Source organism: Convolutriloba macropyga, chromosome 3, assembly GCF_964194025.1.
Source record: "Convolutriloba macropyga chromosome 3, txConMacr16.3, whole genome shotgun sequence".
In the NCBI taxonomy this organism is placed as follows: domain Eukaryota; kingdom Metazoa; phylum Xenacoelomorpha; order Acoela; family Convolutidae; genus Convolutriloba; species Convolutriloba macropyga.
Window position 1 is genome coordinate 45,349,238 of NC_134470.1, and position 72,089 is coordinate 45,421,326.

The 72,089-nt window shown below is 36.6% G+C and overlaps 1 protein-coding gene across 1 annotated transcript; it reads right to left on the reverse strand.

Moving 5' to 3' along the window:
* Positions 1-499: 499 nt before the first annotated feature.
* Positions 500-46,508, reverse strand: LOC142336230 (malate dehydrogenase, cytoplasmic-like). Its single transcript, XM_075384909.1, has 6 exons — positions 46,296-46,508; positions 39,894-40,069; positions 39,361-39,483; positions 17,300-17,509; positions 16,611-16,805; positions 500-875 (listed from the first exon to the last, which is right to left on the reverse strand). The coding sequence occupies exons 1-6, from the start codon at positions 46,492-46,494 to the stop codon at positions 780-782; spliced, it is 999 nt and encodes a 332-aa protein (XP_075241024.1). The 5' UTR covers positions 46,495-46,508; the 3' UTR covers positions 500-779.
* Between the last annotated feature and the right edge of the window lie 25,581 nt (positions 46,509-72,089).

A 72,089-nucleotide genomic window follows, 5' to 3' on the forward strand; every position in this document is an offset into this window, starting at 1 on the left:
TTAGCCAAGGTTCTAATAGAGGCCCACATCGTTGAAAATAACTTTTGCAGTACTTCCCGATGTTTCGATTCGGGCTGTAACAGCGCAGAAGCATAATTATCTATGGTTTCTGAAGTACAGAAACGATAACATGATTATTTAGTTTCTCTTCCTGATCCCTCCATTTAAAACCGTTCCCCGCTTGATCGAACTCACACTCCAAGGTTTCAAATGAATTTGCTCAAAATCAACTAGCAGCCGAGTCATATTGCCTTAACCAATTTCATGCCTTAACCATTTAAGTTCATTAAGCCCGAAAAGCCTAGCCAGCGGAGAATGTACTTTGGTAACAACTTAGCGGTCGGTGCTTTTAGTTTCAAATTACAGTCAATCAACAGCATTCCAGATCGGTACGCTCCTGACGTCTCAAGTATTGATCAAAGTCTCACAAGGTTAGCTTTTCAAAATATTTCAAAATCTAAGTATTCGAGCTGTCATTGACAGTTAAAAAACCGAAAAAGGCAGTGCGAATATGAACTCCATTATAAAACTTCAGTCATCTGTATGATACAATTTAAGATTCACAATTCAAGTGAAACCCATCAACTCAGATTCAACAGTATTTTTTATCTTCCAACACTTCCTTCTTCAACAATATTATACAAGATAGAAGTTAATAACGATGATTTAATGCAGTAGTTCAATTGTGTAATGGACCAATATTAGTCTCAGTCCTCTTTCAGTTTCAATCACAATTTCGAAGCAGTTTCTGATCTAGATGTGGTGCTAGTGTTCATGAGTCAGGCACTCTGGGATCCCAGAGCCATCTCCCTCTCCCCTTTCAGCTCGTTTTCTGTGATCATCAGCTTTTCAACTGTGAATTCGTTGCTCAGGCCCTATAATCACCGTCAATCAACTAGCAACAAAAACGGGTAAAGAAATTTCAGAAACGTAAGACAGTCTCTCGCTATATTGCAGGAAAATAGCTTCGAAATAGACCACTTATATCAGTAAACCGATCAACGTCGGCCAAATTGCAGTAGCTAGATGGGGCTTAGTTTAAAAGGAAAACTAACAGAGGATACATTAAAGGTAGAGGTTTGTACGAGGGGGTGCAGCGATTTTATGTCTTCTCAGCTTCTTAATGCCCTCTGAGCTTCATCTGTTTATCCCGTTTTTGAGGACGAAAAGTGAAATGGTCACGAACAAAAACTGACGAAAAATGGTCGGTAGTACGAAAAATGGCAAAGAATATAAAGACCAACAGGACTACTGTAACTGCTACAAACGTAGCAATTAATAACAATTTTGAGAGAATTAATAACAACAGCCAAAAGATAACAAAACGGAAAGGCAAAATAAGCTGACACACAAAAACAAAGGTTTCAGTCTTACTTTAAATCTCAACTTTTGATCTAAAATTCATCGAAACCATCATAAAACATAGCAGGGAAGTTGCAAATCAGGATGCGGATGCGAGCTATAAAATATTAAAAAACAAAACATAGACGACATATTGCCGGAATAGCTACGAAATCGACCAGCGTGCCGGATAATACAGATAGAAACAGATACAGATATATAATATAGAGAAAGTTATCGACGCTTCAAGAAATTATGTAAAAACCATTCAGCGATAAATTAAAAAGTCTTGTTGAAATATACTCCAGAAAAGCCTCTTTATTAGGGGCCTTTATTGCACATATGCGTTCCTTTGACCTTAAACTAATTCAAACTAAACTTTAAGTTTTTAAGTGCAAAAGTCACTTTGAGTGAGGTAAGTGACGTATGATCAAAACTTAATCACGCGATTGACTGAAAAACTTTTACTAGAGGGAGCATGAAAAGACGTCACGCGCGCAAATGTAGTTAGTGAGAGGAAAAAGTCATTTAAAAAATTTGACTTCAGCTTTGCGGTTTCGACAAATGTAAAACGATAAAAGAACGAAACAAAAAACAGCAAGACAAGTCCTGACCTATAATTCAAAGAATTGTCATTGACTAAACAAAACTAGACCTACAATGGACTATGAATGGATTGGAAAAATCATTTCGAAAAAATTAGGTCGAAAAAACCGTCAAGCAGAAGACAAACTGCCGCGCGTGAACACAAAACCACAATTGAGATAGCAAATTTTGTTCAAATACCGCTTTCTCACTCTGCTTTAAAATTTGAGTGAAAAAACTTCACGTCGCAAAGCCACTCGCTTTTTTCTCAACCAAAAATACTACTCCAATTTGACATCAAAAATGAAAATATGTGAACAGATCTTCAAAAAAGACAGCGCTCTCAAAACAAGTCAAATTATTTGAGTAGTAAAAAAACCAGGAGCCCCGCAATATAGCTGAGCTCAGCTTACACCTTCGCAGCTATAATAAATTTTTTCCGAACAATTTTGGAAATAAACTCCAATTGACTAACTTCATTCCGATTGCCAAGCCAAGACAAAACATTGCAAAAGGGTAAAATTTTCAAGCAAAAACAAATTTTTATACAACAAAAATTACAAAACATCAACAGACAAACGTCAGATGAATTGGTCACAAATGACAGGTGGAACAATTTAAAATAGAGGGCGTAAAGCTTTGAAATTTTTTTTTCGGGTGCAAATAAATCGGCCCGAGAAAGGTTCGAAACCGCGCCCCTCTCTGATGTCAGTCTGACACCTTAACAACTATATACCCACTTTGGTACTTCACCACTTACAATCACTTTGATGTTAGCAACAAATTTCAACAAATTTTTATTGAGATTACGCAAAAATTCAAGCGTGAAAAAGTCGGATCTATTGTTTTGCCCCTCCCCATGTGTATTTATTCCCCCATTAGGTTTTGTTGTTATATAGCACGTTACGTTGTCAAAAGTACGTGTGCTTGGTGGGCCTAAAAAGATATATGACCACCAAGCTGAGAGGAGCGAAACAGAATAGATCCAAATAGAAAAGAATGTTCTTTAACAGAAGCGCAAAAAAAAGTCGCAAAAATTTTTCATAAAAAGACACGTTTAAAATAATTATTTCCAACTTTGTTTGAGAGCAATAAGAAACGGCATACTGATAATCGATTTAACTTAAATTAGTAGCTTTTCTTCGCAGCTTAGGCTAGTCCCGACCGCAGAACAACCGCAATCAGTTACTTCAAAACAAAATTTAGTATCATACATAATATGCAAGACGTTGTACCAATATTTAAATACGTTTTTGATAATTTTTTTGGACCAACATATTCGGTTTCTCTAAAATATTTTATAATGGAAAAAACAGTATAGCCGGAAAATAGCCGCGATAGACGCTTGTGGCCTTCCATGGAATTGAACCAAATAAAGAAGTAAGATAGATAGATTGACCAGCCCTTTAATAGACCACTTGTCTTTTTGGGTTAGATTCGGACTGTCATTTTTATAAGACACATACGCTCTATAAGGAAAAACCCTGAGAGCTTTTTCAAAATTACTAATCCATATTAAAAACTCAAGACTCTAATACCCAAGAATTATGGCATATACGTTTGGCACTATTTAGATGCACACTATTGATCTTCAACTAGTAAATGCTCATAAAATTTAAAGTACATTAAGTGAGTTCAAAAGTCATCTCATTTTCAGTGAGGTAAGTTAAGCAATTGACCTGAAAAAGTCAAGGCTTGCAAGAATCCTCAATGGAGACGACGAATTAAAAAAAACAGCATGTTCCCAATAATAGCTTTGCTTCACTATCGCTTCGAGGTTATTAAAAAATTGGTTTTTATACATAAACATTTTTTTAAATGCAAACTATTTTGATGTCATTTCGTAACTGAGCATACTCCTCTCTCTTAGTGAGACCATACAAGGGCTAGTATTAATAACAATAAGATTTAAAGATGGTAACTAATAATCATAAGATCAAAATTCGAGTAACGGGTATGTAAAAATTGGCTTTATGGGATTTTATCCCTTTTCGAATTCTAATTTCGTTTTTCTATACTGATTCTGTTCATTTTGAATTGAATTCCTGAGCAACTGCTGTTTATAAGCACTTTGAGCAGAATGACAGAAGAGTGAAACTAGCCTAGAGAAATCAAAAAGATTCCACGCAAAATGTTGCACAAGCTGTAAACTAAGTTAAAAAAAAAATCTTATTCGAAGTAGTAAAAGACATAGCAGGACACGTACTCAAAAGAATCCAAAGAAATGAGTTAGCTTGTGGCCTGACAATTATATACGCCGCATTACAAGGCCAATGAGAACTGTTAGTATTTAGAACAAAAGCAAGCAAGCCAAAAATTAACTTTTATTTTTTGAAAAGACATGGAAAAAACCAAAAACAAAACGACTTTTATGAATAACAAGTCTAGCCAACAAATTATTTTCCCTTATTAATCATTGGCAACCGGTGAAACCTGTCCTTTAAGATATTAAAAGATAAGATAAGATAAAACAAACAAACTTCGCAATACTCGCTAAAAGATTTTGTAAACTCGCTAATAGATTGTAAAGTCACAGAAAGCAATAACAACGGACTAATACAATTACTTGGATTAATTGAATCCTCATCTGCAATCAATGAGACCTCTCAATAATAAGACTATGATATAAGACAACAAAGCTAACAACAAAAATAATGCAAAAAACATTCCTTGAAACAATTATTGTCAAAGTCATAGAAAGCATCAGCTTTAAACAGAAAAGATTAAATCTTCTAACATAACCCCCATAAGCAACCAATGAGGCCTGTCCTTAATGAGAAAAAACGATAAAGCAACAAAGTACTAAAGTAAAACCAAATATTTTGAGAAAAATATGTGTCACAAAATCTATTAAATTATTAACTCGAACCATTAATTGGGTTCGTTTATGCCTCATTATAAAACAATCAGTCCTGTCATTGATGATACTAAGTGATATGACAACAAAGATAATTTAAAAAGTGGGGGGGAAACCAAATATTCACTAATATTTTAAGACTAAAATTTGTCATAAAAACTTTGTCATAAAAAATTTGTCATATTGTCATAAAAAGTTTTAGCTGCTGCTTGATGAATTCAAGCAATTGCAAATAGGCGCAATTAGAGAACATATATTTCATTCTATAAGCATTCAGGGAAAAAACACTGAATATAGGAGTCAAATTGACGCACGTGAAAAAAACTCCCTTTCAAAAAGCAAAAATTTGCTCAAACACCAATTTCTGACTCCACTTTCAAGGTAGTTTTAAAAAATCACGCCTCAAGCTGACTCTAATTTTCACTCCCTTTAGTACTTCAGCGTGACTAAAATCACCACTCTACTTTGGCTTCTCAGTGACGTGGAAAAGCCGAAAAAAAGTGTGACCAGATCTTAAAAACAGAAAGCACACCAATACAATCAAAATTCTTTGGATTGTAAAATAAATCGGAGCGCTATGATAGCCGGCTGAGATGAGGGCTGCTATTTAAAAAAACATCCAATTAAATGCTGACTAGAAGTGAACTTTTCAATGCCAGAAAGCACTTAAGATAAATCCGAAACTCATTTATTTATTGGTTGATTTTAATATCTGACGAAGTTATTAAAAAAATTAACGCGAATAAAAACTTAATAAACAATTCTCAACAAATTTTAAAGAACAAAATTCAAAAGCCAGTCATGGATACAGATGAAATGAAAGACGGCAAGTTGACAATTGTTCTCTAATTTGGGCAAAGCACAGTAATTTCACAATAAACCAATAAATATTCGAAAAACAAAAGAAAAACAGATTAAAATTGTTGAAATAAGGCTTAAAATTTATAACTGAGTTTTAGCAAGTTTATTAGTTAGAAAACCCTTAATCCTCCTTTTCCTTACAAAAATCTTGGCCAAACTTTTTAAAGAAACCCTAGAAACAAAATAAGCTGAAACCGGCTAACTTCACATATTTAGCAGAAATCAAATTATTAGAATTTCGGCTCAATAGACTAAAAATTAAACCGAAATCATACACATTGGGCCTGTCCAAACAATTTATCGACTATTAGTTACTGATACGAATGAGGAAATTATCCTACTTGTGCAAAATTTAAACGATACCCAGCAGATTCCCATAATCTCCATTCTGGATTGAAACAGAAAAGAAATAAATGATTTTTGTACAAAAGCACTTTTAAAGTGTAAACTATTTTGACATGATTTTGTACTTGGGCATACTTCCGCTGCCTAATGAGAGGATGCAGGGGCTAGTATCAAAATCTATCGGCATTAGAGATGGTAACTTGTAAGAATAAATGCAGGCATCTAAAATTGGGCTTTATGGGTAAGGTTTTATCCCATTTCTATTTTTGATTCTATTTTTTGATACTGACTCTGTTCGATTTTGATTACTTTTAACAACAGCAGCTGTTTAGAAGCACTTTGAGTAGAATGGAAGAAGAGTGAAACTAGCCAGAAGAAGTCAAAAGATTTCACTCAAAATGTTGAAGAAGCTGTGCACTAAGGTAAAGCAAAACAAATTTTTAATCGACGAAGTAATAAACATAGCTGGACAAGTCATGACCGACAATTCAAAGTGTTTTCATTGAGTTAACAAAAATTTAGAACTAGAAAAAATTCTAAAATTTCAAAAAAATAGTGAAACAGAAGTCAAATTGCCGCATGTGAACAAAAAAAACCACAAACAAGAAAGCAATTTTTTGTTCCAGCACCTTTTTCTCACAACTTGAAAACTAGAGTAAAAAATTTCACGCCGCAAAATCAATTTTTTTCGCTTCACCTGTTTTGGTGTGACCAAAATCACTACTCCAATTTGACTTCAAAAATCATGAAAATGTGTGAACAGATATTTAAAAAAACATAGTCGGAAGAAAACGCCCCAATGAATATCAAATTCTTTGAATTTCTCAAATAGGACCACAAAAATAGCGCGCTGAGGTGAGGGCGGCTGTTAAAGAATTTGCCGAAAACGACATTTCGTCCAGAAATGAAATTGAACTAAAATGATAAAATCAGTCGAAGTTCACAAAACGCAAAACCACAATAACTATTTGAAAAAGACTAATTTTAACAAATTCATCGATTCAAATATTCCACTCCATCGGTTTTCTAATGATAAAACCCATATCTCTCTAAATGAAATATAAGATCAGTCAAAATCTGCTGATAAATGTGTACTCCTCAACAACGGCTGATATTTCTCCTAAACAGTTTCGGTGAATCGCATACTTAAGAGACTAGTAAGGAGTAAAGCTCTACGAAAGGTGCTCAGCCACTGACCTTCGGGCTTAACCTGTTTCTTCCGTTTTTGGGTACGAGAAGTTAAACGAGTCGGTGTCAAGCGAAAAATCGCATAAAGGACCGCAAGACCAATTTAATTGCTACAAACTTCATTTGAGAGGAATTAAGAAGAACGCAATATCTCGTTGAAAAAAACTCACAGATTATAATCTTGTATATATGAAATATAATGAACACTGCTAGCATGTTGCCGGAACAGCTACCAAATAGATTTGCGTGCCGTAGAATACAGATAGAAACAAATACGGAAATAAGTTATCGACAAATTAATAAGGCATGATAAAATTCACTCTGTAGAAGACTTTTTATTAGGGACCCTTATTACACATATTTAAATTTAACAAATTTTTTCTGAGCAGAAGCCACTATTGCGCGAGGTAAGGCACGTATGATCAAAATCTAATCACGCAAATAACCTAAACGCTTTTGCTAGATTAGGAGAAATGGCGTCAAGCAAGCAAAAACTGTTAGTGAGAGGAAGAAGTGATTCAGAAAATCTAAATTTTTCAGCTTTGCGGTGTAAACAAATTTAAAACGAAAAAACGTCAGATGACAAAACAAAAAAAACATAGGACACAATACCTGAACTACAATTCAGAGAATTTTCATTGACAAGACAAAAAAAACTAGAAAACTACTAGAAACTGATTCGGCATTTAGAAAGAGCTTAAGAAACAGTTAATATAAAGTCAAATTGCCGCGTGAACAAAAAGCAATCGCAATCTACAAAGCTAATGTTTGTTCAAGCACAATTATCTCAAATTACTTAAAAATTAGAACGAACAGACTTAACACACTGCAAAACCACAATCTTTAAAAAAACATAGCCGAAAGACTCCGGAACCGACTTCAATAAAAAAAATTCGCCTACGACCCAGCCAAATGTTAATACCTAGACAAAATTACTGCTTTTCTTACTTTTACTGATTATTTTACCAATGAAAATTAAAACTATAAGCTCAATTTGATGTTGCGACTCAAAAACACTAATGCTCAACAGATCTTTTAATACAGTTTCTGCTTAGTCAATGATGTGATGCATAATACCAAAAATAAAATCAACCATACACACCTATAAAAGTAATGGAAACACAGCAAAATAAGTTTAAATCTAATTTCGATACTTTTGTTCCAGACAAATTTTGTAAACCACCCTTGTTCAAACACTGACTAAAAATACGACCCTTCAAACAACAAAAAACTCCCCTGGGGGTGAAAGCAAAAAAAGAATATTACTACATCAGTTATTTCAGTGAAAATGGCCTATCGAACTTTCAAATGTCCCCTGTAGTAACACAGTCCAAAGAATTTGCTTAAAGCACACCTGTTTTATCAAAAAAGTTTCGATGGTTAGTTAAAGAAGACCTAGTATTATTACTATAGCTTATTCAAGACCTTAAAGCAGATAATAGTTTTAAAAAACTCCTTGAAAAAGCCGCATGTGAACAAAAAATTCCGCATGCTTAGAGAAAATTTGTTCCGAGTTTATAGCTCATGCTCAAAGCTGGCAGTGTGAACAAGAAACCACTCTTTAGTCCGCTCTTCATAATTGTTCAGCAGCAAAACGAAGTTCTTCACGCGTTTCAATTCCTGCATCAATTTTTTAATCAATAATTTTCTCAAGTGAAATTGATGATGCGGTAAGTGAAACTCGAATACTCCTATCATCCTCTACGTGAATACAATGCCCTAATATAATTCAAATTCTTGAATTGTAAAAACCGAATTGGAATGCCGCAATATAGCTACACTCACCGCACTATAGCTACGCTTAGCAGCTAAAAAAAAGTTGACAAAAAACGAAACACCCCCTTGACCTTCATTGAACTAAAAAAAGCATTGAATAGATAAATTGACTACCTGTTATTTGCAACAATTCGAGTTTTAGATTTGGGGCGTTTAGTCGAGTAGATTTGAAAACCATAAACTAAACAAAAAGAAACTAAGCTACTCTTGAAGTCCAATGTTCGGAAACAAGTCAACGTTCTAAAACAGAAGTCAATGCTCGAAAAGATATATGTCAAAGTTCACAATTCATGAGTTCACGAGCAACCTTGAACACCGGAGTAAAATACTGGAAAGGAGTCCTACAGTCGTGCAATATAATATCCAAACTTTCCTCACCTAAATCAAAATAAAAAGAAAAAAACTGTCTAAAACGGTGTTTTTGAAAAACTGATAATTCAATATTTTGTTTAGGGGTTTGATATCGGGCCTGGAGCAGACGGGCGGAGCGAATGCGAGGTCTGAGGGTTGGTAGGTCGGTAGGCAGGGGGTGAGGGGCGAGTTGGGGGAGGATGTTAGTTGGGAGGGGGTTGTGAGGTGGGGAAACGTCTACAGCTTGGACAGGGAGGAGGAACTGTTAATGGTAGAAAACTGCTCAAAATGAATTTTTCGACCTTGAGTATTACCAGCATATCATAACTATAGTAATAACTTTTTGAAGTCCAACATTCGAAAACAGAAGTCAACTTAATCGAAAAGTAAAACGAAATTTAAAAAAGGAGACCGCCTTAATGATAGCCGTGGAGAGGCTGATGACGGCTATTAAATACAAAAAACGTAAACAAAAATCTTAGACAGAATTTTTAGTTATTAGTGTGTGGGTAGGTGCCGGAGGTGGGGTACCTAGATAGGGGGAGAGGGGTATGCAGGCAGGGTAGAGGTGGGGGCAGTTGATAGGGAGTCTGGTAGGTAGGTTTGTGGGGTCTGTTCTTTAGATAAGTGGGAGGGACTTGTAAGGGACCAAGGATTCTCAGAATGATCTCTGAGTTTACATTCTGTTTACATAGGTAGGAGGGACTTACACGGGATCAACAATTTTATAAATGACCCTTTCTCCTTGAATATTACCAGCAGTTCCCAAAGATACCGTTACAGTCCAATGTTCAAAAATAGAAATGAACGTACAGAAACAAGGAAATGTTTGAAAAGAAAGAATTTAAAGACTAGCAATGACTTATGAGAAATGACTTACGAGCTATGATCACCACACCTTGATATTACCAGTTGTTCCTAATGACTATACATTACAAACTAAGCTACTGTTAAAGTCCAATGTTTGAAAACAGAAGTCAACGTTCAAAAACGGAGGTAAGTGGTCGAATAGAAAGAAGTAAAATTCAACTTGCTTCAGCCAAAAAAAAACCTGTGCAATACGAATACTCCTCTTAAAAAACGTGAAAACCTGTACCAACACTCCTAATCGAGACGCTAAAACCTGCAGACTACCAATACTCCTTTTCGAGTCGTAAAAAACTACGATCAGATCAATAACAGCCTCGCGGTTTTATTGTTTCGCACCCCCCCCCCCGTGTTTTTATGTTCTCGAATTACATTTTGTTTTTATATATCAATTTACTATGTAAAAATACACGTGAGCCTGGGGTTGTAAAAGATATATGTCCACTCAGCTGCGAGGGGCAAAAAAATAGATTCAGCATCGCCATCGCTTCGCGGATATCTATCAGAAATTTGAAAAACATACATCAAGCGATGTATACGTTTTTCCTATAGTTTTCCAAACAAAAAAACCAGCAAAATCGTGACCTTTAGCTTAAAACTTTACAGCCACAAAAAAGGCCGGCAGATTGCCGGAAAATATCCGCTGTTGACCCCACAGACCGCCTTTGCGATTGAAACTGTTAGAAAACAATAAGAAAAATTGACTACAATATAACATTTTTCTAAGTGTCAAAAGTGTCCTAATTTCTTCTGAAGTTTCATTGGATTAGATAAAAATGGTCAATTCTCATTTTAATTTGAAGAACAATACGCTTTATACATATGCCAGTTAGCAGCATACTCTAAGGGACTTTAATAATTTAACTGCACGAGAAAAGTTGACAACCTAATTTTTTTAACTGTCAAAATGTGTTCTAATTTGGTCCGCAGTTTCATTAGATTCATTAAAAGTGCCCGACTTAATGGCTTATCCCGTTTCTTTTGATTTATTGAATTTGCCTTGTGACCTCAAACGTATTTAAGCAAACTTGCTGAATGAATTCCAAATTCCATTCAGTTGAAACAGAGTGACGTAAGTCAGAAGTCAAATGTGAAGTGGTCTTATGTAAAACAAAAAAGTACAACCAAATTTGAAAAGCATAGCAGGGCTAGTCCTGGCCTGCAATTCAAAAAATTGCTATTGACTAAACAAAAAATAGACCTATAATGGCTAATGAATGGATTGGGAAAACCATTTAGAAAATATATATTCAAAATTAACAAACAGAAAATCGAAGTAAATTGTCGCATGTGAAACTCATGCGAAAAAAAAATTCACACCGCATAACCACTCGCTTTTTCGCTTTACATTGTATCGGCGTGACTACAATTAGCTCTCCAATTTGACAACAAAACCATGAAAATGTGTGAACAGATCCGAAAAAACATAACCGGGATAATTCCGGAAACAAATCAAAGATGTATTTGCCGAAAAGCAGCCTGTCGATGAACTAATTATTGGTGGCAGTTAGCATCAAAGAACAGAAAAGACTATCTTAAAAGAATTTGAAAAAATTAACTAAATAATTTAAATAAAAATACAAAATTCACTGCCGCTTTCAATTTGAACAAATACAAAAACAAAGGGACAACAATATCACAAGCAATCACAACAACCCCATTGCTCACACAAATTCGGACAAGCCAATTTAAGCACAACATTTCTGGTTTTGAAATAAAGCGAAAAACTAAGAAATTTAAAAAGTTAACCAATTTTTGCAATTTTTTGTCAAAATTCGAGAAATGTGTGGTACCAAAGAACCTTTATTTAATTTGTAACTGCTCACGAGCATTAAGCTTAAATTCAGTTGAAAGTAAAAGCAATCAAATAACGGGTAAAAATTGCTAAAATAGCCTTAAAACCGGAGAATTAGTTGAAAAAACTTTAAAATAGCATATAACTCCTGTTTTTTACCCTCGGAAAGCTATCAAAACAACCTGAAAATTCAAACTTTACTCTAAAATAACCCTGAGACATTGAAATTGTCTAAAAAACAGCTTGAAAAAGCAAGTGATCAAAAAAAATTTGCTCGCTTAGTAAACATTTTTGACACCTACATTTCACGCACTGCTTTGAAAGAAAGCATGAACAAAAGAACCATTCTCTCTTTCATACGCGCTTCGAATTCGTTCACTGAAACAATCCTTTCAAGTTCACATACTCCCTGAACTTCATCTTTCTTGCTCGCTCACGTCTCAAAAAAACATAGTCCGAAGAATTCCATAGACGACTCGAAGATGTCCTTGCCAAAATGCGGCCTGCCAACTAATTAGTTTCTGATGGCAGTGAGCATCAAAGAAGAGAAAAGACTGTCGTTTTCGAAATGAAAATATATATCTAAAAAATAATTTACACAAAAAATACAAGAAAACAATAAAGTGTTCAAATTGTACAAGTAGCAATACAAAGAGAAAACAGCATTTCAACCAATCGAGATAATTTCATTGCTCAAACAAATTCAGACCAGCAAAAAAATGCTTGGTACCAGAGAGTCTATATTTTATTTGAAATTGAAACTGCCCACGAGCAAAAAGCTTAAATTCAGTAACAAGTAAAAGCAAAAACAATAATGGGCTAAAAATCGCTAAATTAACATTAAAAGCGGCAAACTAGTAGAAAACCTTCCAATTAGCGTAAAAATTCCTTTAATTACCAAGCCAATTTAAGCACAACATTTCTGGTTTTGAAATAAAGCGAAAAACTAAGAAATTTAAAAAGTTAACCAATTTTTGCAATTTTTTGTCAAAATTCGAGAAATGTGTGGTACCAAAGAACCTTTATTTAATTTGTAACTGCTCACGAGCATTAAGCTTAAATTCAGTTGAAAGTAAAAGCAATCAAATAACGGGTAAAAATTGCTAAAATAGCCTTAAAACCGGAGAATTAGTTGAAAAAACTTTAAAATAGCATATAACTCCTGTTTTTTACCCTCGGAAAGCTATCAAAACAACCTGAAAATTCAAACTTTACTCTAAAATAACCCTGAGACATTGAAATTGTCTAAAAAACAGCTTGAAAAAGCAAGTGATCAAAAAAAATTTGCTCGCTTAGTAAACATTTTTGACACCTACATTTCACGCACTGCTTTGAAAGAAAGCATGAACAAAAGAACCATTCTCTCTTTCATACGCGCTTCGAATTCGTTCACTGAAACAATCCTTTCAAGTTCACATACTCCCTGAACTTCATCTTTCTTGCTCGCTCACGTCTCAAAAAAACATAGTCCGAAGAATTCCGTAGACGACTCGAAGATGTCCTTGCCAAAATGCGGCCTGCCAACTAATTAGTTTCTGATGGCAGTGAGCATCAAAGAAGAGAAAAGACTGTCGTTTTCGAAATGAAAATATATATCTAAAAAATAATTTACACAAAAAATACAAGAAAACAATAAAGTGTTCAAATTGTACAAGTAGCAATACAAAGAGAAAACAGCATTTCAACCAATCGAGACAATTTCATTGCTCAAACAAATTCAGACCAGCAAAAAAATGCTTGGTACCAGAGAGTCTATATTTTATTTGAAATTGAAACTGCCCACGAGCATAAAGCTTAAATTCAGTAACAAGTAAAAGCAAAAACAATAATGGGCTAAAAATCGCTAAATTAACATTAAAAGCGGCAAACTAGTAGAAAACCTTCCAATTAGCGTAAAAATTCCTTTAATTACCAAAAAAAATTTGAAATGCTATCAAAACAACCTGAAAATTACAACTTTAGTCTAAAACAAACTTAAAGACATAAAAATTTCAAAAAACAAAGAAAACAGCTTGAAAAATTCCCACGTGAACAGATAAAATACTCGCTGAGCAAAAATTTTTTTCACACCTGTATTTTTCGCTAATTTTAGAAGGAATGAACAAAAGAACCATTCTCTCTTTTCTGCGCTCTTCGAATTTGTTTATTGAAACAACTCATTCAAACTTTATTCACTCTCTCACTTCCGGTTTTCCTGCTCGCTCACTTACCAAAAAAATATAACCGCCGGAAGCGACTCGAAAGAAAAAATTGACCGCCCTAACTGACAAAGAAAATTATAGCCAATATTTTGAAACAATCAGAAGACAAACATACAATGGAGAAGCATCTGACAAAAAAACTGATTAAGCATCTGATTTTTTATTTACAAGTTGCGACTCCAAAACAAATATCGGCAAAGGACCTTGCGATACGGTTAGTGTCAATCATTAAACAACGTAAAAGACCGACAAATTGTTTCATGTAGGGAAAGCGAGGAAAGAAAAGAAACGAAAATAATATACTGTAAAAAAACTCTGAAGCACAAAAATTCTAAGACGCTAATTCAAAAAAGGCGTATTGGAAAAACTTCATTTATTGCTTTGCTCAAACCTTCACCCATCCAACACTTGGAGGAAAAAAATAAATAACAGTAAAATTCAAAAGAACGAACAAAATCTGAAAAAATTCGTGTTATTTTTTGCAGTGAAAAGTTCCTTGTCTAGCTTTTAAAGTCAATTTTTATAACCAAAACCTGCAGAACTGCTCTTAAATTAAAAATTAAACAAGAAAAACTACAGCGAAAAGCACAAAATCAGAAGAAATAAGCAAAAGAGTTTCACCATTATTTTTTACCTAAAACAACACAAAAGTAAAATCAAATAAATCCAAAGGCAGCCAAAACAGCTAGAGCAACTAATTAGAAATACAGAAGTAGCATATGGCTAAAAACAATTGAAGAATGCTACAAAAACTGCTGAAAAAGCGTCCAAGATAGCAAAATGTTAAAAAAGCTCAAAATTGAATCTAAAGTTTTATTTGTTTCAGATGGTCAAATGGATTCTAAATGTACAACTACAAGCTAACATAATTCAGACAAATACTTTACCCTGAAAAAACGGAGTAAAAACTAAAGAAAACTGCTTTCAAGATGACGCACGCGGTAAAAAAAAATTCCTCGCTTGCCGAATTTATTTCACACCTACTTTTCTCGCTCTCTATCGAAAATGCGCCTTGAACAGAAAACCAATCTCTCTGTTCTTTGGCAATGTGACATAAAAAGTCGTAAAAACAGAAAACCATGAAGCCTCTTCGAATCTTAAGAAAGACAGCGCCCCAATACAATTCAAATTCTTTGAATCGTAAAAAAGGAGAGCGCTTAAATAATAGCCGTTGAGAGGCTGACGGCGGCTACTTATAAATCACAATATGATTAAGTTTCCTCAAGACAAACAGTTTTGAAGGACATAGTTGGCAGATTGCCAGAAAATAGCCGCAATAGCTTCGTAGATCTGCAGTCTCAAAAAATAGTAAAAAAGACAGATCAAAAAATTCGTCTTTTCATTGAAGACTGATATGTTATAATTTCATTAAAAATCTGCATAAGTTTTTGCTGCCTCTATTAGCTGCTCTCAAATAACCGAGTGACACACACCCATTTGACCTTATCTCTTTGAATTAAAGTAAATAAAAGTCAATTTCAAGTTGAGGAAGTCATTTATGAGAGTGAGGTAAGTTAAGTGTGAGCAAAAATTTAATCACGCGAATGAACAAAAAAACTCGCTCCACTAAGAGTGAAAAATTACGTCACGCACACACTTCAGTTGAAATTGCATGGACGAATGAACGAAAAGCAGATTTGAAGTGATTGTGATCATATGGTCGTTTAAAAATCTTGACAAAATAAAAAAAAAACATAGCAGGACAAGTCCTGACAGACAATTCAAAAAATTTTCATTGACTAAACAGAAAACTAGACCTAGAACGGACTATGAGTGAATTGGAAAACTATTTCTAAAAAAAACCAGATCAGAAAAGTTTTAAAAAATTAATGTAGAAATGCGGTATGTAAGCAAAAAAACAACTAGAGAGAAATGAAAATTTGGTTCAAACAAAAAACTAGGCCTAGAATGAACTATGAATGGATTGTCACAACCACTTAAAAAAATCCGTTCGAAAAAATTGAAAAAACAGAAAATCAAAGTGAAATTGCCGTATGTGAACAAAAAAAAACCACCAGCGAGAAAGCGAATTTTTGTTCAAACACCGTTTTCTCACTCTACTTTACAATTAGAGCGAAAACATTTCACGCCGCAAAACCACTCGCTTTTTCGCTCCACTTCCTGTTTCGGCGTGACCAAAATCACTATTCCAATTTGACTTCAAAAATCATGAAAATGTGTGAACAGATCTTAAAAAAAAGACAACGCCCCAATACAATTCAAATTCTTTTAATTGTAAAAACCAAGAGAAGGCCAGTAATAGCCCCAGCTATCGCTGTGCGGCTATTAAAAAAGTCGCTCAATTCTTGTTGTAAAATTTCCACGAACGTTTGAAACTGCTATGCTCTACACAACTTCGAATCTAATTAAGCTCACTGTTTTAGTTGTTCTCTGACCTACATAAAATCTAGTTGCGCAAAAGTAGCCAAAGAAGGCCTCCTACCTCTACAATAGCCCATGTTTTGTCCTTGACAGTAACTGGAAAACTGAACATGAGGTTCTCGTCTACTCCGTAAGTGTTGCCCTTAGAAATGACGGCCATGGAGACGTACACACCCTCTGGGGTACCACAGAACCAGTCCCTCATGTGATCACAGGCAGCCTTTGCAGCAGACATCGCACTGCTCAGCTTCCTCGCCTGTCAATCGAAGTTTCTATTAAGAATTTTATTAATATCCATGGTTACAAATTTCATTTTAAACAGGTGAAACGGAACTTTTCAGTCCTTGCTTGATAGTCCTTGCTTGATAGAACAATCATTTTCAGTCCTTGCTTTTTCAGTCCTTGCTTGATAGAACAATCCTGCTATAGAAATTCTGATCACAAACTCTACAGATTTCTACTCAAGTGATCTCATAGCTTCCTATAATACTGTTCGTTCAAATATTTTCAGGGAATACCGCTACAGCGAAGTCAGCAAATTTGCTGAAGAATTAAACAAAATTTATCTGGTATCATTGCACGAGAAGCGCTACCATAAAAAAATCGTTCTGTAACACAATCACTAAGAAGCGCTCCGAATCGACAAACGTCAAAGATCTGAACAGGTGCTGGTGACTACGGACAACTAGCATCTTCACCTTAATAGTGTTTAAACTGTGAAGACACAGTAATGTGTGTTGTGTTGTGTACCTTAATGACAGCAGCTCCTCTCTGCTGTACAGTGGCTATGAACTCAGTCTTCAAGTAGTTGTCGTCCTTGACAGCATCGTACACTGACATAGACTCTCCATTCACAGTGGCTGTGGCATTGGCCGCGTCTGGGAACTGGGTGCCCGAGTGGTTGCCCCAGATCACTACATTCTTCACATCTGTGCATGTCACGCCCAACTTAGCAGCAATCTAAATTAAACAATATGTAATATAGAGCAAACTGCATGCTTCAACGATCAGATTACAATATTCGAGGATAAGCTGTCAAAACACGATTTATGGAATTTTAAATGTACTTCAAAATCAGCATGAAATCTTCATACTGACTAAGAATTAAAATGAGTTCACAAATTGTCGCCATTGACCCCTTTGACGAATATCGGGATTGAAACAAAAAGAAAAACGAAGACATAGAATTTTCCGGAATTTTTTCTGGTAGTTACAGCTAGGTTGTGAAATTATACTTACTCCAGCTTCTAAACAAGGCTATTAGGTTTAATACTGATGCCAGCACGCCATCGGTCTAATGAACTTCGATAACCTAATCCACCATGACTTAATGACCGGGCTTTATTGGTTTATCCCATCTCTTTTGATTTTGCTCTTTTGACCACCTTGACCGTATTGCAATGAGTGGAAGTATTTGAAATCCCTTCCGTTGAAATGGTAAAAATCAAAATCTTTTTGGGTGTTAACCTCAGCATAACCAAAACATATAGCATAAAAGAGGCATAAAAAGAACTATGGCTCGCAAAAGACCTTTCTTAACTTTTAAAAAATAACAATTTAATACCAAAATATCTTTGAAAAGCATCCAATTTAAACTCAAAAATGACAAAACGCGAAAAATTGAACATCTTTTCACCCTGAATTTAGACTTTCCCAACAGAACACTAAGCACTTAGGAGACAACTAAAGTCAGCTTCGGGCCTCTAATGGAACTTAATGCCCACTGCGCGTTACCTCGAGAATTTTGTTAGATCGTACAAAAAATCTCCGGAGGAATTCCGGAAACGATATGGACTGAAAAATTAACCTCTTGGACCTTTGGCACCTCCTACATAATTGTACAGAACAAATTGAAACAATAACAGGAAAAATAACTCTAAATTTATTAAGTTGCGACTCCAAAAAGAACTAGGACTTGCAAAAGCCCTTCTTATACAGGCGGTTTGTAAAACAAATGATACCAATTGACAGATAATCTAATACAATTGGTTCATAAGGAGAAAAACTGAGGAAAGGGAAAGGAGATGACGAAGGTCAAAATCAAAAAACATTACTCTATAAAAGTCGGCAACATAAATCTCTAAAAAATTGTTAAATGCATTTCCCCAATTAAAAAATTGAATTACATTCTCCTCGACCAGTTGCCACCCAATAATTGGCAGATAAATATCGAACAATAATTAAAATTGGAAAGAACAAACAAACAAACAAAATTTATAAATTTAATTCAGTGAAAAGTGCCCTGTCTGGTTTTCACGTGTCGCCCCAGAAATTATTCCGCAAAAAACACTTATTTTCGGCTAAATTAGTCAACCACGCAATACTCGGGGCAAAAATATTTTCAGAAAATGAAAAGAAAAAAGTCCAAATTTTTCAAAAATTTTTCCATTGATAATTGCCTTCTCTAGCTTTCAATCGTAACTTCATAGTAGCAACACATATAGAATAGCTCTCAATTAAAATTAAATTAAGAAAAACTACAGCGAGAAGCATAAAATAAGAATAAAAAGGCAAAACACTAAAAAAACAGACAAAAAACGACAAACAATTGCTCAAACATACTCAATTTTCTATAAAACAACTCAAAAATAATAAAATCCTCAAAAAAAGACAGTAACAACTGCTAGAACGAATATCTTCAACCGAAAAAAAATCCCAAAAGCTTTCAAAAAATGAGAAAAACTGGTTAAAAAAGTTTGGAGCAAGGCAAAATAGTAATAGAATCTGTAAGTGTAATATTTGCATCAAAAGGTCAAAGTGCTTTGGAACACGCTATCAGTAGTTTTAACTGAGAGAAACGCTTTGGACCGAAATTGTTAGAGTTAAAACTTCAAAACTACTTTAAACGTAAAAACGTAAAAAGAACATAGGTTAAAAAATTTCGCGCGTTTATCAAAAATTTTTACACCTACTTTTCTCGCTTGCTCTCGAAAAAGCGACAAGAAAAACAATTTCTTCTATTCCCAGGTTTTTGCAGCAATTTGAACAAAACGCCTTTTCTCGAATTTCATTTCCAATTTCAAATACACTTAAACAATAATTACGATGCGTAAAATCAACAGGAAGAATTCAGAGCCGACTCGAAGTAGATATTCACTAGTACGCAAGCTGTTACTGGCTAATAAAAAAACTACTCTATTCCACTAACCATTGTGAAAAAATGGTGAAACTAGTGTGATAAATTCAAACTAAATAACAAAAACTGATGAAATATCTGAAAAAAAACTGTCTTAACAAGTTGGGACTCCGAAACAACTGTTGTCGAAAGATAGTGCATAAAAATAGCTTCCAGTCAAAAACTGACTACGAACTAATAGAAAAGACAAGAGGAACAAGAAACGGCGAAAACCAATGAAAGTGAAAGAAAACACGATTTTTTTGCAAAAACTCTACAGAAAACTTTCGCGGTACTTCACAACAATCGTTCTAGCGAACATGTTTCCAAAATCCTCTTCCCTGAAACAGTCACCCGTCAAACCCATTTTATAAAAAAACTACAAAATTTAAAAAAGGAAAACAAACAAAACGTGGAAAAAAAATCACATATAAGCATCATTCATATCAGGAGAAACTTCCCTGTATAACCTTCAAAGTCATATTTTAGTAATATACCTAAAGAACAGCTCTAGATTAAATAGTGAACTAAAAAAGGATTGCAAAAACCTCCAATTAAGACACGAAATAGTCAAAAACAATTGAAAACAGATAAAAATGGGCCAAAAAGATTATCAAATAACCAAAAAAAAACTCTACAAATTACCAAAACTGATAAAAAAACATCCAACAGCACAAAATGGCAGATGTAGCTCAAAATTACACCGAAAGATCTAATATGGCTTCAAATTGTCTAAAATGATCCCAAAATCCTACTACTAGCTTAGATTATGGAGCAAAACCGTTGGCTGAAAAATTTAGACACAAAACTAAAAAACCGCGCATTATCTCAAATTATTGCTCGCTTTTTCTCACAACTATTTTTCTTGCTCGCTCTCACTCTCTCTCTCTCTCTTTCTCTGTCTGAATGATGCTTAAAAAACTATCTTTTTGATTTTGACTTTTGTTTAGCAGATTGACCTCAACACTTATTTTCAGTTGCAGCATTTGACCACCTCCTCTAAAGGCCCCTCTAAAAATAGAAGTCGCCGATTAAAAAAGAAAACCGGAAAAAATCTAGGGGCTCTAAGTCGTCTTCGGAGAAAAAATTCGAAAGTGATAAATCCTCTGCCAAAACGCCTCAGGTCAGAAAACAACTCATAATTCAAAAATAGTCATAAAAATTAACCTAAAAAACTGGGAACCTTCAACTAATTTTTCATATAGTATATGCACACATACAAAAAAATTCATTATTCATGCAATCAAAATTATTAATCTGCGCACAAAAAATGAGGCAAGACATATACTACTTAGACCAGAGCTCACAAAAGTCTCTTATTGAAATTGAAATAAAAAAAATATACCTTCAAATATACGATCAACTCCTTTTTTTAAAAAAAACAGCTTTAAAACGACCTCGAATCGATCTAAATATTATTACAATAGTCTACAGCGACCTCTTATGCGCCGAAAAATCTTAATTTTTGAAGGTCTTCAAAAAAGGGCACAAGAAAACAAAATTTCACTGGCTTCGCTAAAGTTCTTTTAAACTACATTTCTCGCTCTGTTTCAAAAGAAAGTATTAAAAAAGGACCACTATGTTTTCTCCGTCCTTTGAATTTGATCACCGGAAAAACTTTTTCAAACTATTCACTGCCAATTTTCCGGGTTCCTCTGCTCGCTCACTTATCGAAACATAGCCTGACGAACACCGGAAACGTTTCGAAGAGCCCTCTCTGCCAAAAACGTTCAGAAAACTTACCTAAAAACTACTTAATAAAAAAGTTATTTCAAGTCAATTAAGATAATATTTAGTCCCAGAAACCAACTAAAAAATATAAAAATCAATTACATCCTTATATAATAGAAGAGCACGTAGATAAGAAAACCTTTCTCTAAAAAAATCCGAGATAATTAAAACGCATAAGCAATACAAGGGAAGCCATAATAACCTCAGAAACATGTTCAATTCTGAAGAAAAATTGAAAAACTTCAATGAAAAGAAATTAACAAAAAAAATAGTTACAAATAACCTATTTTTTCGGAAAAATTCGCAACGAAAACACGGTTTTAAGGATAAAACTGTTACCAATTGGTAAACAAACACCTTTGAGCAATAGGCATCTTTCCAAATCTCAAAAAGAACGCAATAAAATTTTTAAAAAAAGTAGAAAAGTTGCAAACAATTCACTGAAAATTGGCAAAATAGCTAAACGCAACAAATTAGCTAAAAAACCGTATTAATTACCAAAAACTTTAAGACAATCTGTCGTAATCAACTGTTCCTGAGCACAGATCTCTCGGAGTGAGTGAACTTTCACTAATTTGAGAAGCAGTGTTGATAGGCAAAATTTAAAACTAATTACTCTTAAGCTTAAGAGACAAATAAGTTTGAGACAAAATTAAACTGGGTAACAGATCAGGAGAATGCGAAAAGAAAATGAGAAACAAAGATGGTAGGAGATCAAATGAAAATTTCAGGAAATATGCCAACAGACCGTAAGTCGATATGATCAGCAATATTGGTTAATTAAGTCTAGAGTGCAAAAAAACTAAATTTCACTCCGTATATAAATTTACAGCTTCAACTAAAATTTATGTTTTTCATGTACGACATTCCCCTTTTGGATAAAAATTTTACATGAAAAAACTTTTTAAAACACATTTACAGAAACTAGTTTTTATTCACCGGTTAAATATTTATCAAAATATATGTACTGGTTATGAGTAGCAAGTGAAAATTAACAGAAAATTTTAGTAAAAATCTACGCTAATTTTGTTGTTGTACATGTTTTAGCCTCATACACAGTGACAGAAAGCGTATCATCTGCTCAATCTACTCAAGAATTTCTTACATTTCTTGTATAGCCTATGTGTGGGTCCATGAGTGATACTGTCTCAATTCGGCTTATCGGATAAGTAGACACGCAAGCTACATTTGAACGGTTGGAGGAGAGGACGCTAGTTGTATCTCGTTTTTTTTGTTTCCGAGTGATTTCGCTGTTTCCGAGTAAAATCTTTAAAATGGGACCGTATTTTTTATTCAATAGCCTTTTCAGTTATTCCAGAGCCTCGGCTTTCCGCATTGAGTTTAAGAGAAATCGTTTGCTCTTCCCAATTCCCGAAGTTTGCTAGTCAACTGTTGCAAATGGTGGCTGCTGATTTTCCTAGTTCCTGAATTTGTGAAGTGGTACCACTGTGACCAAGTATCCACGGGCCAAGACTTCACACAATCCGCCGAAGTTTTTCTTAGATCCATTTCGATCCAATGTCGGGTAAAATACATTCTCGTGTGACAGTGTCTTCATTTAATAATGATTAATGATGTTTTCGTAAGACAAACTAGATGTATGCGGAAAAATATATTGCTTAATCGAGTTATTAGATTTCCACCAAAGTTTGCTTCGACGGGCATATACTTTGTTCTTTCTGCTTGCATATCCTTAACTGTTATACTACTGAAATTGAAGCGGATATCATGTTGACTGAATTGTGTTTTTTAGCTTCTTTGATACAAACTATTCTTCTTTTTATTATTCGAAAAAGTTATTCTTCCCTTAGTACGGAATCCTTGCTCTTAAGCGACGCGATTAGGATCTTCCTAAACACAATTCCAAATATAGCATCAAAGGAAGGAGTTCTCAGGCTATCAGTTAGACGCGTGCTTTATGTAGAGGATGCGTCAAGCGGAGCACGGTACTTAGTAGACTGGCGTTGGGGTGGGAGAGATACATTTTTGATCGTTACTCAATTCGGTGGTCGTTTACGATTTTGTTCTTGTTAGTACTTTCATATAAATGCATATCAATTTTATTCACCGAATGCAATTCACGTCTTAGAATTGACAGAAAGACTGAATTCTAGTGGTGTTGAACAAAAGCACCGATTGTTTACCTGAGCGATGACTTTTTGCGTTTTTTCTGGCACGAGATAAGTTCGATGCAAATTTAAAATTCGAGTTGTCGTTGCGCCAATCGATTTTACTAATGCATTTAATTTGGAATGAAATGCTGAATTGGGTTGAACTTTTGGTGCTAATGAGTTCTTTACTGTTAACTGCGGCGCTAATGATACTTTAAAATATTCTTAAAAGTGGTCATTTGAATCGTGTATTTGCGTGCCACGTGAGGAATTTTTTTCTTGCATACTTTCACCGCAAAATATGTTTGAGCTTAAGTTCACCGCGAAAATATGTAATGAGCATTTGCAGTATCAACTAATTTTAATTGTTTTGCAGTGACGAAAATTCGTTTCAAATTTGCAACAAAAGATCCTTCATCCAGGCGGTAATCTTTGTAGCATATTGAAACGGGTTACAAAATATATAGTCAACTAAACCATAGCAAGTGTTCAATTGTAAGCATTTGCTTATGGCAAGCGTTCAATTGAAGGAAGAAGACGGTCGACTGAGAGTTAGGCGGCTAATGTATGGTTTAGTAGAACGATGTTCTTTAAAAAGTGATAAAAGTGGTCAATGATTTGCAGTCACAGTAAACTGTTGTCCGCACAAACAGTTTTTACAAAAACGCAAAGGACAATACAACCCCCAAGAGTTCTAATTAGTTGACAATAAAGAGTTCTTCGCAAGAAAAAATCCGAGACGTTAAAGCGATCGGTTTCCATCCATGAACTGTTAATTGTTCCAACGCCTCTCCTAGGCCTTAACGAGAAACATCGCATCGGGCACGAGTTTAGGGTTGTAGTGCCAATATCCAGCAGCCATTCGCAAACCAATTTTTTTGAGGAAACGTTTTTCAGGTAAATTTTTCGTGTAACAGTCCAGATTAATTTTCCATATTTTCTCGAGAAGGGTCGTTACGGGTGAAAGTTGAGCTAAATTTGGTATGATATTGCTAATGTATTGTAGGGATCCACGAGATATCGGAGCATTTTAAGCGTTTTTAAGATGACTGAAATTTAACTTTTGAGGGTCGCAATCCCAGATTGAGATAACGCAGAGCTCAACCAGACCTGGCAAAATGACATATTGGAAGATTAATCCGAAATTACTCATATCTACATTATGTAGGCAAAGAAAAACGAGTTTTAGGTGTTAATTTTCCAGACCCTTAATAACGATTAAAATAACATATGCAAAACTAAGTTTTATTCAATCATCTAGTCTTTCATTTTCAAATTCAGCTGGCATGTCAGTGAGACCACAATCCAGTTCTAAAACGATGTGCAAGTCGTGTCTTTACTGATTATAATTAAAGTACAAGGCTTTGCTGTTTCAGTGTAAGAACGTAGCTGGCTATACACATCAATGGTAAATAAATAAGTGGTATCTTGCAGCGCGGGCTCACGTCGTAAGATTGCGTCCACTAACGCATCATTATCTCGGTAATTTGTATTTGTTATTGTGGATAACTTTGTTGAGGAGTTTTGATCCCGATGCTAAATTAATTGTTTTGTCCTGTTTGACTGTTACATCTATTTGTTAAATAAAATTGATCCGAACAATTTCAGTCTTTCATTATGATCTTCTTCGAGTAATTTTGAGTTCTTAACTTTTCTTGCAGGTTGACAGGAATTCTTCTTCCATTTTGATACTTAGCTTGGAACTTTCCATGGAACTTTGATCTTGCTACATGAATTTTGGAGCGGCCAAAGCGTGTAATAAGTTGTGCGAAGGATTCTGAGACGCGTATTTTTATTAGAAATTCTATGGCAATTTTGTTACCTCATAGAGTTCGAAATGACTGTGTAACAGCGACACTCAATTTGTTGAAATTTCTGTTGATCAGGGGTTATCAGTAATCCGAAACAACAGTAATTCAGCCTCTGGAACTATCGAACCATTAATGGAAACGAGTTCCCGCATTCGTCCCTGTGTCGGAATTGACTCGATAGAGATGTCTGTTCTGGGGCGATAATTTAGGGAGTTGTCATTTTAGCCTCCTTTTCAACACAATTCACTGTTATTCTGCTATCGTTGTTAGAATTTGACTCGCGTTATTTTCGGCAAACACCGCGTGATACTTTTGTGTCCTAATGACCACAAAAATCCATAATCTTGACAAAGTTCTCGCGTGCGTGAAGTTTGAAGAGTCGAATTGGTGGGCCGGAACCTTACTGGAAATTGACTGCATTTGCAGTAGGCGAAATCAACAAGTTTCGAATTTGATTTGCTGTTGATTTTATTTGCCTTATTCTATGTTATATCGACGTGAAGTGCTCAGCGAGGTTCAATGGTTTCTTTCAGAAGTCCTCGATAAAGCTCATTATCATGCAGGTTGAAGAGGACATCCCAAATAATCATTTCCTGTTAATTTCCCAGATCACAATTTTGGTCAGCTTTTCAAGTTTCTCTTAGAAATGCTGAACTGATTCGGTTTTCGACTGTTTTGTTGGTAAGAAGATATACCTATAAATAGATTACGGAGACGGATAAATGCTTTTTTATGCAGTGCCGAAAATCTGCAATAAAAGGATTGCTGATGACGCTTTGTGGGTTCTTAATGCTGAAAAATCGTCTCCCTTCTATACTGGTCCTGTGGTATAAAAAATAGAGCTTGAGCCCAAGCCTTCTCTCCAATTAGGATTCCCATTTCCATTATCTGTTTACTTAAACTGGAAGTTCATTTTCGTTGGCCGTTGTTTGCGTTGCGTTCCCTCACGGATTGAGCTCCAGGAATTGTCTTCTCCTAAATGAATTCTAAGCGCAATTGAACTACATCAGGTTGAGGGCCATCAAATGTGTCGAGAAAGATGTCTTCCTTCACTAAGACTGAGAGTATGAATTGCACTCTCCACTTCTCCCATCTGAGCGGGGGTCCGGTTATGGTTCTTCCCAGAGAAGTTCTATCTCGAGAGGAGTGCGTTTGGTGCCTACTGGTGCACCATGTCAAACTCGAATTTTTCTAAGCACAAGTCTTGCGGAGCGAGTGTGCTTTCACTTTTAGAAGCAACTGCAATGCGCGAAATTACAATTAATTATACTGTGCATGAGAAGAGCTTGAGAAAGATTAAATTGGGCAATTGTTCACAAGATTGTGAAATTGTTCACGAGATTGCAAAATTAAGAGAATGAGAAACAAAGATTCTACTAGGTGAAAAAATAACTATTTCACGAAGCGGGAAATATGCTAACGACTTTAAGGTGAAATGATCAGCAAAATCAGTGAATTAACTCGAGGGTAAAATGAGGAACTAAATATGAGGATTTAAATTTACTGCATCAACTAAAGTAAAATATATTTCATGTATAAAACAATCCTGAAGCATTTACTAAAGTCCATTCAAACCTATTGATCAAAAATTTATATCAAACCAAAAAACACTGCTTCAAAAATCTGCACGTGATCACAAAAATTCGTTCGAGTAGATAAATTTTTTGCACCCCAATATCTCGGTCTCTCGAAAACAGCGATATAAACAAAGAACCACTCATTCCTCTCCATTCTACTATTTTTTCAACAAACCACTCCCTAAATTTTCACCCATTTCATTGCGTGCTTCAAAATTCACTCCAAGAAAAAACATTAAGGCAGATCTCCTAAACTCTTCTTTTTACAAACAAAAGAAGGCCAATGAGAACTGCCATTATTAAGACTACGAGACAAGACAAAAAGAAACGGGAAATCAATGCGACCTGTTGAAGGATGGACTATGTGAAAAGACACAAAGAACCACAATTAATGACCAGTATCATAGACACACACAAAGGAAAAGACGTAGTGTCAAAGTCATAAAACCATCAATTGACACATAAAACGAGAGGTTAAATATGCTTCACATGAATGTGGATTTGACGTGTCATTATTGACACTAAGTTACACGAGTTAACAAAAATAGTGCAAGTTCAAAAACGGATGTTTGGAACCACATGAGTTCAAAATCATTAGAGACTACCAACTATATTCTCAAAACAAGCCACGGAGATCTGTCATTACTCAGAAACAGTTATATGACAACAAGAAGAACAACAAATACAGGAGAAAACCAGTAATTCAATAAAAATGTGCGAGAAAACATTGCCAAAGCTATTGAAACCATATTGTATTCATGAACCATATATATGCTCAAAAGGGGTCTCCGTTTGACGCCAATGCTACCTGTCATTATGGTGAGTACATAGCGAGACACCAAAAGAATGTTGGCAAATGTTGAAAAATCACAAACTTATGAAAACTCGTAGTATCAAATTCGTAAGACCATTAATTAAAAAGCACAAAACTGCTAAGACGATTAATTCTCGTTTCTCTAGAAAGAGGATGTGACCTGTCATTAATAATACCAAGCTACAGGTTGACAGAAAAAGTAACAAGAAACAAAGTTTAAAAATTCCATGATTCTTTTTTAAAATATATTCAAAGTCACAAAAGCTATTAGGTATGAAGTGAAAGCAATAGATAGGCTCTCCTCTTTCACTGGAACGTTGATTAATGAGATTAATTCATGATACTACGAAAAGAACAGCGAACAAAAGTTTGTCGAGGCCATAAAACCCATGAGCTTTTCTCTGAAAACATATTGGGCCTTATTAGAACGCACATGTGACCCGTCATTAATTGAACCTTTATTTGATATCTTACTTGACGGTAATAGACATAAAAGACAAAACAGCTTTAATGTATTCCCTAATTATAACTTGTATGCTTTATTTTACTCTTGAACATGTAATAATAATTTGGTAGCTGCAGTTATTAAAACAGCTCGATCAATTGAAGTTATTGAGCGTTAAAAGTTGCAGAAAACGCAAACTTTTTAAACAATAAAGAATTGCTCTAGAAAGCCTCTAGTTCAAATTATTAACATACACAGACCATGATATTCAGCTGTCTACTTATGCGCTTAATTAAACTTCTAAAACTCTGCCTATGCACAATACCACACCGTTCAAAGTCATTCGATATTTGCTAATAAGAAGGAATTGAAAGATTACGCGACAAGTGTTGGCTCATAACAAACACAGAATCAGTTTCATGTCGTTGAGGACAAAATTGATTATATTTGTTGAGATCAGAGTGTAATGCTTTCATATCGGCGTGGTGACTGATATTTGTACTCATCAACTTCGCCCAAATTATTATCTAAAACTGATAAGTAAAGGGGAGCTTAAATAATCCTTTGAGACAATTTGGTACATCATGTCAGTTCTGATGTCAACTTCAATTAAAATTCGATTACGCTTGCCACTGTCAATGAAGTGAAGGCTTCTTGAACAACGTATTTGGAACTACCAGTCTGGTGCATGTTTATAAAAACGAAATGACTGACTTTAGTACCGCTTTGAGTTAGCTTTCCGGAATATCTCTCCCCAAAAAGAGGCGACAGCTGTTCAGGAGTAATTTGCCGTAAACTCACCGAGAGATGGGATGAGAAATCGCAAAAAAAATGAAAATGGAGAATATAAGGTATAAGAGCGGAAATCAATTTTAGAGTGGGACTCAATTTGAGGGTGAAGTCAGTCACGTGTGCCCAAAAGCATTCACACAAAAGAAGGGAAAAAAACTAGCTCCAAAAAGTACCAAAATGATGTCTTGCATTCAATTTAGTCGAAAAAATTGCAAACAAAGCTGACAGATTTCCACAAAATAGCCGCGATAGGTTCCTAGATCTACAGTCTCATGAAAGATAAAAAACAGACCGGAAAACAGAAATTTTTCTGAGATTAAATCCTGAGATGTTATATTTTGATTAAGAATATATATAACTTATGACTGCTTCTATGACTTCTATTAGTTGCTCTCAAAAACATTTAATTAGAATGATACTGAATCATTGAAAGTTGAAACTTACCTCCTAGAAACATTTAATTACAGTGACACAATCATCGAAAGTGAAACTTACCTCCTTGTATTAAAATTTAAGTCATTTTGAAAGTGAGATTCAAATTTAAGTCATTTTGAAAGTGAGATACGCAGATTCACAGAAAATTGCATTGGAGATCAAATGATACCCGTCATTAGAGATCAAATAAAGCCTGTCAAAATGGTCAAATTTTTTGAAAACAAGTTGTGTCAAAACTGTTAAAAGCGTTATATTTGACCAGAAGAAATGAAATGAACTCAAACAAGACTCCATTGAGGGCCAATGACAAATGTATTTACTGAAACGAATGAACAGAACAACATAAAACTACAAAAGTAGACCAAATCCGAAACAGAACAAAAAATTTTTGAAAACAAGTCCAGTCAGAATCCTAAAACCTGTTCGATATGAAAAACATTAAATAAAGTTAAATATGACTCATTAGAGAGCCTAGAGACTAAAAAAATCGCCAAAAATTTTTTGGTTAAAAAGGTGTGTCCAAGTTGTTAAAACTCACATGATATCAGTGAATTAATTTAAAAATGCCTCAATAGAAAGCCATTGAGACACATCATTAATGAGACAAAGCATCAGAGCAACAAAAAGAAATACAGAAACCAGCGAAATCGAAAAATCATTTATTTCCTGAAATTAAAAAGCGTCGGAGTCCCACAAACTATTAGTTGCCTTTTGACGGGTTTAAAAAACTGCAACTATGCATTATAACACACGATTCATATTTTAAAAACATTCCTGAAGAAAATAAAAACAGCGATAAGTCAAATTGTCGCACGTAAAAAAAAATTTGCTCTCGAAAACCAAAAACCTATTTAAACACCGATTTCTCACCGGCTACAAGGAGCTTGAAAAAAATTTCACGCGCTAAAATCAGTCGCTTTTTGCTGCTTTTAATACTCCAGCGTGATCAAAATTGATAAAATTGCGAAAAGTGAACAAAAAAGACCGCACACCAAAACAATTCAAAATCTTTGACTTGTCAAAACAAAAAGAAGGCCAATAATAGCCCCAGCTAACGCTGTGAGGCTATTGATAAAGAATGAAAAGCTGAATTGAAGTAAGCGTGACGCCATATGGTCAGAATAAAATCAATAACAACACAAAAAACCATGAGAAGGCCCATAATTGCTCCACTCAGCTTTGGCTATCGCAAATGGTAAACATAGCTGGCAGATTGCCAGAAAGTAGCCGCAATAGCTTCGTAGATCTGCAGTATAAAAAAGTAAAAAAGACAAACAAAAAAAAATCGTTTTTCATTGAAGGCTGATACGTTATATTTTGATTAAAAATCTGTATAAGTTTTTTCTGCCTCTATTAGCTGTTCTCAAGTAGCCTTCATTTAGAGTGACATACACCCATTTGACCTTATCTCTTTGAATTAAAGTAAAAAAAAAGGTCAATTTCAAAGTGAGGAAGTCAATTTTGAGAGTGAGGTAAGTCAAGTGTGACCAAAAATTTAATCACGCGAATTAACAGAACATAGCGGGACAAGTCCTGAAGTACAATTCAAAGAATTGAATGAAAAACTCAGACGTACTCTACCTGACCAGCAGAACAATTGAACAATGCCAGCCAGAACACAAACAAAATCATCAAAAAATTGAGAAACCAAAAGGATCAAAACTAAAAAATATACTCATTGCTAAAACTTTTTAAAAATCTTTTAAACGTAAGGCAAAATTTTTCCCTTTAAAAATAACTATTACAATAACATGTTCAAAACCAATCTTTGTTTCTGAAATGGGTCCAGTATTATATCTGCAAGACCTGAAGAATATTCATTGGCACTTGAAGTTCGATTAACTCGAGAAAAAAAAAGAAATCAATTGCAAATTCTAAGGAAAGGTTGCTGAAAATCTTGATAGAAATATCTTCAGAACCATTTCTGTGTCTCTAGAGGCTATCCAGTAGCCCAATTCCGAGCTTTAAAAAAATCATTGGCTCATAGATCGATAGGCAATAATTTTTAGAAAAAATTTCAAACTTCAAGAAATAGAAATTCGTTCTATTAAAATGTTGAAAGCTATTCAATTGCCCCCTAGCAACTATTTAATAACATAGTATCGAACACTGCAAGAAAAAGTAAATAAAATACAAATGTTTTCAAAAACCTTTAAAAAAATTGCAAATTTTATCAAAAAACTTCTTAAAGTCGAAATGTTAAATTGTTGAAAACAAATCTATTGAAACTAAAAACCATGCAGTAAATTTTATCAGAACCTGGAATTGGTTTTCTGTCACTTGAGAATGGACGAATATCAAAAACTGACAAAAACTTTAGGAAACCTTAAAAATTGCAGATTTTATCAAAAAATGCTAAAATTCGAGAAAAAAAATGTTAAAAACCATTCCATTGTTACTAGAAACTAAACAGTGCGCTATTAACAAGCTATTAACAATTTACTGAAGCTAGAAAAACGGAAAATTACGAAAATTTGCAAAAACCTGAAGAAAATGCGAACTTTGTCAAAAATGCTAAAATTTGTGATATTCAAAAGTTGAAACCTATTCCATAGCAACTAAAAATTTTTCATGAGTTATAATCCAACCCCTAATGAGGTGTTCTGGCTTCTGAGACTCAAGTAAATTGAATAATAACAATAAATGTTAAGAAATATGGAAAAAAAATTGAAAGTTTTGTCAAAAAATCCTAAAATTCATGATGGCAAAAAGTTGAAAACCATTCCATTATCACTAGAAACTATGCAGTTATCTATCATCAGATCCTCTATCAAACTCCAGTGGAGGTTTCTTGACACCTTGGGCTAAAAAAACTTAAAAAAATGACAAAAACTTTCAAAAAACCTAAAAATTGCGAAAATTAGTATTATTTTGCGTGTTTGTAGTACCAAACCATATAGCTCATAAAAAGGTCATAACCAGTAAATTTGTCTCGCAAAAGGCCTATATCAACTTTTAAAAACTTCAACTTAGGACTAATCAATCAAAAATCACAAAACATGAAAAATTGCAACATTTTGAGACCAAAAACTCCTAAGAATGACCTTTTAACCTTAAATTAAGGCCATCCCAGCAACTGCACCATCATAAGCACTTGAAATACAACTGAAGCCCACTTTGGGCCTATAATGAAAATTAATGCCCGCTGGGCTTTACCTGTTTATCACGTTTTGAAAGATCTAACTCATTGAAAAATGTGTGAACACATTTAAAAAAAACACAGCGCACCAATAAAATTCAAATTCTTTGAATTGTAAAAAACTCACTCCACTAAGAGCTAAAAATGACGTCACACACGCACTTCAGTTGAAATTGCATGAACGAATGAACAAAAAGCAGATTTGAAGTGGTTGTGACCTCATATGGTCGTAAAACAATCTTGACGACGAAATGAAAAACATAGCAGGACAAGTCCTGACGTACAATTGAGAGAATTTTAATTGACTTAACAAACAACTAGACCTAGAACGGACAATGAGTGAATTGGGAAAACCATTTCTAAAAAAAATCAGACGAAAAAAAACAGAAAATCAATGTCGAAATGCTGCTAGGGAGAACAAAAACCACTAGTGAGATATGTAATTTTAATTCTAACAAAAAACTAGGTCCAGAATGAGCTGTGAATAGATTGGGAAAACTATTTAGAAAAAAAATACGATCCAAAAAATTGAAAAAACAGTAAAAATCAGAGTGAAATTGCCGCATGTGAACAAAAAACCACTACCGAGAAACCGAATTTTTGTTCAAACACCGTTTTCTCACTCTATTTTAAAATTAGAGCGTAAAAATTCACGCCGCAAAACCAATCGTTTTTTCGCTCCATTTCCTGTTTCGGCGTGACCAAAATCACCACTCCAATTTGACTTCAAAAATCATGAAAATGTGTGAACAGATCTTAAAAAAAAAAGACAGCGCCCCAATACAATTCAAATTCTTTGAATTGTAAAAAAAAACATATTAGGACAAGTCCTGGCGTACAATTCAAAGAATTTTCATAAACTGAAGAAAAAAACCTAGAAAGGACTATGAATGGATTGGGAAAACCATTTAGAAAAAAATCCGATCCAAAAAAATCGAAAAAACAGAAAAAATCAAAGCGAAATTGCCGCATATGAAAAAACCACTAGCGAGAAAGCGAATTTTTGTTCAAACACCGTTTTCTCACTCCACTTTAAATTTAGAGCGAAAAAATTTCACGCTGCAAAACCACTCGCTTTTTCGCTCCACTTCTTGTGTCGGCGTGACCAAAATCATTACTCCAATTTGACTTCAAAAATCATGAAAATGTGTGAACAGATCTTTAAAAAAAGACAGCGCCCCAATACAATTCAAATTCTTTGAATTGTAAAAAAGCAAGAGAAGGCCAATAATAGCCCCAGCTATCGCTGTGCGGCTATTAAAAACAAAGATTATGATATACTTCGCCGATTGTCATCTACAAAAAGCGACTACTGATTCCTTTTTCTCGAAAGCGATAGAAGTTTATCCGTTAAGATATTCGGTATTATCTTTGCTCAATTTCTGATCAGTAGAAATACTTGCGCATTAGTTACAAATTTCCGTTGTCTTTTTCTACTTCGCTCAATTCGTTTTCGGGTTGCACCAGTTTTTGCATACATTTTGAATTTTTAACTAAAGTTATTAAGATGAAATTAGGATTAAAAACAGCTGCTTAACAGCTGATAAACCGTAAACAATCTCAATAAGGAGAATCTTTGCACGTTATGCATAGCACGTCAACTGTTTCATCCGCCAAATAATCGAATTTTGTGTAAGATTGCAAATCAGTTTCCAATTCATAACCCTGTCCTGCCTTCCCACCCAACGTCGGGCAAATTGCTACGACTGGCGAGCAGTTGGCATCGTCAGTAGCTCGCTGCGGCTTAGGGAGGCTAGCTTTAGCTTCATTGAGGGGATGGGCGGTCTAATAATGCCCTTCACATAAATTTAGGTCTCTTAAACTGCTTCGGTGAATCGCATACACAGATACTCAGAGACTAGTGAGCCTTCAGACTCTAAGAGAACTTAATGCCATCCGGGCTTTAGCTGTTTGTTTATCCCGTTTTTGAGGACCAGATGTCAAAAGCCACCGATGAAAATTTGGTCAAGCAAAAAAATGGCATAAAAAATACCGCCAGAATTATAATTAATGCAAACTTCGTTTGATAGCAATTAATAAGCCACATACGTCGAAAAAAAGTTCCCAACATACCCGGCAGATTGCCGGAAAATAGCCGCCGTTGATTCCAATAAACATGATTGGCATTGAAAGAATAGAAGATATTGAAAAAAAAAAGATTTTTGTACAAAAACATTTTTTAAGTCCGATTTATTTTGATGGCATTTCGTAGTTGAACATACTTCTGTTTCTTAGAGAGAGGCTACAGGGGATACTATCAATACCAATAAGCATTAGAGATGGTAACTAAGACTTATAGGAACGACGTTCAAATAGCGGGCATCAAAAATTGGGCTTTATGGGTTTATACCGTTTCTACTTCTGACTTCAATTTTTTATACTGACTCTGTTCATTTTGAATTGCTTTGCTGAGCAACTGATGTTCAAAATCACTTTTAGCAGAATGAGAGAAGAGAGAAACTAGCCTAGAGAAGTCAAAAAGATATCACGCAAAATGTTGAAAAAGCGGCAAAATGAGGTAAAGCGAAACATTTTTTATTCGACGAAGTAAAAAAAACATAGCAGGACAAGTCCTGACGTACAATTCAAAGAATTTTCATTGACTAAACAGAAAACTAGACCACAAACGGACTATGAATGGATTGGGAAAACCATTTAGAAAAAAATCCGATCCAAAAAATCGAAAAAACTGTAAAAATCAAAGTGAAATTGCCGCATGTGAACAAAAAACCACTAGCGAGAAAGCGAATTTTTGTTCAAACACCGTTTTCTCACTGCACTTTAAAATTAGAGCAAAAAAATTTCACGCCGCAAAACCACTCGCTTTTTCGCTTCACTTCCTGTTTCGGCGTGACCAAAATCATTACTCCAATTTGACTTCAAAAATCATGAAAATGTGTGAACGGATCTTAAAAAAAAACATAGCCGGAAAAATTCCGGAAACGACTCGAAGGAAAAAACTAACGCCCCTAACAAACATAAAACTTATTCTACTGATTGACCACAATAACTAACATAATGCTTATCCTACTGAATAACACTTGTCACTTTAAAACAAGAAAATGAAAAAGAACAATGAAAAAGTAACTGACCAAAAAAGACGATAAAGCACGTGACAAAAATTTTACATTGAGTTGCAAATTTTAAAACAATTTTTGGCGAAAACCCATGCAATAGGTTTAGTTTTATTTCATTGAATCACTGCTATTTGAGACAAAAACCAAACACAATTTTCAAGTAGAATAAACGAAGGTAAAAGAAAGGAAATGAAAAACAAAACCAATATTGTAAAGAAACAAAAAAATAGCCACAAATTATGAATCAAATACGATTATGCTGAATTCAAATCATTATTTCAAAAAACTTTTATTACTACATCTGGTCAAGAGTCCATCAATCCAAATCATTGTCTATTTATAAAAGTAAAAACGAAGAACAAAAAAAGTTAAGGATTAAGAAAAATTAGTGATATTTGTCAGTGAAAAGTGCACTAAAAAATTCCAAAACAACCTCTAGAAAAGCTACTACAAAAAGCTAGAACACTAAAAAGCAGCAAAAAGCAGACAATCAGTAGATTTCAATAAAAATTACAAAAAAGAACACGAAAATTCGCGGAACTCTTCATAAAAGTTACTCAATTATCCTTAACAAAATGACTCAAAACTCACATCAAAATCATCAAAACGCATCAAAAACAACTTTTTTGGACTACAGGCATCCCCAAATGCTATAAAAAAAAGTGAAGAACACAAAGAGCATTTAAAAACAACTTAAAAATCATAGAAAAAATTGAGCTTTTTTTTTATTTCACGGGAGCGCATAGACCCAAAAAACGTTAATTGGAGCGAATATAGTACTGGAAGACTGCTAAAACAATAAGAAAGTCGAATAGGCTGAAAAATTCCTCTAACTTTAGAAAAACTTTAGAGAAAAACAAAACGCAAAAAATTGCTAAAATCTGCCTAAAATTCAGCAAAATAGCTGAAAAACCAGCAAAAATGGTATAAAATTCTTATTAATGACCAGAAACCCACGAACCACTATTAAAACAACCCTAAGCATCACACAATATCATAATCAGACTTCTAAATCTAAAAAATTAACAAAAAAACGGTTTTAAAAAGCCGCATGTGAACCAAAAAATTTCTCTCGCTTAGAGAAAATTTTTTCACAGATCAATTTCTCGCTCTGTCAAAAACAGCGGTATGAACAAAAACCACTCCCTTTTCGCTCCGCTCTTCACTTTTGTTCAGCGCAAAAACCACTCCAAATTTTTTCACGCGTTTCATTTCTCGCTTTAAAAATCACTCCAATAAAATTGATTAAAAAAAACATAGCAGGACAAGTCCTGACGTACAATTCAAAGAATTTTCATTGACTAAACAGGAAAACTAGACCTAGAATGGTTTATGAGTGAATTCAGAAAGCCATTTTTAAAAAAATGAGATAAAAAAAAATAAGAGAAAAACAGAAAATCAATATCAAAATGCCGCATGTGAACAGAAAAACCCCCAGCGAGAAATGAAAATTTAATTCAAATAAAAAACTAGGCCTAGAATGAGCTGTGAATGGATTGGGAAAACCATTTAGAAAAAAATCCAATCCAAAAAATCGAAAAAACAGTAAAAATCAGAGTGAAATTGCCGCATGTGAACAAAAAACCACTACCGAGAAACCGAATTTTTGTTCAAACACCGGTTTCTCACTCTACTTTAAAATTAGAGCGAAAAAAATCACGCCGCAAAACCGCTCGCTTTTTCGCTCAATTTCCTGTTTCGGCGTGACCAAAATCACTACTCCAATTTGACTTCAAAAATCATGAAAATGTGTGAACAGATCTTGAAAAAAAAACATGGCCGGAAGAATTCCGAAACGACTCGAAGGAGAAAACTGACCATCCTAATGACTAAACAACTATTATGAACCCTGAACCTCCATAAATGCCATAAAAAAATTAAGGAAGAATAGAAACAGCATTCAAAAACAAATTGAACAAAAAAACTATAAAAACTTAAGTTTTTTTAACTTGAGTTTTTTATAGTATAAGGAAACAAAAAGCCGAATAAAGTTCCTTTGCCATTAGTGCAATGAAAAGATCGCAAAACAATGGGCAAGTCATATAAGCCTAAAAAACTTGTCTAAGATTAAAAAAAAAGAAAACCTTCAAAAAATAAGAAAGATGGTTTTGAAATGCCTCAATTTTTCTGTCAATTTTTCTCAGAAAAAAAAGAGTTACACCAAGAAAACTTTAGTCAAATGGTATCTGAAAATTCCTTAAGTAACAAGCTTTTATCCAAATCCCACTTACAGCATTAAAACAGAAAGAAAACAGGCAAAAAATCAATAAATTTCGTCTAAAAATCACCAAAACTGATCAAAAATCTACAAATTAACATTCAACTCAAATTTACTATACTTTTGGCTACAAAACTAGGACAACTATTGTGAGCCTTGAACCACCACAAATGCCATAAAAAAATTAGGGAAGAAAATAAACGGCATTCAATAACAAATTGAACAAAAAACTATGAAAACTTAAGCTTTTTTTTTCAGTTTTTTTTTAATAGTACAAGAAAACATAAAGCCGAGTAAAATTCCTTTCCAATTAGGGCAACGGAAAGCTTGTAAAACATTGGGCAAGTCATAGTAGACTAAGACTTGTCTAAGACTAAGAAAAAAAGAGAAACTGCAAAAAAAATAAGAAAAATGGTTTAAAATTTCTCAATTTTTCTGTCAATTTTCCGAAGAAAAGAATGATTTAGACTAATATAACTTTAGTCAATTGTTAGTTGAATATTCCCTAAGCATTAATACAAAAAAACAGGCAAAAAATCATTAAATTTCGTCTAAAAATCAGCGAAACTGATCAAATACCTCCAAATTAGCATTAAACTCAGAATTAACTACTTGAAACCTTCAATTCCTATCAAAACAAGCCTAAAACTAATACAATATCATAATCAAACCTCATAATCATCATAAGTTGCAAAAAACTGCTTTTAAAAGCCGCACGTGAACAAAAAAATTCGCTCGCTTAGAGAAAATTTTTTCACGCATCAATTTTTCGCTCTCTCAAAAACAGCGGTATGAACAAAAACCACTCTCTTTCCGCTCCGCTCTCAACTTTTGTTCAGCCCCAAAATCATTCCAAATTTTTTCACGCGTTTCATTTCCCGCTTCAAAAATCACTCCAATAAAATTGATTAAAAAAAAGGACTTCTCCAATACTCCTCTTCGAGTCGTAAAAAAGACAGCGCCCCAATACAATTCAAATTCTTTGAATTGTAAAAAGGACTTCTCCAATACTCCTCTTCGAGTCGTAAAAAGACAGCGCCCCAATACAATTCAAATTCTTTGAATTGTAAAAAAAATAGGAGCGCTATAATAGCCGGCTGAGATGAGGGCGGCTATTAATAACATAAAACTCTAACCCCAAATAGCGAGTTAGAACAGTGATTGTATCAAAAAACACACATAAATCGTTGCCGATAATAATTTTAATATAAAGGCACAATCCATAATGCAAATCCCTTAATTTTAGCCAGAGGCAGGCATAAAATTAAAAATAGGGGTAGCTTTAGCCGTTACTATATATTTGTTTCGTTTTTTATATCCTTGTTCCGCTCTAAAGTGGGGCCATCAGATCAAATGCTACTCTCCTCTTGCAGATGGCACGCTAATTTTAAAACTAGTGCCATGAATACATTTCTTCAGTATTCTCATAATTTTTATGTATTAATTGTATGTTGTCAAAAAAGGGCGGAGGAACCTTCTATGCGTTTTTCTATTGATTGGAAGTTGACAAATATACTCAGAGTGAAAATACAAAGATGAGACAAACCTGAGCGGTTGCCCTGTTTTGGTCCAAACGTGTCATTGCAGTGATATTCTCCTTGGGGATGGAGGGTGCGAAGGTGGAGCAAATGAGAGCATTTGTGTTGGCAGGGTTGCCCACTACCAGAACCTGAAACAAACTCATCATCGTTTCGACTGCAACTCTCGGCTGTCAGATTGCAACATCCCTTCATAACAGAAGTCTGTCGCTTTGCCTAACAAGCAATTTCAAATATCCACAATTAGTTCACCCCCATAAAACACGATAGACTTCCTGCAAAACAGCCTTTATATAACAATGCACGCTTCATGAGCTACAAATAAAAATTCAGTGAAATTTCTGCAAATTTAATTTATAGTAGTTAAATTTAGTTAAATCTGAAAAATTTTGAAGCGACAACTCGATGTAACTCCTAAGCAAAAGGAAACACTAACATGGACTGAAACGCTTTCGATAATCCCTAGCTAAAAATATAAGTATAATGCATGTTGAGCTCAACAGACACCGATCAAGCACTCTTGTACAAAACAACTTCATACCTTGACGGTCTTTTTGGCCACTTTGTCGAGAGCAGCTCCCTGTGCCTCAAAAATTTTGCAGTTGGCCTGAAGGAGATCTTTCCTCTCCATTCCCTCTCGTCTAGGCATTGCTCCCAAGAGAAAGGCAGCGTCACAGTCTTTGAACCCAACCAACGGATCGGCTGTGGCCACCACATCTAAAAGCAAAAAAATTAGCGCGAAAATCCATACCTGGTTCGATCCAGAATAGCGCATGCTCCAAAAAATGCATGCAATGAGATCTTGACACATCCCAACTCCACAGTAAAGTTTCTGTAGCATGTTTTAGTTATAAGATGCCAGTAAAAGAATACAAAAGAACATAGACGGCAGACTGCCGGAAAAGCTGTGAATACGACTTGCGTGCCGCAGAAAACAGGTAGAAACAGATATGAGTTAAAAAGTTTTTGCCGCCGCTGAAAAACTATGTGAAAACCTTCAGCGATAAACTAATATGGTATTTTAAAATCCACTCCACGGAAGCCTTTTTATTAATGACCCTTATTACAAATTCGAGCTTCTTTGACCTGAAATTTATTAAAATTGAACTTGAAGTTTGAAGTGCTGTAATTTTGTTGAGTGAAGTAAATGAAATACGATCAAAATCTAATCGCGTAAAGGGCCTAACAGCTCCTGCAAGAGAGAGGGAGAGAGAGAGAGAGAGAGAGAGAGAAAAGACGTCACGCGCGCAAATGCCGTTAGTGAGTGGAGGAGATAATTCACAACAACTGACCTTTTCAGTATCTCGATTTGAACAAAAGAAAATGAAAGAGCACTAGACGGTGAAACTAGACAACGACTACCGCATTGTAGCTACACTCAGCTTACATCCATCAAAAACTAATATTTTGTCATTATTCTCAAAATTCCATTACTCATTAGGTATACCACAAGTTCGGGGGAAATTCTACTCCAGAAACATGGACGGGAATGGTGAAAAAAGTAACGGGGAAAAGAATCAAGGAATAGGTTCAGAAGACTGAGTTGGGAGGAAAAGTTGACAGGTGGTAAGGTACTGGACAAACGGAGGTGGGTCAAAAACTGCTAACAGGGAGGCAAAAGGTACATTGGAAAATGCATTGCCGAGATAAGTGATCTGACAAGCACTCACCATTGAAATTATGGCAACCCGCCCACAGTTCAGCGTACAAAGCAACGGGAGGAATCTCAGTGCTAGAGCTGGCGAGACTGATGTCCGGGGGTGGGGGCTTTTACAAGAATCAGTTACACTTGTGCTGGCTTTTTCGTTGAGTCCTACATGATTAGAGAGGTCTATTTCACTTGCAATATTGTTTCCTCTTGTGTCTTCCGGTAAATTCCAGTGCCATAGAGGGCTATGAGCATAAAATCACCGACAATAATGCAGTCTTCTAACTCAAGTAGTTTACTGATTGATGTCTTGTATGCTACATCACAGCTAGAGGAAGGTGGCATGCAGTCGTTCACTAGTTTGATGTCATTACCACCTGCGGTGAGTTCTGTGGCTTGGACTTCTAGGTGTTTGTCAGAAGTCTTGAGTTAAAGTTCTTGAAACAGAATTGTGTCGTTAATGATAAAAGCAACCCCTCCACCTTTGCCTCTTTCTTTGAGCATATTTTTCTTTGATTATGCAGTAGCCAGGTGGGCTTTTGAGGGTGGATTTTTCATTAAGGTTGGTCTCCTGTATGGCAGCTAATTGGATGTTATTTTTCTGCATCCAGTCTATAATGTTGTCCAGTTTTTGTTTGTGACCATTACAATTGAATTGACTGTGTTGTCGTGAGTGTTGAAACTTTGCCTTGTATTTGCTTCTATTGTCTTGCACCAAGAGCAGCGCTGACAGTCGAACTTGTTGTTCCATTGCTCTATGGATTGTAAGTTGGTGCAAGTAATGTGTGCCCATCCTAAGCGGCTGCACCAGACGCCGTATTGATTCCAGTTGCTGCGGTGACAAATAGAAAAGGGCGTTGGGCCGGGGTTTGTTTCAATGCCGCCGAGGATAAGAAGAGATAAGAAGAGACTGGGCTTGCCTGATCCCGCCGCAAAAACCAGTTTCTCGCAGTTTGTGTAGTGTGTATGGATCCTGGGAGCGGTTGCCCGCTCGTAGTTCTCCCGCGTAGAAGCGTCTATACTTGAGAACCGGCGTCCATACTTGAGAACCGGCGTCCATAATTGAGAACCGGCGTCCATACTTGAGAACCGATGTTGATAACCGCTGTCCCAAATGCGATGTAGCACCACATGACGTAAACCACATTTTCAACTGCAGTAAGAACAAAACGGACCTGAAATTAATTGACCTGTGGGAAAGACCAGTAGAGGTAGCTAGATAGCTGGACTTAATTCCATCAGTCCCACACTGCACAGAATAATCCGCCTTGCTTACCCCTTTCCCCTGATGTTGATGATGCCCCTCCTGGTCCCCCTAACCCGAGGACCGCATGTCATTCACCACGGCCTAGATGCAGAAAAGTCGCCGCACCACAAGTTGTGGATAGGCAGTCACACACTACTACTAATATACTTATTATTATTATGATACAAATGCAACTAGGGTACCAGCTAAAAACGGCAATAAGCGCCTGTATCTCGCCAAAATTACCCGCAAATTGCAGCTCTGTGCGACAGCTACAACAACAGAGGAATCTCAGCGGCACAAATGAAAGAAAGCTCTAACTGGCTGCCAGGACCCAAGTTTCTAATGAAAGGTGGCAGTTAAAGGATGAAAGCCGAAGAGCAGTTATAGTCAGATTGAACACAATAGGTAACAAAACCAAAAAAAGGAGCAAGGATGCCGATAATTTTCAAACTGTTACAGCAGCAATCGTTAGAAGAAGATCGAAAACAGCTATCAACAAGTTAGAGATTCTATAGAAAAGCACCCTGATTGAATTGACACCATCACTGGACCAGAATGCCATCATGCAATCAAACAGTAAACTGGCCGAGCCCCGGTCAAAGGTAAATGAAAACCAAATCACCTTACATATGAATTTGTTCGAGTCTTTCGAGAACTGCAGCACAAAATGAACAGTCACGTAGGAATGTTACAACTTCCGTCGACAAAGAGAGCCAATCTTAGATGCCAGAGCTTCTTAGTTACCGATTATGAGTCAAACCGGTTACTTTCAAAGAAACCGTTGTTGACTTCTTTGGACCGTTAAAAAATCCACCCAAATGACACTGCGATCAAGATCTATTGTTGATTGTTACCTGCTTATCAATGCAAACAGTTCACACAAAGGTGACAAGAATTTTTCAACACTCAACCTGGATACTGGCTTCAAAGATATTTCCTCCGAGGGGACTGCCTATCGTCATTCACAGCGAAAAGGCCTTATACTTTATCAGCACAGCAATGACTTCAGAAGACCTACTCCACAACAAAGATTTAAGAGATGAGCCAAATCAAAGACGATTGCATGAAAGTGTATTCAACCTGAAGCACCCGACTTTAGTGGGAGCGGGAACGCCACATGTAATGAGTCAAGTCTTTTCAACATCGCGGGATCAAAAACTATAGGATGACAGCTTTACATTGTTAATCCTGCAGGTGGAAGCACTTCTCACCACCAGACCTCTTACCAGTATGCAGCAAATAGCTGAAAAATGTGGAACGAAGATGGCAACTCCATGAGGTTCGGGCAAAATTGAAATAATAATGTCACTGCACTACTCAAATGGCATTACACTAAATCGAAACAATTCTATCGTGTGGGTTCTGACAAAGGTTATAAAACAGAACAGAATACAAATCCGGACATATTTTGTTTCCGTAGAGCTATACGAAACGCTTTAACTAGGTACGTACGTTTAGTTTTTCGAAACAATTTAAGAAGGTTAATCAACGAAAAATTCTATACAATTAACTTCGGGACACATAGTTAACATACACTAGCGACAAAGATCTATATTCACTAGCGGTCTATATTCATTAGTAAAAGAATCTCAAGCATTCAAGATGTATTAGGTCAATTAGAAGAACGCCCCTCCCCTAGAACGGTAGTCGGTCAGGTCAACTCGGGGGCAGCAAGTCAACTCCTATGTATATTTAAAATCCTGACAGTAGCAAAAAAGCAAAAAGCATCAAAAGTGAAACAAAGTGACAAGCATCAGATTTAGAAACCAAATGGATATGATAAATAGCAATAAAACATGTGTAGTCATTTTGACTCAAAATTAGGAAAAAAAATTGAAGGAACGTTTAGGACAACAGCCTCCATTCCTCTACTATGGTTCCTACTGACGCTTGTACTGCAGGGCGCCGGCGCATGGAGCGTACTCAACGGAGGCAGAGTATGGAGCTACGCAAAAGTGCGAAACTTATTTTTGTTCTAATGTACGTGATCACTTCCGAGTATGAATCTTCTTTTCGCTGATCGTGGAAGCCAATTTCTGTATGGCTTTTGATGCCGGCGGACCGGCTCCTCCGGTAAATCAGAACACAGAAGGTGGCTTTCTCGGCCCCGATTATCCTTTGCAGTATTTCAGCTTCTTGATGGACAAATGTAAGTTGAACAGGTGAATAATATCTCAATTCCACGGGATCACTTTCTTTCAAAAACTTTATCATTCAACTACAATGCGAAGAGCAATACATTGTAGGTATTGGGTCAGTCAGAAATACTGGTAACCAGTGATTTGAAAAACTTAATTGGAATTGCAATAATTGGCATTAAATTGATTGATTAAATGACAAACGCCGAGTTTGTTCAGAAGGAGAACAAAAATTTTTTGGTTTAGATGTTGATGTTATTGAAGGTCATCGTGTTCTGGGTTCAGTTATTGGCTCTGATAAAAGCTGCAACAATTTTATGAAAGAAAAGTCAATGAACTACTCTAACATGGTTAACAAACTCGCCAAACATAGTAAGATGTCCCCTCAGAATGTGTACCAATCATTTACGAATTAACTGCTGAATCATAACGCTGTAGAAGCAGAGTTTCATCGAGAAAAAATTCGGAAAATCAGACAAAAGCAGGAACAGGCTCGAGCGAAAATGCTGGCGATCAAAGATCTCATCAATGAAAGAGGCTTATTCTCTAGATTTGGCCAAGGAAAAAGGAGCATCATGCTGGCTAAACGCAGTTCCATTGAAAAGATATCAATTTGATTTAACCATGGGAGAGTTTACAGATAGAATTGCCCTTAGATATGAATGCGATTCCGTAAAATTGCCATCAACATGTGGAGAAATTTTCAATGTAGCCCATGCTCTTCATTGTCCAAAAGGTGACTATACGCACATCAGACACGATGATATCCGTGACTTTTTTGGAAACCTGCTAAATGAGGTCGGCGATAATGTCGAAGTAGAGCCCTGTCTTTAGACTTTGCAGGGCGAAACCTTCGCAAATAGAAGTACCACTACTGATGACGATGCTCGACTGGATACCAAAGCTAATGGCTTCTTGGATTCACGTTTCAGCAGAAAGTTCCTTGATTTAAAGTGTTTAATCCGTATGCTAAGAGTCGACCAAGAAGCATACCGGATTCCTACAAATATCACAAGTCCATCAAGAAGCTGAAATATGAGCAAAGGACAATCGAAGTGAGAAAGCCACCTTCTGTCCGTTAATCTTATGATGTACAGGAGGAGCTGGTCCGTCAGCGTTTAAAGCCATACAGAGGTTGGCGTCCAGAATCAGCGATAGAGATTTCCATTCGGACGTGATCTCGTACATTAGGACAAAAAAAGCTTCGCGCTTTTGTGTAACTCCATACTCTGCCTCCGTGGCGCACGCTCCATGCGCCGGCGCCCTGCAATAGAAACGTCAATAGGAACCATTGTAGAGGAAGGGAGGCTGTTGTCCTAAATATTTCTATATTCTTTTTTCTAATCCTGATTCATATATTATACTTTGATTGCTATTTATCATATATATCTTGATTATAATTCTGATGCTTTAATTTCTCTATCTTTTGCAACTGATGCGTTAATTTTTGACTATTTTCAGGATTTATAATATAGATAGGTGTTGACTTGCTGTCCTATTTAGATAGGAGTTGAATTATTGTTCTTTACGTTTTGCCAATTAAATTTATTCATTGTTCCTTTTTGTCTAGCCAATTAATTGCTATTAATTTTTCCAAATCATTGCTGTTAACAGGTAGGTAAGATATCAGCGGGGAGCAGCAGAGCGGACGCAAAGACTGTCTCCATCCTCTGCACACGTGCCATATTTCAAAATCATGATTAAATATGTAACGATGCTCTCTAAATGAGGGTTGCATAACGTAAGAGGGGAGGGTGGGGAATTATCGGATAAGAGCCTTCTTTCATTTTTGTAAATAGAAGCTCGTGTGCAATGACGGATGCACAAAAGGCATACAGTCAATACTCATCCATGAAATTACAATAGCAGAATACAAAAGTTCGAGACAAAAATCGAAAACTAACTCACCCCTAACTAATGGAAAAGCGCAGTCCTGGATTTCCATAACAACTCCTTCCAGAACTCCCATCATAGGCGGAATATCCAGTAACAAAAAATTGATGGGTTGCTCAGGGCCAAAAACTTCTCCTTTGGCAACTATGTAGATCAGAGAGTAGGCAATTTGACCAGCAGCACCGGTGACGCAAACATTCAAAGGCTCTGCCATTTTGTTCAGGATTACAATCTGAAAAAATAGACCGTAATCAGTAGTACTGGTGTCAAATGAACATCAATAATCAAATGCCGGTCCTTCACGTTACTGAACTACAAGACTAGAAACACTTGGCAAGTAGTAGTAGTAGCAAAAGACGAAAAGTTGTAGTAGTATTCCTGTTGAGGGAGATACATAGAGCATACAAACTAAAGAAGTGACAATTACAAAATTAGCAGCAAAAAAACACGACCTGCAAAATGGACAACAACATTTAATGTACAAAGAGGTGAACGTGAGAAAGTAGAGGTAAACGTAAAAAAGGCAAAAACGAATCGTACTCAGCATTATAAGAAAGCATTACCGAAACCTAAATTGACTCCTGACAAAAATGCACCGCGAAATAAAGAAACTTTACTAGGCACAAAGCTATCAAGGCTAAAAGAGAATCAGCAATAAAAAATTATGAACGAAAACATTATCATATAAAAATGTCTTTCCAATTATAGCCCCCCGCCTTACGCAAAATTATGGCTTTACAAATCAATGATGCTCCCATAATCAGCCACGCCTCACCATGCATATATTATTATTATTATTATTATTATTATTATTATTATTATTATTATTATTATTATTATTATTATTATTATGACTTCGTGGATATGCCACTGGGATGTTATTCCCGCTGTTAGGTTCTAGGATATGCACGACAGTTTTCACAGATACAAATGAATGTCCATGTGCAAGGATTCTGCTCATTCCAGTTCCTTTCCAAATAGCTCCACATGTATTCAATGAGTTTCCTCTTCAGTTGCTGCTCACAGAAGAAGTCCATCATTTTCTGGATGACGTTCACTCGGAACCTCGTTCTGTACCAGAAGTTCAATCTCTGAACCTCATATTTGGCCTCTGGGAGTGCCACTCTTTTCCTTCTGTCCTCTCCAACAACTCGGATTTCTGAGAATTCTACATCATACTTGCCGCTCAGAAGGCTACTAAACATCAACAGATCTTTCAATACTTTAAAATAAAGTGGTGGTAGTAGATTCGATTTTAAAATAGCGTCCTTGTAGTCAATGCTCCCGCAGATCCATCTCATTGCTTTCTTGTGGAAGGATTCCATGATCTGGTATTCAGATTTTCTAAGTTCCCAGCATTCCGATGAGAAGAGCAGGATTGGTGAAAGAACGGTTCTATACAAGTGTACTTTTGATTCCTGTGGTAAAGCCATAGATGTAAAAGAAACCAATTTGTCAAATTAAAATTACTTCCAATACTTAAAAACAAACGTTTTCGAACTTTACGTTCATCGTCAGGTTAAAACTGTTTTACAAATTGTTAAAAGATAAAATGAATATGTATTTACATTTGTCTGAGATGACAATTAAAACAATTCTAGGAAACATTCTAAAAAATTCAATCGAAAATTTTTCCTTATATACAATATTTAGCCTATTTACAACACATACTTACATCTGTTATCAATTTACTTAAAAACATTCCTATTCCGGATTTTTCGATTTTGTCCATGTTCTTGTATTTTTAGGGTTATTCCGAACTTGCCCTAACCATAAGTATCCCTCTTGTGGAGGTTTTGCAAATTTCGTTTTGTCATGCACAAAATGTTTTTTGCCCTATGCATTCTCATTTAGTCAAAATTATGATTTGAACTAATATTTTAGCGTGAGTTCCCTCCCCCTATATTCGTCGCGTGTGTTTAGTGCCGGCTTCAGCTTGCTGATATATATAGCTTCGATGATCATTAGTTTTTCTACTGACCGACAGGCGTCCAGAATTCTCCATTCAATGTCATTCGTGGCGCCACGACATTCAACTAGATGTTGACCCACCTGTGAATCCTTCTTTTGATGTTCTGTTATCCTTGTGGTAACATGCCGGCTTGTTTGCCCAACATAGATGGATCCGCATCCATTACATTTAATTTCATATACCACGTGGGATTTCAGATCTCTATCAAAGGATGATTTCAGGGTGGGGAGGCACGATCTTAATTTTCGCGTTGTAAAAACTACTTGCAATTCGCATAGTTTCTTCAATTTGCTTGCGAAGTTTTGAGTGAGGTTGCCTCTGTATTGTAGAAAAATAGTTGGCTTATCATTAGATTTAGTCTTGCTTTTTTGATGCTCTTTTGGTGTTGTTCTTAATTGGTCTTTACCGCCACTTATTATTTTTTCTAGAGTCTGATTCACAATTTTTGAAGACCATTCCTCTGGATATTGATTTTTGGTCCAGCAAGATTTGTTCTTTTCAAGAGCCTGATCGAAGGCCAACCAATTAGAGGTTGCATTAAAAACCCTGTGAACCGTCCCTTGAATCACATTTTTCTTATGTTGAAGCGGTGCACAGCTGCGAAAATTCAGTATTATTCCAGTGTCAGTTGGTTTTTGATACCAATGACAGGTGATATTATTTTTGCTGCTCACATTTACGTTAATGTCAAGAAAAGCCAAACACCCATCCATGTTCACTTTTTCTAAGGTAAATTGCAGGTTGTTGTGTAATGAATTTGCAAATTTTAAATACTCATCCGGGTCACCACGAACCGTGCAGATAATATAATCCACATACCTTTTAAACAATTTCATCTCCTTATCGTGTCCCACTGTCTGTTGGTTGCTGCAATAAGTACAAATCCAAACCACATCCTGCATGCTGGCGTATTCCTCATTCGATATTTTTTGGCATCTTGCATGAAACCAGTTTTTGCATGACTCACATTCCACTCCTTTTCCTCGGTAGGTCACTCTCCGGTTACAGTCTTTGCAATTCCCGTTTTGGTCGCATCTGGAAAAGTTTTTACTGAGCTCTGGTTTTTGAAGTGATGCCTCAAACGATTTCATCCACACATTTGCTAGTATTACAGCCAGTGATGCACCCATAGCCAGTCCCTCTGATTGTACATACCAGATCCCATTACATTTGAAATGAACATTCGTCACCGCAAGCTTTAGCAAACTTTTCATGGCGGACCTTGGGATATCTGGAGCTAGGTTGCTTGAATAGAGATCTCTTAGAGCAATTTCTATAGCCTCTCCAACTGGAACGTTGGTGTACAAACTTTTTACGTCAAGAGATACTATCTGCTCGTCATCTTCAAGAGTGAGAGACTCTAAGGCTTTTCTAGCATCTTGCGTGTTGGTTTCAATGTTTGCGCCCGGTAGTTTCTGGAAAAATGGTGTCAAAAATCTGTTCAAGTTTTCGTAGCTGCTACCCGGTATTGAAAGAACAGGTCGGAGAGGTGTATCTTTTTTATGTACCTTTGCCAGGCCATAAAGCCTCGCTGGTTGTGAACCTGTTGACCTGAGTCTTTGATAAATTTTGTCACTAATTTTTCCTTGCTTCATTAAATTTTGCAGGCTGTTATTGATCTGTTTTTCATTTTTGATCACAATTTCATCTTTAGCTACTTCGATTTTTTGAAATTGATCTGAGTTCAGTACCTCATCAAGTTTTTCCCTGTACGTTGACTTCTTCATCACACAGAAACCGCAACCTTTGTCAAATGGTACCGCCAGCAAATCATTGGCTTTTCATACACTTTTTTGACCCCTCTATCCAATGGGGTTTCACGTACATTTTTTGCATACCATTTTGCGGACGCCTCAATTTCACAAAGTTTCTCACCCTCAGTGTTATTCTCGCGTAACTCACGTACAAGTTTGTCTACATCTGCGAGAAAGTGCACCTCATTAAACTTGTCTCTCACTGGGTGTTTAGGTCCCAACGATAGGATGTCAAGTACAAACTTTGGAAGTTCCGGGCCATCCATTATCACAACATTACTGTGGGAGCCATTCCGCAGTGGTCTATCCTGTCTCTCTGACAGTTTATCAAGTTTTCCATTAAGTCTGTTCTGAACCATTGCGGAGTGACCCCTCATTTCACGCTTAATGCAGCTAACAACGGATGGCATCAGTTCTGGTCTCACCTTCTCCCTAAAACTACTCCTATCTGTCTCAAGTTTTTCCCTGAACACTTTACGGCCTTTCTCCGCACGGTTTATTTCTTGTTTTAGGAGCTTTAATTGAAAACTGTGCACCGCTTGTTCAGAAAAAATTTCATTTTTAGGAGCGCGAAACCTCAAAAAATCCGGAATTATATCATTGTTAAGGCATTGTTTTAGAAATTCAATTCGGTAATTGCAGCTAGTGACCTTATTTAAAGATTTCAAGTAATCAAGATAAAGTTTGAAACAGTTTGATTTTTTCAAAATATACCTGAGCCACGTCTTCGGTAGCAGCAACCACATACCTCAAAGAAGCTCAAGGACAGGGGGCAATGAAGCCCGATTGTTCAGGAGCTCCTCCTCAGTCTGTGTCTGTTGCACCTTCCTTGCCTTGGCTCTCACTTTCCTCTGCCTTTTGCCCAAGTTCTTGCCTTTTCCTTTCTTGAGCAGCCCTCTTAAATTGTATTGATGGCGTAATACTGTCTCCAAGGTCTTAATCTCCAGCCCAGCTTCCTGATGCAGCTGAGAATACTTTCCTGGCTGCGTCTTCCTTTTTCTCTTCGAAATCAGGTGCTTGGTTACGCTTAGCACCAGTACCTCGGACTTCAGCAGCTCCTGAAAAATATCCTCTGTGCCTATACGTCGACAGTACACAATAGCACAGAAGCGGTCTTTGTTCGTTCTAAGAAACGATGTCAACTCCGGCACGCTGCAGGGTTGGTAGTTGTTTGACTTGTGACGTGAGATTGTGTTGTTTATCAGGTCGTGCCACACTACCAAGTCCTTCCTCTTGCTCAGATGACCCTTCTGAAGGAGATTTCTCGCGTTCTTGAACCAATTTCTGGAATTTCTGTTGAAGGAGAATCCGGGAACTGATGTTACTTTCCCTAAAAACTGTTTCTTGCTTGAATATGGGAGACTATTTACGGCGTGATGAAGCGAACTTGCAGCCAAAATATGCACCATCTCGGTAAATCTATAAAATTCATACCCGCTAAAACACTAAAACAGTGAAAACTTCTCAAAGTATTATGTAATGAGCCCCTCTATAGGCCTTGTTTTCAAAATATTTGACAAAGTAAATAATGTAAAAGAAACCAATTTGTCAAATTAAAATTACTTCCAATACTTAAAAACAAACGTTTTCGAACTTTACGTTCATCGTCAGGTTAAAACTGTTTTACAAATTGTTAAAAGATAAAATGAATATGTATTTACATTTGTCTGAGATGACAATTAAAACAATTCTAGGAAACATTCTAAAAAATTCAATCGAAAATTTTTCCTTATATACAATATTTAGCCTATTTACAACACATATTTACATCTGTTATCAATTTACTTAAAAACATTCCTATTCCGGATTTTTCGATTTTGTCCATGTTCTTGTATTTTTAGGGTTATTCCGAATTTGCCCTAACCATAAGTATCCCTCTTGTGGAGGTTTTGCAAATTTCGTTTTGTCATGCACAAAATGTTTTTTGCCCTATGCATTCTCATTTAGTCAAAATTATGATTTGAACTAATATTTTAGCGTGTTTCGTCGCAGAAGGAACAGTGACTTCACTGCTTTGCCGACTCGGTGTTTAGCATGGTCTCCCCAGTTTAGATGCCGATTTACAATCAGACCAACATCTTTAACGAGGTCCTTACTTTCAATCGGGTTATTACCAAGCACGAACTGCATCTGGTTCAGGGTCCTTGGTCGATTTCCAACTTTGAATTCGGTTACAGAGCATTTCTTACTATTGAACAACAGATGATTTTGAGCACTCCAATAGTGTAAGTTATTTATGTCCTCCTGTAGCTTCTGTACTGAGGTGTCATCTCCGTTGAATATCACCTTGAGATCATCTGCAAAGAGCAGGGCAAGTGAAGAAAAAACAACATTGGGAAGGTCATTTATGTATATCAAGAATAGGAGCGGGCCAAGGACAGATCCTTGGGGGACGCCTGCTGTGATCACGAGGGGTTCGCTTTTAACATTGTTGATTTTAACTTTTTGGGTTCTACCGCTTAAGTAGTCACGTACTAATTCAAATACTCCCTCAGACAAATCAAGTTGTAGTAATTTCCGTAGGAGCTGGCTGTGTTTGATTTTATCGAAGGCTTTCGAAAAGTCAAATAGGACAAGAAAATTCACGGAATGTGCAGATCCAATTATTTTGTAGATTTGGGTCAAGCTGTAGAGTAATTGAACAACAACAGAACGTTTCGTTCGGAATCGGTATTGGTAATTACTTATCTCTGCTCCGAAGGCTTTCATCAGTGCTCGAAACATGAACTTCTCGAATAGTTTTGAGACTATGTTCAGCAGTGTCACGGGACGGTAGTTGGATACATCTTTTCTATCATTATCTTTGAATATGGGTGATACGATGCCAATTTTCTATTCCGACGGAAACTTCCTTAGTCGCTTGATGTTCGCAAACAGATTTTTCAACGATGAGACTACAACGTTGAAAGTTTTCTTCAGGAATACTGGTGGCATTTCATCGTTTCCGCGGCTTTTGTTTGGGTCTAATCGCTCAAGTTCAGCCCTGATCTCCGCTTCACTGGATTCCAGCTGGATGCTGCCAAAGCGATGTCCACTTGGAGGTTCGACGTACTCGTAATCATCATCTGTTACAACAGACGCGAAATATGAATTGAAGAGTTTCGCTTCTTCTTCATCCGATCATGCTTCACAGTTAGTGGCTTCTGATTGAATCATGGGTGGCAAGTTGTCTTGCAAGTACTTGCAAGTACTTGAATATTTTCTGCTTGTTTCTCGTGGCGAAGAGAGATTTCTCATACTCAGCTCGATTTTCGTCTTGCATTCTTTCGCAAATTTGCGACAGTAGTAATAACTTCCTTGATTGCTGAGAACCTATCTTGGCAATTTTCCTTCGCTCTGTCGCCAGTTGGTAAGATGATGAGAAGTTTCCTGGGTGATCCAAGGTGGATAGCTTTGGTGTTTCTTCGTTCTTTTTGGGGTGTGCCTGTCAATCAGCTCGAATAACCGTTTGTACCAAAGACTCGTATTGACGTCGATATTGCTATAGCAATAAGGCTGGAAAGGGTTTGCTTTCATCTCGGTAATAACGGAATCAAAACTGCATTTGCAGTAGCTATAGTACTCGCGATGTAGTCTCCTGCTTATCCTCTCCCTTATCGCCAGGTTCACCTCAACTGCGTGGTGGTCAGAAAACATGTCAAGGTGTGCAGGTGCAACACTGTTGATCAAGGAGTCCGTCGATGTGAATACTAAATCCAAGCAAGATGATGCGGTGGTTTTAAAGTCTACGCATTGTTTCAGGCTGCTTTCAACGACCAGGTTGATAACTTTATTTTCATAGTCATTGGATGATTGATAGGCTCCCCAATCAGTTTCGGGCATGTTGAAATCTCCTGTTAGAATAAGATCTCCAATACAATGGCGTTCCAAGAAAGAGAACATGTCTCCGATATGCTCTGGCGGGATCTGGTACTTACTATTTTTTGGGGGATTGCATAAAACTGCGATCCAGCACGGTTTGTTATTCTCGATTTTAACAATTTTTAGCGATGTTTGGATGCTCGGGGGAAGGCTGGTAATATCTATTTCTGTGTGCTTTATTTCATTTCTAATTGCAATCAGAACTCCACCGTGTGCTGATATATCTCTTACGGCTCTGCGGTCTGCTCTCACAATGTTGTAGTCTGGAAGAAAGAGTTCACTATTCCTGACATCTGGTGTCAGCCAGGTTTCAGTTAGGAGTACTATGTCGTAAGAATGTCGATGGATGAAGTCAACAAGTCGGAGTCTTTTCTTCAAGTCTAACAGACTACGCACATTGAAGAGTAACCCCTAACTAATGGAAAAACGCAGTCCTGGATTTCCATAACAACTCCTTCCAGAACTCCCATCATAGGCGGAATATCCAGTAACAAAAAATTGATGGGTTGCTCAGGGCCAAAAACTTCTCCTTTGGCAAGTATGTAGATCAGAGAGTAGGCAATTTGACCAGGAGCACCGGTGACGCAAACATTCAAAGGCTCTGCCATTTTGTTCAGGATTACAATCTGAAAAAATAGACCGTAATCAGTAGTACTGGTGTCAAATGAACATCAATAATCAAATGCCGGTCCTTCACGTTACTGAACTACAAGACTAGAAACACTTGGCAAGTAGTAGTAGTAGCAAAAGACGAAAAGTTGTAGTAGTATTCCTGTTGAGGGAGATACATAGAGCATACAAACTAAAGAAGTGACAATTACAAAATTAGCAGCAAAAAAACACGACCTGCAAAATGGACAACAACATTTAATGTACAAAGAGGTGAACGTGAGAAAGTAGAGGTAAACGTAAAAAAGGCAAAAACGAATCGTACTCAGCATTATAAGAAAGCATTACCGAAACCTAAATTGACTCCTGACAAAAATGCACCGCGAAAAAAAGAAACTTTACTAGGCACAAAGCTATCAAGGCTAAAAGAGAATCAGCAATAGAAAATTATGAACAAAAACATTATCATATAAAAATGTCTTTCCAATTATAGCCCCCGCCTTACGCAAAATTATGGCTTTACAAATCAATGATGCTCCCATAATCAGCCACGCCTCACCATGCATATATTATTATTATTATTATTATTATTATTATTATTATTATTATTATTATTATTATTACTATTATTATTATTATTATTATTATTATTATTATTATTATTATTATTATTATTATTATTATTATTATTATTATTATTATTTTTATTATTATTATTATTATTATGACTTCGTGGATATGCCACTGGGATGTTATTCCCGCTGTTAGGTTCTAGGATATGCACGACAGTTTTCACAGATACAAATGAATGTCCATGTGCAAGGATTCTGCTCATTCCAGTTCCTTTCCAAATAGCTCCACATGTATTCAATGAGTTTCCTCTTCAGTTGCTGCTCACAGAAGAAGTCCATCACTTTCTGGATGACGTTCACTCGGAACCTCGTTCTGTACCAGAAGTTCAATCTCTGAACCTCATATTTGGCCTCTGGGAGTGCCACTCTTTTCCTTCTGTCCTCTCCAACAACTCGGATTTCTGAGAATTCTACATCATACTTGCCGCTCAGAAGGCTACTAAACATCAACAGATCTTTCAATACTTTAAAATAAAGTGGTGGTAGTAGATTCGATTTTAAAATAGCGTCATTGTAGTCAATGCTCCCGCAGATCCATCTCATTGCTTTCTTGTGGAAGGATTCCATGATCTGGTATTCAGATTTTCTAAGTTCCAAGCATTCCGATGAGAAGAGCAGGATTGGTGAAAGAACGGTTCTATACAAGTGTACTTTTGATTCCTGTGGTAAAGCCATAGAAGTGTTTCGTCGCAGAAGGAACAGTGACTTCACTGCTTTGCCGACTCGGTGTTTAGCATGGTCTCCCCAGTTTAGATGCCGATTTACAATCAGACCAACATCTTTAACGAGGTCCTTACTTTCAATCGGGTTATTACCAAGCATGAACTGCATCTGGTTCAGGGTCCTTGGTCGATTTCCAACTTTGAATTCGGTTACAGAGCATTTCTTACTATTGAACAACAGATGATTTTGAGCACTCCAATAGTGTAAGTTATTTATGTCCTCCTGTAGCTTCTGTACTGAGGTGTCATCTCCGTTGAATATCACCTTGAGATCATCTGCAAAGAGCAGGGCAAGTGAAGAAAAAACAACATTGGGAAGGTCATTTATGTATATCAAGAATAGGAGCGGGCCAAGGACAGATCCTTGGGGGACGCCTGCTGTGATCACGAGGGGTTCGCTTTTAACATTGTTGATTTTAACTTTTTGGGTTCTACCGCTTAAGTAGTCACGTACTAATTCAAATACTCCCTCAGACAAATCAAGTTGTAGTAATTTCCGTAGGAGCTGGCTGTGTTTGATTTTATCGAAGGCTTTCGAAAAGTCAAATAGGACAAGAAAATTCACGGAATGTGCAGATCCAATTATTTTGTAGATTTGGGTCAAGCTGTAGAGTAATTGAACAACAACAGAACGTTTCGTTCGGAATCGGTATTGGTAATTACTTATCTCTGCTCCGAAGGCTTTCATCAGTGCTCGAAACATGAACTTCTCGAATAGTTTTGAGACTATGTTCAGCAGTGTCACGGGACGGTAGTTGGATACTTCTTTTCTATCATTGTCTTTGAATATGGGTGATACGATGCCAATTTTCCATTCCGACGGAAACTTCCTTAGTCGCTTGATGTTCGCAAACAGATTTTTCAACGATGAGACTACAACGTTGAAAGTTTTCTTCAGGAATACTGGTGGGATTTCATCGTTTCCGCGGCTTTTGTTTGGGTCTAATCGCTCAAGTTCAGCCCTGATCTCCGCTTCACTGGATTCCAGCTGGATGCTGCCAAAGCAATGTCCACTTGGAGGTTCGAAGTACTCGTAATCATCATCTGTTACAACAGACGCGAAATATGAATTGAAGAGTTTCGCTTCTTCTTCATCCGATCATGCTTCACAGTTAGTGGCTTCTGATTGAATCATGGGTGGCAAGTTGTCTCTCTTCAAACTTTTCAAGTACTTGAATATTTTCTGCTTGTTTCTCGTGGCGAAGAGAGATTTCTCATACTCAGCTCGATTTTCGTCTTGCATTCTTTCGCAAATTTGCGACAGTAGTAATAACTTCCTTGATTGCTGAGAACCTATCTTGGCAATTTTCCTTCGCTCTGTCGCCAGTTGGTTAAGATGATGAGAAGTTTCCTGGGTGATCCACGGTGGATAGCTTTGATGTTTCTTCGTTCTTTTTGGAGTGTGCCTGTCAATCAGCTCGAATAACCCTTTGTACCAAAGACTCGTATTGACGTCGATATTGCTATAGCAATAAGGCTGGAAAGGGTTTGCTTTCATCTCGGTAATAACGGAATCAAAACTGCATTTGCAGTAGCTATAGTACTCGCGATGTAGTCTCCTGCTTATCCTCTCCCTTATCGCCAGGTTCACCTCAACTGGGTGGTGGTCAGAAAACATGTCAAGGTGTGCAGGTGCAACACTGTTGATCAAGGAGTCCGTCGATGTGAATACTAAATCCAAGCAAGATGATGCGGTGGTTTTAAAGTCTACGCATTGTTTCAGGCTGCTTTCAACGACCAGGTTGATAACTTTATTTTCATAGTCATTGGATGATTGATAGTCTCCCCAATCAGTTTCGGGCATGTTGAAATCTCCTGTTAGAATAAGATCTCCAATACAATGGCGTTCCAAGAAAGAGAACATGTCTCCGATATGCTCTGGCGGGATCTGGTACTTACTATTTTTTGGGGGATTGCATAAAACTGCGATCCAGCACGGTTTGTTATTCTCGATTTTAACAATTTTTAACGATGTTTGGATGCTCGGGGGAAGGCTGGTAATATCTATTTCTGTGTGCTTTATTTCATTTCTAATTGCAATCAGAACTCCACCGTGTGCTGATATATCTCTTACGGCTCTGCGGTCTGCTCTCACAATGTTGTAGTCTGGAAGAAAGAGTTCACTATTCCTGACATCTGGTGTCAGCCAGGTTTCAGTTAGGAGTACTATGTCGTAAGAATGTCGATGGATGAAGTCAACAAGTCGGAGTCTTTTCTTCAAGTCTAACAGACTACGCACATTGAAGAGTAACCCCTAACTAATGGAAAAACGCAGTCCTGGATTTCCATAACAACTCCTTCCAGAACTCCCATCATAGGCGGAATATCCAGTAACAAAAAATTGATGGGTTGCTCAGGGCCAAAAACTTCTCCTTTGGCAAGTATGTAGATCAGAGAGTAGGCAATTTGACCAGGAGCACCGGTGACGCAAACATTCAAAGGCTCTGCCATTTTGTTCAGGATTACAATCTGAAAAAATAGACCGTAATCAGTAGTACTGGTGTCAAATGAACATCAATAATCAAATGCCGGTCCTTCACGTTACTGAACTACAAGACTAGAAACACTTGGCAAGTAGTAGTAGTAGCAAAAGACGAAAAGTTGTAGTAGTATTCCTGTTGAGGGAGATACATAGAGCATACAAACTAAAGAAGTGACAATTACAAAATTAGCAGCAAAAAAACACGACCTGCAAAATGGACAACAACATTTAATGTACAAAGAGGTGAACGTGAGAAAGTAGAGGTAAACGTAAAAAAGGCAAAAACGAATCGTACTCAGCATTATAAGAAAGCATTACCGAAACCTAAATTGACTCCTGACAAAAATGCACCGCGAAATAAAGAAACTTTACTAGGCACAAAGCTATCAAGGCTAAAAGAGAATCAGCAATAAAAAATTAAGAACGAAAACATTATCTTATAAAAATGTCTTTCCAATTATAGCCCCCCGCCTTACGCAAAATTATGGCTTTACAAATCAATGATGCTCCCATAATCAGCCACGCCTCACCATGCATATATTATTATTATTATTATTATTATTATTATTATTATTATTATTATTATTATTATTATTATTATTATTATTATTATTATTATTATTATTATTATTATTATTATTATTATTATTATTATTATTATTATTATTATTATTATTATTATTATTATTATTATTATTATTATTATTATTATTATTATTATTATTATTATTATTATTATTATGACTTCGTGGATATGCCACTGGGATGTTATTCCCGCTGTTAGGTTCTAGGATATGCACGACAGTTTTCACAGATACAAATGAATGTCCATGTGCAAGGATTCTGCTCATTCCAGTTCCTTTCCAAATAGCTCCACATGTATTCAATGAGTTTCCTCTTCAGTTGCTGCTCACAGAAGAAGTCCATCATTTTCTGGATGACGTTCACTCGGAACCTCGTTCTGTACCAGAAGTTCAATCTCTGAACCTCATATTTGGCCTCTGGGAGTGCCACTCTTTTCCTTCTGTCCTCTCCAACAACTCGGATTTCTGAGAATTCTACATCATACTTGCCGCTCAGAAGGCTACTAAACATCAACAGATCTTTCAATACTTTAAAATAAAGTGGTGGTAGTAGATTCGATTTTAAAATAGCGTCATTGTAGTCAATGCTCCCGCAGATCCATCTCATTGCTTTCTTGTGGAAGGATTCTATGATCTGGTATTCAGATTTTCTAAGTTCCCAGCATTCCGATGAGAAGAGCAGGATTGGTGAAAGAACGGTTCTATATAAGTGTACTTTTGATTCCTGTGGTAAAGCCATAGAAGTGTTTCGTCGCAGAAGGAACAGTGACTTCACTGCTTTGCCGACTCGGTGTTTAGCATGGTCTCCCCAGTTTAGATGCCGATTTACAATCAGACCAACATCTTTAACGAGGTCCTTACTTTCAATCGGGTTATTACCAAGCATGAACTGCATCTGGTTCAGGGTCCTTGGTCGATTTCCAACTTTGAATTCGGTTACAGAGCATTTCTTACTATTGAACAACAGATGATTTTGAGCACTCCAATAGTGTAAGTTATTTATGTCCTCCTGTAGCTTCTGTACTGAGGTGTCATCTCCGTTGAATATCACCTTGAGATCATCTGCAAAGAGCAGGGCAAGTGAAGAAAAAACAACATTGGGAAGGTCATTTATGTATATCAAGAATAGGAGCGGGCCAAGGACAGATCCTTGGGAGACGCCTGCTGTGATCACGAGGGGTTCGCTTTTAACATTGTTGATTTTAACTTTTTGGGTTCTACCGATTAAGTAGTCACGTACTAATTCAAATACTACCTCAGACAAATCAAGTTGTAGTAATTTCCGTAGGAGCTGGCTGTGTTTGATCTTATCGAAGGCTTTCGAAAAGTCAAATAGGACAAGAAAATTCACGGAATGTGCAGATCCAATTATTTTGTAGATTTGGGTCAAGCTGTAGAGTAATTGAACAACAACAGAACGTTTCGTTCGGAATCGGTATTGGTAATTACTTATCTCTGCTCCGAAGGCTTTCATCAGTGCTCGAAACATGAACTTCTCGAATAGTTTTGAGACTATGTTCAGCAGTGTCACGGGACGGTAGTTGGATACTTCTTTTCTATCATTGTCTTTGAATATGGGTGATACGATGCCAATTTTCCATTCCGACGGAAACTTCCTTAGTCGCTTGATGTTCGCAAACAGATTTTTCAACGATGACTACTACAACGTTGAAAGTTTTCTTCAGGAAAACTGGTGGGATTTCATCGTTTCCGCGGCTTTTGTTTGGGTCTAATCGCTCAAGTTCAGCCCTGATCTCCGCTTCACTGGATTCCAGCTGGATGCTGCCAAAGCAATGTCCACTTGGAGGTTCGAAGTACTCGTAATCATCATCTGTTACAACAGACGCGAAATATGAATTGAAGAGTTTCGCTTCTTCTTCATCCGATCATGGTTCACAGTTAGTGGCTTCTGATTGAATCATGGGTGGCAAGTTGTCTCTCTTCAAACTTTTCAAGTACTTGAATATTTTCTGCTTGTTTCTCGTGGCGAAGAGAGATTTCTCATACTCAGCTCGATTTTCGTCTTGCATTCTTTCGCAAATTTGCGACAGTAGTAATAATTCCTTGATTGCTGAGAACCTATCTTGGCAATTTTCCTTCGCTCTGTCGCCAGTTGGTTAAGATGATGAGAAGTTTCCTGGGTGATCCACGGTGGATAGCTTTGGTGTTTCTTCGTTCTTTTTGGAGTGTGCCTGTCAATCAGCTCGAATAACCCTTTGTACCAAAGACTCGTATTGACGTCGATATTGCTATAGCAATAAGGCTGGAAAGGGTTTGCTTTCATCTCGGTAATAACGGAATCAAAACTGCATTTGCAGTAGCTATAGTACTCGCGATGTAGTCTCCTGCTTATCCTCTCCCTTATCGCCAGGTTCACCTTAACTGGGTGGTGGTCAGAAAACATGTCAAGGTGTGCAGGTGCAACACTGTTGATCAAGGAGTCCGTCGATGTGAATACTAAATCCAAGCAAGATGATGCGGTGGTTTTAAAGTCTACGCATTGTTTCAGGCTGCTTTCAACGACCAGGTTGATAACTTTATTTTCATAGTCATTGGATGATTGATAGGCTCCCCAATCAGTTTCGGGCATGTTGAAATCTCCTGTTAGAATAAGATCTCCAATACAATGGCGTTCCAAGAAAGAGAACATGTCTCCAATATGCTCTGGCGGGATCTGGTACTTACTATTTTTTGGGGGATTGCATAAAACTGCGATCCAGCACGGTTTGTTATTCTCGATTTTAACAATTTTTAGCGATGTTTGGATGCTCGGGGGAAGGCTGGTAATATCTATTTCTGTGTGCTTTATTTCATTTCTAATTGCAATCAGAACTCCACCGTGTGCTGATATATCTCTTACGGCTCTGCGGTCTGCTCTCACAATGTTGTAGTCTGGAAGAAAGAGTTCACTATTCCTGACATCTGGCGTCAGCCAGGTTTCAGTTAGGAGTACTATGTCGTAAGAATGTCGATGGATGAAGTCAACAAGTCGGAGTCTTTTCTTCAAGTCTAACAGACTACGCACATTGAAGAGTAATACTTTGTAAGCGGTACCTAGTCAGAGCTCCTCAGCTTGTGGGTGCTCTGGCTTGCGGCGTCGCTGAATCTTTAGTTGTGCTGCGCTGCCTGTCACGGTATAGCGGAAATTTTCAGCTTCATCTCCATCTTTCCGTTTAGTTTCTTCTATCAAAGCCCGGATGGTTTCCCTGGCTTCTTTAGAGTAATCGTGGGATACACTTATACTAGTGTAATTCTCAATCTGGCACTGTTTCAAATTCCTCAATGATCGAAAAATTTGGGCTTTTTCATCTCTGCTCGTAAGGATTAGTTTCATAGGTCTTGGTCTTTTGTTCTCCTCAGTACTCGCTTTTCCAAGCCGGATGGCTTTCTCCACTGCCGGCAGGCGATCTGCGGGTATTTTGAGGCCTTCGACACAAAAGTCGTTAAATTTTTTCAAGATCGTCGTCCTCAAGCTCCTTCGCGTTCTGTTTTTTGCTTTCATGCACATTGAAAACCACCAGGTTGCTCTCGCGCTTCTCCAAATCTTCTTTTTTACGGTCTTGTTGAGCAAGAGTCTCCTTCATTATTTTCTTCATGCTGTGTGCTGGCTGATTTGGCGGTGCTTTTGTCCAAGCATTTTTTATCACAGTTGGCATCTCCTCTTGTTTTGTCATTAACTCACTTATTTTCGTTTCGAAGCTTGTTTCAATCTGGAAGAATAGAGAGTTGCAGACTATCTATATATATACCTGCAGACTATATATACCTCTTGCAGACTATATATACCTCTCAAGACAAGCAGCACAGATTAAATTCTATCAGAAACGAGTATTACGATGGGTGTTAAACCACTATAGGTCAGCATACAAATCTCTATTGTAAAAAACAAAGCTACTGTCTTTATCCTTGTTCTTTCAAAATATAGATAGTCTGCAACTCTCTATTCTTCCATCTCTACTCTACCTCACCTTCAACTACTGAAGCAATGACTGATAAATACCGCAGTGTGTTTGCAAGATGTTTCGAAGAAATTGACATCGTTGTCAAATCGTTCTCCTTCCTACCAAGCTCTTGCTGATTTCTAGGACATGGGAACAGGACTCAAAAACGGGGAACAGGACTACATTAGTTTCCCTGTTTTTGAGATCTATTTTGTCTTTTTTGTCCTGAATGGTACAAAGCGCCCCATTTGAAGCACGCTAAGGATCCATCTTTGCATTCTTCACAATATTCCACAGTAGCCGCCCGTGCGCAACATTCTATGTCTTTGGCTAACTGAGTGTGATACTTGTTTAAAAGGCAAAGTTAGAAGTTAACGTATCAAGTAGATCAATGTGAAGAAAGGTTGGTTTAAAAAATATAAAAATTAATAGAATGTTAGCACTGATGGTAAGTTTGGTGTTCATTGAATGAATGTAATCCTCGCTTTGGTCGGTACACAATATCATTTCTATCATCGTGGTAAATTTACCAAGTCAACAAAGATATGTCAGTTTCGTTGATCTGGCTCTAAGCCCGAGCTTTGTCTAATCTAAGGTCGGGCTTCTTTTCTGACACCTATCAACCTTGTGTCAGTCATAAATCAGGTAATAAATCAAGTTTTATACTAAAGCTTTAAACTTGAAACCCACGGTTTTAAGACATCATTTTTTATATATACGTGTGACAATCACACTGCACCTTCTTAACAAACAAAAGAGTGTTAAAAGTCGATTTAATATTGTTAAATTACTCAAACATGTTCGCAATAACTAGCATCGTCAGGAGTTTAAAACTTTTTAAGTAAATATTTACAGATATGCATATATACAACAACATGTTTTAATTGTCTATTTACATTTTCGAATTTTTCTAAATTTTCAACATTTAAATTTGTTAAAATGTTAAAAAAACTTTAAAACTTTTAATATGAGTCTTTTCCTGTAAGAGTTTTGAATAGCATATTTTTGTTTTGATATTCAGTTTCGCATCATCCATTCCGCTTTCTCGGTTGAAAAAAGAACACGAATGTATAATCAATTAATTCAAATTAATTAATGAACAACGAGAACAAAAGAAAATGATTGAAGAGAAAAGTCCTTTGAAGAGTCAGTTGCTTTAAAAAAAGATGGAAACGTCTCACGTTTGAGACCAAAAAAAGAAAAAAAAGAAAGGAAAAAAGTTGTCAAGAGTTCAAGACCAGAAAAGGAGGGAACGTCTCGAGTTCAAGACTGAAAAAAAAGAAAGAAAAAAAGGAAAAATCTTCAGTTCAAGATTGAAAATATCGATAAACTTTAGAAGCAAAAAGTGTTTTTAATTCGATATATCGGGCAACCAGATTCCACAGATTGGTGAAGTTGTGTACTGCATGCCAAAATTGTAGAAAGTTATTTCCGAGAATTCTGCGAACTGTACTGAGTGGAACCTTGTCTGTCGTGGACTCGGATATTGTCGTCATTAGAACTTCTGGCCCCCGCCAATGTTCGTTCGCGTGCACTGCAGACTGAAGTGGGACTGCAAAACTAGTCCTCGCAGTTAGGGAAGTTGAAGAGTACTAACTCTTCACTTCATAAAGACCTCGTGGAGCTTCGACAGGAACAGTATAACCATTGCGACAAGATCAAAAGGCAACAAAAGAAAAATTGGGCTAATGGAGCGCCTAGTGTGAGGCGTTATGAGATATTTTAAAGACAGTAGCAGTCAGAAATGCTGAACAGGAGCAATCGGTTGAGGTATTGAAGCAAGAGCTGGCCGATCTGGAAGTCAGAGCTGCTTAAAAGGGGCAAAGCCATCAAAAAGGGAGAAAATGAATAACCAATTGAGGTCAGAGCTTGAGCAGCTGGAACACTACAACCAGTATTTGGCCAACGAGTGCCAAAAAAAGATTCTGTCATTGATTGACAAAAGATTACCCTTAGAAGCGAGAAGGCCAAAACAAAGGCCGCGGAGAAAAGTTTAATCGAGATTGGAAACAAAAGTTTTATGAACCGGCCTGCAACGCTATATTTTGTTGGTAAAAAGTTCTGCTTCAAAAGATCAGATCAAGATGCACTACCACAAAATGAGTCTGTGGACGCACCTTGCCGCTGGTGAAAACGAAGAGTTCTTCAAGACCATCAAGCGGGCATATTAAATTCTGACAAACGATAAGCTTGAGAAGCGTACAACATATTTGTCCTTGAAGAAGCAGAAGTTATGAACAACCAAAACTGATAATTAAACTGTCCAACTGAAACTACAAACTTTTCGTTTAGTAAGACGATCATATAACAAGATCTGTGAATGAAAATATTGTTCAATTTTGAGTGAGCCCCGTGAGTTGTGCACTCGATTCTTTTTAGGAGGGGGCAACGTGAGTGTCACACTCACACGTATATAAAAAAGGATGTACTAAAAAATTTGGTTTTCAAGGTTAAAGCTTTAGTCTAAGCTTTGATTTATTACCTGATTTATGGCTGACACAAGGTTGATAGGTGTCAGAAAAGAAAATATACTTTTCATTAGCCAAAGCTGGGGCTTGGAGCCAAATCACCAAAACTGACATGTCTTTGTTGACATGGTTAATTTACCACGACGATAAAAAAGATATTGGGTACCAACCAAAGCAAAGCGAGGATTACATTCATTCATTGAACACCAACCTTACCATCAGAGCTAACCACTCTAATAAATCTTAATTTAATTAAACCAACATTTCTTCATATTGATCTAATTAATACCTTAACTTCTAACTTTGCCTTTTAAATTTGTATCACGCCCAGTTAGCCAAAGATATAGAGTGTTGCGCATAGGCGGCTACAATAGAATAATGTGAAGAATGCAAAAATGGATCCTTAGCCTGCTTCAAATGCGGCGCTTTGTACCATGCAGGACACAAAGAAACAAATTAGATCTCAAAAACAGGGAAACTAATGTAGTCCTGTTCAATGTCCCGGAAATCAGCAAGAGCTCGGCAGAAGAACGATTTGACAACGATGTCAAATTCTTCGAAACATTTTGCAAAGACCGTACTTTGGCCTTGAAGTTAAAAGCGCGATCAGACTTGAGAGGAAGCCTGCAGGTGCTGAGGCGGCTGTGAAGTACGAAGCCGATAAAAAGAACATGCCTAGACCAAGACCTTTGATGACTGTACTGACGAGCAAGTACGACAAAGACCAGATTTTCAAAAATCTTGGGAACCTAAGAAGAGCAGAGATGCCATAAAAACCAATCAGTATATCTCACGACTACTCAGAGCAAACGAGAGATCAAATAAACGGATTGCGGGTGCAAGATCAAAAGACAACACAAATGCTGTCAACTACAACTACGCAGTTAAAGGAACCGGAAGAGAGCTGCAAATAGTGGGAAGAAAGAAAAGAACTATCAAATACCGGAATGAGGAATAGCAATATTGACTATCTGATAACTACAGAGCATTGCTGTTCAATGCAGATTGACATATATAAAAGAATGAAACCAGCAGACCTGGCACAACGTGAATGTGAAAACTTTCTCCTCAATTCTGCAAAGTGGCTAACTGACGAAATTGAGAGCGGAGTGATATTCCTTCCAAACTTCAACATCATGAGAGCTAACAGACCAAATACAAGAGAGAACGTATCGTGTCACGGAGGAGTGATGATTGCAGTCAACAACGAAATCAAACATCACGAAGTGTTTATCGATCATTTACCCGCTCTAGAACAGCTGCAGAATTGCGGTACTCGAATGCCAACACCAAACCTATGTCATCTCGCTCTACAACCACCCAGTGCTAGCCCCACCGCCTAGCTGAAGAGGAAATGGATGCAATAGTGAACTTTGTAAAATCGTTTTGAGCGGCCGATGTAAATCCTTCTTGCTGGAGATCTCAACATGCCAAATGCAAACCGGAAGACTTACGAGTCTACAGATAGCTATGATGAGCGCATTCTCGGAAATACGGTTGAGTTGAACGTTATACAGTTTTAATGTTCAATACTAAAAAACCAATGCCTGAATGTTATATTGACCAACAATGAAACGCTGATAATTCTTGCAGAGTTGAATACTTGTATGACAAACTGTTCTGGTCATCTACCGATAACTTTTGAACTTGCAATGAACCAATCGAAAGCCAAAGAAGAACTACTCTACTTTCCTTAGTTACTGGAAATGCGACATAAGACATCAAACTTTCAAAACTTACTGCTACAGCAACGTAGATGTAAAATCTGAATTGTGGTGTTCTTGGCTGTTTGAGCTGATTGGAATTTTTATGACCAAAAGAACAAAACAATGGCAAAATTTGCCTCCCTGGATTACCCAAAAGACTTCTCAGGAGCTTAACAAATTCAATACACGCAGTCAAAAAGCAGTTAGTACAGGAACAGCATCAAAATCGCGAAACTGATTGCCCAAGGAAGTCACTGTCATGATCAACATGAAGCAGACAAGATGGAGTACGAGCACAAACTATTTGCAACTCAACAAGGAAACAGAATGAATCATCTTTAGATACTGGAATAGCTTGCAGAGAGTTAACCTACCCCCAAAACTGATAAATAATGCCACAAACACAGAAACCAGTATCGACCATGAAAAATCAGCCCTATTCAACATTTATTTCGCAACGGTAGTAACAGACGGAGACCATTGTTTCCTTGAACATCAATGCTATGGGACCTAGGACCTTACAATAAACGAATAAAGTAAAGATCGAACTAAAACCAGCTACAATTCGTGGACTTGATGCAAAACCAACGTTTTTAATTAAAAGGCCGTGGAAAGAACTCTTGAAATCGATAATGTGCTTTTTTAACAACATTAAAAGACCGAAGAAGTTTCCAAGCAACTGGAAGCTAAGTCTAGCTTCATCCCTCTTCAAAAACAACGATCAAAGAGAAGTGTTTAACTACAGGCGAGTCATTCTGTTGAGTATAATATCAAAGGTCTTGAGATTGAAGAGAAGCAAGGTCGAATCAGATAGGCCTCACCTCGGTTGCAATCAGATAGCTGAAAAATCCTCTGCGAAAGATGTAGGACTGATAATGAATTCCAACTTGCAATGGACTGTGCACATTGACTTCGGACTCGGAAAATCCGCCCTGAAGGCTTTGTTTCTCCTGAAACGAAACACATAATCGATTTGGTCGATCGAAGGCAACGTGCATCTACTTCGAGCGATCATCATTCTTTAGTTGTTAGTGCTTTGGTGTGCCGGGAATATAAAAAGACAGACGAAAATAAACTAAAAAGCTTCAACAAACGCATGCTTAGGAGGAATTGTGGTAACGAAGACTACAGAAAATTAATTCTACGGACGAATTTTCCCACATTATTGCTTTAGAGTTCGTAAGGACCTTGTTCTCTTAAGCAACTTTTTCAATGGTCATTACAATATGACTTTCCAAAGCACCTGAAGACATCCTGATCTGACCAACGAAGAAAAAATGTTCTCAACGATATCAAAAATGAGTTCCAGAGACAAATTTTCTGGTACAGGACAGGACAAAAAGTGAACTTTGACAACATTTTTGACTTCTTCGAATGCAAACTAGTAAAACCTCTGCTAATCAAACTCATATGGAGCTACGTTGAAAGACTTTGGTCCCCTAACAAACCATGTACAAGGGCTTTCCTGTGTCTATTACAAACTGATCTGCCCACTCCTTGATGTAGTTCAGTAACCTCGGGACTACCTTAACAGTGGGCTCATCCAAATAGTTATTATGATAAAAATGAAAATAATAATAAATTTACCATGTTAACCCACTAACATAAATTATCGGTAACAAATAGATAATCACTGTCGAAATCCAATCTACATCTGGTTTGAACCGAGAAATCACGTACCAAATTGTTTTCCAGAACCTGAGAAGTTGCAAACCTTCGGATTTTGATCTCTTCAAACCGTCACAATGGAAACAACGACTATCATCTTTCTCCTGAACAATTAATATTATCATGTACAGTGACAGCAATCCATGCACGTGGTTGTACGTATGCGATTGTCAGACATTCCGAGCCTTTAAACACCATGTTGCTAATTTTGAAATCTGAATTGACTTGATGTGAACTTCATCATTTATGTGGTATGGAAAAAAGATGTCTCGTAATGAAGTTGATATGTAGTTTTTGAAACTTATTTTTGAATTACGTATGAGCAGAAATTTTGCACTTGGTAAAAATCAGTGCCCTATGCAGAAGAAGGAAAAGTCAATTAGAAACTAAACTGATTTAAAAAAAAACGAACGTTTTTGAACATTGGGTTCGTCGTCAGGCTTATCAACTAATTAATTTCAATCACAAAGAAAATATATTTGTCTTTGACTCTATCTATTTAATCCTAAGAAACTGTAAGAAAAACAAAGAAGTTTTGAAATTATTTAGATTTAAAATCACATGTATAACAATTTGTTTACATTGATTATACCAAAATTAATTCAAACTTTATTCTGGAGTTTTTTTGAAAATTCCGGGTGATTTAATTATTTTTCATGAGAAAGAGTTTACTTCATTCCTATTTGTTGTTATCTTTTACTTGGTGTTTTTTTTGATACCATTGACAGCTAATTTTTTTATCATCAATTACGTTTATGTTCATATCTACGAACGCCAGGTCCCCACTACCATTGGGTATCTCAAGAGTGAATTGCAATTTTTGTTCAGAGAGGAATCTATAGGGTGTGTCCTGTGTTTTACTTTTTTCTGCACTATAGGAACAGATCCATACAATTTCCTGCGCGTTCTTTTACTCCGTGTCACTCTTACCTTGGAATTTTGCTTGGAAACAGTTTTTGCATGTTTTGCCCTCGATGCATATTCCCTTCGTGCCAGGAGTTTTGTTCTCCCTTCCTTCATTTGGTTTCTGCGTGGATTTTCCAAAAGATTTTGCCCACAAATTTGCCAAATTACCGCCACCGGAGAAGCCATTGCTAAAGGGTCCGATTAGGTGTATCACATTTTATTTCACAAAAAGTGAACATTCTTAACGGCTGGTTTTAAAAGGCTCGTCATAGCTGACCTCAGAATTTCAGGAACTTCGTCACTGGAGTACAGTTCTTTAAGCGCAAATTCAATTGGTACATTGTTGTACAAGCTTTTAACATCGAGAGACACTACAAGCTCATCTTCCGCTAATTTGGTAGCCTCTAAAGCAGTTCATGACTTCTTCTGCATTTTAACCATTTTTATGCACATTAGCAGGTCCATAATTACTGGCCAGTTTCGATCCAGTTGTCCTAAGCCTGTGATAAGTCTTTTCACTTATTTTTCGCTGTTTCATTAGTTAATTTAAACAGCCATATATCGTTTTCTCAGTTTTTATCATTATATCATCACCTTTTCCCTTACGAGCTTCATGCTGACTGGCACAAAGATTTCATTTAGTTTATCCTAGTATGTTGTCTCTTTCATAACACAAAAACAACAACTTTTATCAAATGGTGGAAAAAGTAGTTTTTAATCTTTCAAAAAATCATTAACTTTTTAACCCATCTATCAACTGGTGTCTCACATACGTTCTTGGCGTACCATTTTGCAGACGATTCTATTTCACATAAATTTTCACCTTCAAGTCTGTTCTCCCTTAACTCACGAACCAATTTGTCTACATCCGCAAGGAAGTGAACTTCATCAAACTTTTCTCTGACCGGACGTTCTGGACCTAACGATAAGGTATCCAGGAAAAATTTCGGCAATTCAACACCGTCAAATAAAACAACAATTTTATGAGCTCCATTCCGGAATGGCCCATCATGTCTGTCAGACAGCTTCGCCAATTTTTCTTTAAGTATCATACTAATCAATTCGGAATGATGTCTCATTTCTCTTCCACTGCTGTACACAATTGATGGTAAATAGTCTTTTTTACCTCTTTCCTGAGAATGTCCCTATCTTCCTCAAGTCATTCCTCGAATACTCTACGTCCTAGATCCGCACAATTTATTTCTTTCATTAAGAATTTAAGCTGAAAACTCTGCACCGCTTGTTCTGAAAAAAACTTCGTTTTTGGTAATTCAAATCTTCAAAATATCCGGAATGATATCATTATTATTAATGTTTTTTCAAAAAATCTTTTCAATATTTACAATTTATTAGTTTATTTGAATATTTCTGCAAAGTTTTGGCAATGTTTTAAGCAGTTCTTATGCCTGAGAAAGTATCTGAGCCATTGCTGTGGTACAATTTTGAAAATCACAGAAGCACGCTGTAAGACAGGGGACAAAGAAACCCTATTGTTCAGGAGCTACATTCTCGTTCTGTGCTCTTTCTACCAGTCTTACTTTTGTTCTTATCAGGTTTCCTTGTTGGCGAAGAACAATGTCCCGTGATTTTATCTCCTGGCGGAGATCACTGTAATCTCCCAGCTGTGTTTTGTGCCGCCGCTTCAGAATCATGTATTTCGTCACCCTCAGAACCAGCATCCCAGTGTTCAACAATTTTTGGAAAATATCAGGGGCTCCAGTGCGCTAGCAGTATACCAGCGCTTTTAATTTGTTTCGGGTTCGTCGTACGGTATTTTATTTAGGTAGGCTCTCGCAGTGCGCGTGCGTATTATTTTACTGGATTTGAGTTTCTCGGTGCAAAATTGGAACAATTTCAATCAACCGTTGAAATTTGTCTGCCAATTCCTTTTCTGTTGTGCCTTGCGGGAATTTCTTTCTCTCTCAGATTGCGCCGAAGAACCAACAATTGTCCCCTAATAGATGGGCTCCAAAGGAAGATCCACCATCTCAGGCTTCGGTCCGAGGAGGGTATCAAGAATGATATTTTTTTGCAAGAAGTGCCAGCTTATATCGTACGCTCTTGTATTTAGGTAGACTCTCGCAGTGCGCGTGCGTATTATTTTACTGGATTTGATTTTTGCTTTGCGAAATGGGATTTTTGTTCTATCACTTAGCTTACGGCGCGAGTTCTCAAAGAAAGAAGAACAACTGAATTTGATTTATGATTTGAACTTATGTACTTATCAACAAACTGTGAACGTGTGATCAGACAATTCTGATCACGGGGCGCGAAACAAAAGGTAAATGAATAAAAAGCAACTCGTCACAGAAAGTTTGAACAAGAAACGAAAAGTAAATGAAATGAACTAAATAAATCCATTATATAAATTTTACTGCACCGACTAAACAAAATGAACGTGCAACCCTTGTTGCGAAAAGGAAGAATTGTACTTAAAGGTCAATTTTTTCTTTGTATATAACAATAATAACAATTTTTACAAATTAATAGTTGGTGCCCGATTA

What these genes read in the sequence shown, in the direction of transcription:
- LOC142336230 (XM_075384909.1), bottom strand. Translation starts at nt 46,494, where the DNA reads ATGGCAGAGCCTTTGAATGTTTGCGTCACCGGTGCTGCTGGTCAAATT. An exon ending in TGGCCAAAAAGACCGTCAAG is followed by an intron (nt 39,484 to 39,893) that starts GTATGAAGTTGT and finishes AGTTTGTTTCAG; the next exon opens with GTTCTGGTAGTGGGCAACCC. An exon ending in AAAACAGGGCAACCGCTCAG is followed by an intron (nt 17,510 to 39,360) that starts GTTTGTCTCATC and finishes TGTTTAATTTAG; the next exon opens with ATTGCTGCTAAGTTGGGCGT.